Source organism: Bidens hawaiensis, unplaced genomic scaffold (assembly GCF_021521415.1).
Source record: "Bidens hawaiensis isolate Kalapana, Puna unplaced genomic scaffold, B.hawaiensis_p1.1 tig00031183_1, whole genome shotgun sequence".
NCBI lineage: Eukaryota > Viridiplantae > Streptophyta > Magnoliopsida > Asterales > Asteraceae > Bidens > Bidens hawaiensis.
Window position 1 is genome coordinate 56 of NW_027495249.1, and position 72,089 is coordinate 72,144.

Consider the following 72,089-nt stretch of genomic DNA (forward strand, 5'->3'; position numbering starts at 1 on the left):
ATAAAGACCGAGTGGGTGCACCATATAAGAGGCAACCCGGCACGTCTCCAAAGCTAGAAGAGAGCTTTTACGCAAACCCATTTCCTGGGTGTATATGTGGTGGTGATTCGAAAAATAAAACTATTCGGGTTTTACCTGATCGTGGGAACTCGTTACGGCCTTCGGAATAGATTCGTTATATATTTTCTTATTATTAATTCTTTAATCTCTTTTACGGGAGCTCTTTTGTATAGGAATATACGAGTAGTTTATCCAACAATGCAATGTAGAGTCAGTGTAGCTCCGTCCTATAGAGTTAAATAGTAGCATTCGGGTAGTTAAGGTTTCGTTATTTTTTGTTTATGTTGTTTCACAGTTGTTGTATAAGAAGAGTATGGTACTATGGTACATTCATTTATTCGTTTGTTTCATGACTATAATAATCATAAAACTTGTTTCGAAAGGTAAAGCCCAAAACTCCCCAAAACCAATTACGCTATACGCAAACAAAAACTTTTAGGCTGTACATAAAACTTTAGATTGTTCATAACGCGTTCTTTTTTTACTTTTAATATGTGATTAACAAATGCGAACGCTACCAAAAGTCCAAAATAGACGAGTCTGACCTAGTTTTTACTAAAATAGACATCATCTTTTTGCCTGTGAATCCTATAGAGTATATGCATCTTAGACATGAATATCAGTTTGCATGGACTTATCGGCCAGCCGCTAAGTCCCCGCTAAATCAGCACATACGTTTTACGTGGATTTATCAGCTAGTTACGTGGACTTGCAAACTAATTCAACTTACAACATGACACGTGTCGCACCGAAGTGTACACGTGGTGAATTAGATGAAATTCAGTGCCTTGGGCGCCGGCTAAGGCTCAACTTAGGAGGCGAGTCTGATTCCGGGTTATCTGGTCAACAGAAATCATCCATATCTATAGGATTTGTAGGTTGTAAATTCATTTCCATATTGGAAAAAGTTGTTGAACAAGGTCTATTTTGGTAAATTTCCCTTAACAAATTAGTGTGAATCTCTCTAAAGATCACCCCTATGATTACCACCACTATTACTGCCAAACTTTAAACTTTCAAGCACTCCAATCATCACAACAAAAAGTCTTAATATAATCTTATGGAAACCAAACAAGTACAAGATTGCATGCATCATGTACAAGTCCTCTCCACCTTAAAATAGTATAAAGCAAGTTTTTTTCCAGATCAGAATCTTAACACTTTCTCCTTTCTAACCAACAAGTAAGAAACCAGTTACATGCCAATGCACTAAGACACCCACCACACCTACCACTAACATCTTCAAGTGCAAAAATACAACACTTTGTTCAACAAAATCAAATACCATAACATACAATTACCATAAACAAACACTAAATTCAAACATTTTGATCATGAAATATAGTAACATAAAAACACGAAACCGACACACGATCACAACAGGCAAAATCATTTACAATTCACATCAAACAACATCTAAACAAACTAGCGAAACTTACCTATTGCTTCTCATTTGGTAACCCTTTATCATGAACCACCACAGGCTTCATCGCATATTCTTCAGGCAAAACCGGCTGCCGTTTGCTCAATATCGTCCACAAAAACATCCCGACAAAGCTTCCTAACGCCCCTAACCCGATCCCAAGTATAAGAGCAGAAAGAATCCTCATAACACAATCACTCTTCCCATCAACCTTCACCTTATCCCCCTCTTGTTTCAACAAACTCGGGTCCAACGGCTCGGAATGCATCCAATCAGGGGTGCGACGGGTCTTGAAGCTCCACGAGTACACATTACATACTTGCGAAGAGTTCCGGTTAACCGAACTTAATCCGACAAAAAAGCCCTCTTTTTGGGGCCAGATTTTGGGTAAATCAACGTGCTGGAACAGTATTGGATCGAGCGGTCGGTTTTCCCCAAATTTACTTAACCTAACCTCTAACCTTCTAGACATTGATTCATAATCAATCCACACTTGTAACCTGGTACCATTATTCAACCCTAATTTTAACAAATCAATCCCAATATGATTCCCATTAACATCATTACCATTATTATTATTATCCACCGATGTGTCAAATTCAACACTCACGAACTTCAATTTATCATCTGAAAACACAATAAAAGCTAAACCATTACCGGAATCTGACGAGATTGAAAACGAGAAGTAAGTGGAGAAGGAGACGAGTTTCCTAGGATTTCCTGAGTAAAACTTAACGGCGTTATTGTAAATGACTCGACCGGAGCTGGAAGGTAACGGCGCCGTGAGTTGTAACGAGGAGCCGCCGGTGGAAACCGTAGCATCGCCGGAGAGTGTGAGAACGGAGTCGAGTGATGGGCTGTGAGTGAAGTTTTTGAAGTAGAAGGATGAATTGGAGGCTGCGGTTAGGGTAATGAAGTGAATGGTGAAGAAGAATAAGAGGATTAAGAAGTAGTTTGAGGTGGACATTTGTTATGGTGTGATGTGAAATTGAGGAATTGAAGCTAGGGTTTGAAGATGAAGATGAAGATGAAGATGAAGATGAAGATGAACAACTTGTGGGGAGTGGTGTAAGAGTGATATATATAAATTTATATATTAAATGGTATGAGTGGGTTAGACTATAGAGCAAGTCTCTGATTCTCTTACTTTTGCTGACTTGGGGAGTAGTAGTAGAAGAATAAAAGAGTCGTGGGGTGGAATCTTTTTATTACATGCTCATTTACTTAGTTTTGTTGACATCTATTCACCCCCCAAATTATGTTTACTTTTGTTGAACACTTAAAACTTGTTACTGTGATTTTGGGAATGTTTGTGGTACGATTTGGTCGGTTTTGACGGGAAACTCTGATCTGAATCAATAAGTATCAGAATCATTGAGTTGGATGGGTAGATTAGACCGGGTTAAATGGCTTGTTGGTTTTTAGGATTTGAGAGATGATGATATGATTCGTTTTTTTACATGTAATTGTACCATAAGATCTTTGAAATGTAAGTAAAATGGTAACTTTAAGTAAGAGAATGAATGTTTTACTTTTTTAAGTGTTATGAGTTTAAAGTGGAAACAATTTTTGATAAATTTTTGGTTGAATTATTAATAATCTATATGTATTATATAATTATTAGATTCATATACATGAAAAATTATTTAGATTTTATTATTTTTACTAGATGTATATATATTTTAAAAATAGTTTTTAATATTTCTACCGGTTCCAGAAGTAAACATTAAATAAACCGTTAAACTCCTAAGGCGGCCGAAAGGGCAAATTTATCTTGGTTTTGATGGTCGGTCGGATTCAGTAATTACTTAACGCCTATCACTGCATTCAAATTGGTGTTTTATTATTATTTTCTAAAAAACATTGGGTTTATTAAGCTTTATTAGTTAATTATTATTTAGATCTATGTAAGATTGGTTGGTAATTATATATTGGCAAAGTGAAAACGGAGTTGATTGCAAGGGAAAAAGGGGTAATATTTGTGAAGATGAGTGGGCAATGTGAAAATGTACACAGCTGTTCCTAGGATACGTATCCTCCCTCCTCATGTACAATAAATTACTTCTCTTTACTTTTTCCCTTTATTTCACGTGACTTTCCCATTTTTAATTCTTTTTTATGGTTCAAAGGAACACAAAAGGATAAGCTAGTGGTCGGATACATAGAATCACTACACAACACAATGGAAGGGGGTGGACAGGCAACCAAGTTTCTATAAAACTGAATTAATTGACCTCTTTTATACCCTCCAAAAATTAAAAAAAAGTGAGCTCTTTCATTATGAGTGAAATATGAGTTCAACTTAATTAGGTTATGTATAGAGGTAAGGTACCAAAAAGACTTAAATACCTTTAAGTGACATCCGTAGGTTAACCAGAAGTCCCTCGTTAGGCACCCGCGGGGCATTCAAGTCATCCGCATAAACATGGGCGGAAGAAACATTCCCACAAAGCATGCGGAAGCATCCTGGCATCCTCAAACGTTGTCCGCGGAACAGAACATTCGTCCGCGTAAACAACTACAAGGTAATGCTCCGGGACAGCTGTTAGCGTATGATAACACTCTAGAAGATTTACCAAGATGCTCCCTTAAGTAATACGTGATGTATCAATCAATGATTAGAGGACACCTGTCCAGGTTGTTATAACCGTGCACATGGCCAAGGTTGTTCGTCGTCCTATCATAAGAGGACACGTGTCCAGGTTGTTATACATGCACATGCAACGTGTGAGTTAGACCAGTAATATGAGGACACGTGTCCAGGTGGTTAGAAGGGCATCTTCCAAAGGGACAGCTGGCCCAATCATCTTCCCATACCCTTCGGCTATAAATACCCTCTCAATCATCATAAGGTATTCATTCACAATCACTGTACTCTCTCAATTTACTTAAGTACTTTATCTTCTCATCAGAACTGTTCTTATTCTCACGCCGGAGGGTGGTTACGGGAGGACCCCACATCTCATCCTTCCCGTAACGAGCTCACGGTGTTCTGTTTTGCAGGGTTCACGTCACTGGACTTTAGGAGTTGTGTTCATATCGTATTGACAGTTAACCGTATCCTACCCTGTGGACTCATCGGATCTAGGACCCATTAGTGGGGAGTAGATCCGTGTTTCTTCATTGGCGCCATCCGTGCTTTTGTTAGAACGACAGAAATTTTTTCCCGTTCTCTTTACGATATGACTCAGTTACCTAAAGGGCCAACGGAGAATCAAACACAACCTCCACGTGATCTCAACCTGGAAACACGTGATGGAGTGACATCTGTGTTTGCTCGAACTATGCCTCCTGTCACACGAACCGATGCCATGAGCCCTGGAGGTTTTACCTTGGGCAGTTCAACGGCTCGGGGGTTGTTTGCTTAACAAGAAAGTGTCACTCCGGTGAACACTGATAATGTGGTTACTCCAATTACTGACTTAGGGCATGTCACAGCCCCGGGAGGTTCAAATCTAAGGAATTTAGAGCGTGTTCCAAGAGAAGTCCACCGAACTCAGTCGGAGTTAGGTTTGGAAGAAGATTCCAGTGACTCTAACCCAAGAAGAGCTAACCGTTATAGCCTCAGAACCGAAGAAACTCTCTCTCCGAATTACTGACTTAGGGCATGTCACAGCCCCGGGAGGTTCAAATCTAAGGAATTTAGAGCGTGTTCCAAGAGAAGTCCAATTACTGACTTAGGGCTAATGTGGTTACTCCAATTACTGACTTAGGGCATGTCACAGCCCCGGGAGGTTCAAATCTAAGGAATTTAGAGCGTGTTCCAAGAGAAGTCCACCGAACTCAGTCGGAGTTAGGTTTGGAAGAAGATTCCAGTGACTCTAACCCAAGAAGAGCTAACCGTTATAGCCTCAGAACCGAAGAAACTCTCTCTCCGAATTAGTGGCTTCGTGTTCAACAGAATAGTCTGAAAGCAGAGTATGAACGTCGGGTTCAAAATGAGTGTTTCCATGGCCGTACCCTGACGTATGATGAACCTCCCAGGAGATCTATTTCTCCTCCCATAAGGGGAAGCCACATCCAATACAGTTTGCCACCGGAGCGGAACATGAGCGAAACCCGAACATGAGCGGGTACCATCCTATGAGGACGAACTGGACGGGTACGACTCATCTTATCGACCGGATGGTAGTTTCTACAGCGGGGATAGTCGTCTTCCTTCGTACGGAGAGGCTAGCTATCCGCGCCTAGTTGTCCGCCAAGCGGAATATCATAGCAATGCTGAATACGACTTTTCCAAACCATACCATCAGGAGTCCTTCGCAGAAAAATCAAAATTCATTCCGAGCATCGCGACAGCTCCATTCTCGATTAATGAAAAAATTCCAACATCCGTTGGAACATATAATGGAATGACTGACCCTAGTGATCATCTGTTAAGGTTTGAAGCAGTAGGAGGAGTCAGCGGTTGGACTCTCCCATATTGGTGTCACATGTTCGCACTAACATTCACCGGGGCAGCGCGGGAGTGGTTTGAAAAATTGCCATGTGGAAAAATTACAAGTTGGAAAGACTTTGTAGCAAAATTCTCTCAGCATTTTAGTCAACAAAAGAAACATACTCGTGACCCTTCAGAAATACTAGATGTTACAAGGCGAAATAATGAGTCTATTGAGGACTTCATTACTCATTTTACTAACGAAAGCCTTAACATCGGAGGGGTGAGCGAAGATATGCTGTGAGGAGCATTTTGTAAGAACGTTCACAGTGATGCCTTAATCCGTACTCTAACGGGAAGAGATGGAATGCCCGAGTCATGAGATGAAATCATGAAGACATCAAAGTTGTTTGCAAGAACTGAGAAAACTCTAAGTTCCAGCAGTCAAAAACAATCACCGAAGATTGAGTTCCAAACTCCGAGGCCGAACAGGCAGGCTAAGGGACCAATATGGTCAAGACTTCAGCCAAGTGCGGAAGCACCTAAGCCGTTTGATGCACGGTCTTTGATTGGCAACAAGGGTAAACACAATTTTTCAACTCGTTCCACTAACAGTTGGACCCAACTATCAAAAACTCCCTCAGAAATTCTCACTACGGAAATTTGACTTTCCGGAAGCCTCAACCAATACCAAGGAAGTCATTCCTTGATACCAAAAAACATTGCTCATATCACAATGATGTTGAACACAGCACAAATGAGTGTGTGGCTCTCAGAAATGAAATTGAAGCAGCTGTTAAAAATGGTAAACTCGAACATTTGGTTAAGGGCATACGAGCAGGGACTGGCAAACCTCTCGCAAAGGATAGCCAGGGCCCAGCTAAAAGGCAAATCAAAGATCTGAATGTCCACATGATTCAAGGGGGGAATTCGGGTATGGGAAAGAGGAGGGATTATGAAGACGAAGAATGGAAAAACGAGCCCCCTCGAATCAAAGGGGGCCCATGTAACAAAAACCCGCTGATAATTACTGCCGAATTTGGTCATTACCGATCACAGTATGTGTTTTTTGACACAGACAGTACATCCAATATAATTACGAACAGTGTTTCGAACAACTGGATGAAGAGGACAAAGAAAGACTACAACCAATTCATGCTCCTGTTTCTGGTTTCGGGGGAGAGATAATACACCCGCGCGGTGTTATCACTTTCTCGGTCACACTAAGTGATGGAGTATGTTCAAGAACTGAAGAAGTAGAATTTTTGGTCCTACCAGCAACTTCTAAGCATGACATTATTTTGGGACGAGAGGCAATTGGAGATTTCAATGCCCACCCATCCACAGCACATGGTGCAGTAGGAGTTCCAACTCGCACTGGTGTGGCGATAATTCATGTAAACCGACATTGTTTTACAACCGAAAGTTCAAGACCAAGCAAGGTTCCAAGACAGGCTCATAGGACTGAACCTGAGAAATGGGTTTTGAATAAGAAGTTTCCAGACCAGACAATTACAATAGGACCCGCTATCTCGGAGATAGTGAGAACCTTTTTAAAGCAATTATTGACCAAGAACATTGACATTTTTGCTTGGCAACCCGCGGACATGACCGGTGTCCCGAGGAGCATTTCGGAACACAAGTTAAGGGTGAATCCGTTAATCACCCCAATTGTACAAAAGAAACGAAAGATGGGTCCAGAACAAACGAAGGCTATGAATGAGCAAGTACAAGACCTTCTTCATGCTGGGATCATAAGAGAAATCAAGTACCAAACATGGGTGGCTAACCCAGTGATTGTCCCAAAAAGCAACGGAACATGGAGGATGTGCATAGATTATAAAGACTTGAACAAGGCATGTCTAAAAGATTGTTACCCGCTTCCGGAGATCGACTTAAAAGTAGATGTTGTGGCCCCATTTAAATTCAAGTGCTTCCTCGATGCCTACAAAGGATATCACCAGATTCATATGGCAGCTGGCGACGAGGACATGACAGCGTTCCGAACTGACCAAGGAACATTCTGTTACAAAATGATGCCTTTCGGATTAAAAAACGCGGGGGCCACATATCAACGACTGATGGATCAAGCTTTCAAAAGTCAAATAAGTCGGAATCTCGAAGTCTATATGGACGATTTGGTAATCAAAAGCATTGAAGAAGATCAGATGTTAAGAGATATTGAAGAGACCTTTAAAACACTAAGAAGCATCAATATGAAGTTGAATCCGGCTAAGTGTTCATTTGGCATGGAAGAGGGTAAATTCCTCGGAGTCATAGTAACAGGCGCGGGCATTAAAGCTAACCCTGATAAGGTCCAGGCTATAGCCCGCATGCCTTCGCCCTCTTCCCTCAAAGAGGTTCAAACACTTAATGGAAGACTTGTAGCGTTAAACCGATTCTTAGCAAACCACGCAGCTAAGTCTCATCCATTTGTGTCAACACTTAGAAATTGCCTCAAAAAGGCACATTTCAAGTGGACCGCGGAGGCTGGAAAAGCATTCTTAGAAGTTAAGAAATGCTTAATGGAACTTCCTACTCTAACAGCACCATACGTGGGTGAACCTCTGACACTGTATTTATCTGCCTCAGACATTGCCATAGGGGCCGTTTTGCTGACCGATGGAAAAAATGTTCAAACTCCAATCTATTACGTCAGTAGAACGCTATCGGACCCGGAAACAAGATATTCGATGTTGGAAAAGTTGGTTTTGGCATTGGTTTATGCCGCCAGACGGCTCTACAGATATTTCCAGGGCCACCCTATCAATGTATTAACTGGATACAAACTCAAGAACGTGTTGAGTAAACCCGAGCTATCCGGATGACTGTCAAAGTGGGCTATAGAATTGGGCGAACACTCGATTGAGTATAAGCCTAGACCAGCGATCAAGGGGCAGGTACTCGCGGATTTCGTCACGGAAGTTCCGCAGTACAAAGAGCAAGAATGCCTAATTGAACAACAACCCCAAGCACCTCCGGAACAAGGGCAAGTTTGGTCATTGTTCACGGACGGAGCTTCCATCAGCGAAGGGTCAGGTGCAGGTTTAAGGCTAGTCAACCCTGAGGGGCACGAATTTACTTATGCCATCAAGTTGGACTTTAAAAGTACCAACAACGAGGCAGAGTACGAGGCCTTCCTGGAAGGATTGCGGATAGCGAGAAAGCTTGGGGTAAAACATTTAGAGGCTCGGGTGGATTCTATGCTAATTGCGGGACAAATAAACGGAACATACGAAGCCAAAAACGATGTCATGGCTTCTTATTTGTCACAAGCAAGGGTCTTGATTTGCCAATTTTCCTCCTTCAATATTGTTCACATTAAGAGGAGCGAGAACAAATCGGCAGACGCTCTTAGCAAGCTAGCTTCAACGAATTTTGAGCATTTTGCCAAAGATATACATGTAGAAGTTCTAGACCATCCATCCGTTCCACAAATTCAAGTCCTGATAATTCAAACTGGTGTTGAGTCTTGGATGTCACCCATTATAGCTTACTTATCTTCCGGAGCGCTTCCAGCAGTAAAGGCTAAGGCTCGGAAGATTAAGCACAAAGCTTTGAATTACCAGTTGACTGACGGTATCTTGTACCGAAGGTCATTTCTCGGTCCGTTATTTCGTTGTGTAGACGCAGAAGATGCAAATTACTTGATCAGAGAAATTCACGAAGGCATTTGCGGACTACACGCGGGACCAAGAATGACAGTTGCAAAGATTATTAATGCAGGGTATTATTGGCCCGGCATGCACTTAGACGCTGTGCAGGAAATCAGAAAATGTGATTCATGCCAGTGACATGCCCCCAACACCCTGCGTCCAAAAAACGAACTGATTCCGGTAACATCTGCATGGTCGTTCCATAAATGGGCTATTGATATCATGGGACCTTTGCCAGAAGCCCTGGACGAGTCAAGTTCTTGATAGTGGCCATTGATTATTTCACCAAGTGGGTGAAGGCCAAACCGGTTGCATCAATCACGGCTTCAAGCGTGAAAAAATTCCTTTGGGAATTCATCATTTGCTGGTTCGGTCTCCCACAAGAATTGGTAAGTGACAACGGGACCCAATTTGCTGACAGCGGACTACAGGAATGGTTGAAAGAAATTCAGGTAATTCAAACCTTTACATCCGTAGCTCATCCGCAGGCAAACGGTCAGGTTGAAAGGACCAACCGTACCATTAAAGAAGGGATCAAGGTAAGGCTAGGAACGAAACGAACGGGTTGGGTAGACGAATTACCCCACGTACTCTGGGCCTTCCGCACCCAAAAGAACTCCAGCAATTTGGAGACACCCTTTAGCCTAACCTATGGCACTGAAGCCATGATCCCCGTAGAAATCGGGATCCCATCCGCAAGGGTCCTATTGATTGATGATAATGATCACGAACTTAGGATGAATCTTAATTTACTGGAAGAAAGAAGAGAATTAGCATTGATCCGCGAGCACAATTACAAGCAACAGCTTCAGAAATACTATAACTCGCGGGTCCAGACATGCGAATTCGATGCGGGAGACTTTGTCTTCCGCAATAACGAGGCCTCCGGACAGGAGCCTCCGGAAAAACTAGCCCCAACTTGGGAAGGACCTTATAGAACCAAACAAGTACTATCCAAAGGTGCCTATAACTTGGAATAGTTGGATGGGGCGGAAATACCTCGAACATGGAACGCAGCACAATTAAAGAAATGCTATATGTAACAGTTTGATTTACTCTTTACTTTGGCCTGCGTGCCCACATAGACTAGCAAGTTTTTCAATTTCTTTTATTGTAAGAAGGCTTATGCCCAATGTACGAAAATGTCAAGTCAGTTCTATGTTATCTTGATGAGTTGTAATCTTTTATTGACATAAAACGAAGTTCCAGACAGACACTTATATTATAACACATAAGACAAAGTGCACCGGAAGGAAACAAGACTTCTTATTATAGATCAAAAGAGATTACAAAAATGAAGAAAAAGTTACAAATAAAAGTATATATACATCTACGGAGCAACATTTTCATTTCCCGCAGTGTTATTAGCTTCCTCTTCTTCTTCTTCACCATCAAGATCTAATATCTCTTTTAGTTGATCTATGGCGTCCTCCCTATCCGCAAGCTCGGATATGTGCTTCGTCAAAGAAAATTTCAAAGAATCAAAATCCTTTGAATTCTATTTGAGGACGACAGTAGTATCCTAACCAGCCAAAATATATTCCTCAGGGAGTTTGGAAGTTGAACCAAATTGGTAACCTTCCTCAAAACCCAGTTTGCGACCAGCTTACTTGGAAGCCTTAAAGAGAACAGCAACGCAGTTCCCAAGCTCATCGCTCGCCCGAAAATCGGCGATGACCTGTTGAACAAACATTATAAAAAATTCTGAACACTTAGATTACTTATAATAAAAACACGGCATTTACCTTGGGGGTAGCTTCCAATAATAACCATTTTTGGTCCGCCTTGGCCCGGACGAGATCCATCTTGTGCCCAGCACACTCCAAGGCCTGCTCTCGGTTTTTGGCATTAAGGTCAGCCAAACGCTTATCCTTAGCCGCCGATTCAGCTTGAAGAGCTTCCACCAATTTGGCTTGCTCCTCCATCAATTTGACTTGATCATCTAGTTGTTTTTGGAGAGCAGCCTTGGCATCTTCGGCAGCAGATCGAGCAACATGCTCCATCTCTAGAGCCTGGCGGACATCTTTGGCCTCGTTTATAGCTTTAAGGCCTTCCTCCTTGGCCGCGGTTGCGAAGGCCGCCAGCTCATCCCATTGCTCATTCATCGCCAACCAGTCCCTGGTTATTTCCTGGTTTGTGGAAATAGTATTCGCCAAGTAATAAGAATTGGAATTCAGCAACTCTTGGCGAATACTACGGCGACGTCTCTCCCTCTCACCAGGCGGAAGACTTTCCCGCAGATATTCAAAACATAGGTCCACGTCACGGAATGTCGAATCCCGACGTAAGGACCAGCACGGACGATGCGGGGTAGGATCTTCCTCCTGAGGAGCCGGAGAGGTCCGAGGAGCATGAGGGAACATACTCACGCCTCCTTGATCTCTAAAATGATGGACGTTATAAGAAGGTGACATACCGACATGATCAGTATGGTCAACCCCCTTGCCCTTCAAAGGAGAATCGTCCACCACCTCAAAGGGATCCTCAGCACTGTTAGGTGGTGGTGGCGGAAGAGAAGTTGAACCCTTCAAACCTGGCGCACCTTCAGAAAGGTTATCCAGGTTCATTGCAAACATTAACAAAGGGTTAGAAACATTCTAATTAAAAGCACGTAACAAGTACAAAGAGTCCGCTTACCTAACGAAGGATCGTTGGCGTCAAGTTCATCCAAACGAGCTTCTAAGGCAGCAGGTTTCGCCTTATTGGACTTCTTCTTAGGTGCGGCCTTGGTAGGATTAACCTTACGCTTACCAGCCACCTTCGAAACGTCCGCATCAGTAGTGGGATGTTCACCTTTAGCGGTGACATCGTCAGGCTGAGGACGGTCTTCCCCCGCAGCAGCGTCAACATTATCTTGACCCGCTGCTTGGCTAGTGGTAGCTTTCTGCCGGGTAAGACCTGCAGTTGAATCCACAGCTTTGTTAGCATTAGCCGGAAAACCTCCTTCACAGAGTGATGACTCGTCGCTGGAAGAAAAGAGTACAATCACCCCGCTGGAAGTAACAGCAGTCACAGGTCGGGGTTTTAGAATGCCCTCGCCTTTTTGGACGCAATCTTTAACGTATGCCTCACCTTTGGCATACATCGCCTCGGAAACCATGGGTTCCGGGCGGAAAGCGGTGGGAAAGACAAAATTTGGGCGGGTGCGCTCAAGAAAAGGAGCATCCCTTTCATTGATTAGGCGGCGCACCATCATCCCCCCCTCGTGATCCAACAAGGTGCTAAAGGCGGAACCCTCATCTGCACAAATAATGATAATAGTTAGATATCTGAGAAGTGTTAAAATAATAAAAGGAATATTCCCTAAACTTACTTTTATCAGTTTTCTCGTAGTAAGGTTCCAAGGTCGAAAATGGCCATAGTCGGCTCATCTTCGCACTCACCATCGCCCCCTCATGAATAGGGCGCATAGGAGTCGGTGTAGAGGTCAGCGTCTTAAACCATGCTTGATCCTCATGAGCAGCAGCTACAACCACCGGCATGGCCTCCTCCGCCTTGCGCTTGGTCATCGCGAAAGGAATAACATCCTCTCGGATCCAGAAAAATTTTGGTTTCCAACCATAGAGGCTAAGGATCCATTCCGTACCTACAACCCTCTTTTCTATGGATGCAAAACTGTACCACCCATCGTGGAAGGTCATTTTATAGAAAACGGCAAATATGCTAGTGGAGGGTTCAAGATTGCGAGTTTGGCAGCAGAATTCGAAATGTCGAATACTCAGCATCCCAAATGGATGGATCTGTGAGAGATGAACTCCATAAGTTGTCAAAATCGACTGGACGAACTTCTTTACTGGAATCCGGAAATTCCCGGTCGTAAAGTTGTCTATATATACAGCCATTTTCTTCGGAGGAGGACTAGTGGCAACGGAACCACTAGCCGGACGTTCTGGCTCCCACTCCGGTGCTAAACCATAAACGTTTACAACGTCGTCATAGTCCTTTCTTTTAAGGGCCACAACGACATCGGTAATGGTAGGAGTACCCTTTTTTATCTCCAGCCATCTAAGAAGATAAATAGAACTTGGTTAGGAAGAAGAAAGATGAAATCTCAAAATAGCTCTTATGCTTTGAAAATCTGAAAGAAGGAGAGTTAGAAAGCAATAAGAGTTGTATGAAGTCTCAGGCGGTATATTTATACCCATCGCAATTAATGCGACTGATGGTGTGCCAGAGGAGAGAGAAACCGCGGACCACCCGATGATTGACACGTCAAGCGGGAAACTCAAGAAACTGTAGACAGGCTGTCAAAGACGTCATACACGTCTTGTCAGTTAAAAATTTCTCTCCCCGCCACGTCACACAAGTTATCCGACTTTCAAAATTCAAAAATATCTCCTAAAGATATTTTCTTTAAAACAGTTGGACACTTACACAAGATGAAAAGTTCTTTCTCATTAAATATTCAAAAGGAAATATTACAAATATAGAAAGAAAAACTACAAGTTACAATATCTAGATCTATTCTAAGGATTCAAGGTACTTTTGTCTTCCGGATCTTTCAATGACGTGTCTTCCAAAGAGTCAACCTCAGACTCCTCTTCCAAGTAGATTTTTAACTGTTGTACACCGTCATTAGCAGAAGAAAAGTCTGGAAGCATGTCCTGAAGCGGGAAGCGCAAACCATCGTGCTCCTCAACCCCTATTCTCCGCTCTTGTTTGACATCAAGGCCATGAAGGGGATGATCTTTAAATGAGCGGTTACTTTGAGCATAGTTCATCCCTTCATGAAATCCTATCACACGTCTAAGGGAAGAAGAAGCAGTCATTACATTAGCAAAGCTGTCAGTAAGCTCCTTGCTTCCCTTGATATGGCGGACGACCTGTCAAGATAAAAATACAAAGTCTTCAATATCAAATATAAGAAGTAAGCAATGAACATTCAAAGAGAAAAAAACTTACGGCATCAACCCCTCGGTGAGGAACCACCGACGATCCTGTTCCACACGTTCGGCTCGCACGTGAAGCGTTCGAGATTCCGCAGTCATCCTCTCATGAGCTTGCAGGAGAGAATCATAGGCAGCCTGAACCATAAGGGCACTCTTGTCTTTAAGATCATTTTGCTCTCTCTGCAACTTCAGCTCAGCCTCAAGCTCCTGAATTCGAGCGCCTTGGAGAGACACTTGATTTTCCAGGGCTGAGTTTGCTTCTCGTGCCCGGGCCGAATCATCCCTTTCATGTTGAGCCTTGGCCCGAGCAGCCTCAAGAAGGAAATTTTGCTTCTCGCAAGCTTCCTTCCATCGGCGAACAGCTGCAGCGTTACGATCCTGCTCACTCTTGAGGGCATTTTCCGTGTCGACTTGCTTCCATTTAGCAGTATGATCCGTGACGCGGTGCTCCTCAGCTTCCTTTTTTGCAGCTTCAGCAGCTCGGCGAGCCTCCCCCACCTTCCAGCCTAAAGTACGCTATTCACATAAAACTTCTTGGCTACCAGCTAAGGCATTTGCCAAATGATAGGCTACATTTGTATGAAGGTCGTGGCGGGAAAGGTCACGCTGATATGACATTTCAGCAAGGGGCACACAATGTTTCAAGAAACTCATACAGACCCCGGGGTCAGTAAACCGGAATCCGTTGGTAATGTCCCAGGGAGGGACAAAAAAATCATGCCTGTCACCCAAGTTCGCGTCCCCATAATAGCGGGAACCTGAGGGTTCTAGGCGAACGGGGAAAGGCGATGATCGTTGAGAAGGAGGGTGAGGAGGAGTTTCATTACTCCTAAAACCTCCTGCATCCACAGGCGGGCCAGTCCCCTGTATATCTGTACCACCCCCAGCCTGAAAAGATAGTCAAAATGATTATCATTCCCAGACTGGTTGTTAGGATCTTCCGCCGAAGTGTCAACTGGAGGAGACAGCACCCTCTCTTCTGTAGTAGTACCAATTGGAGGAGAGGTCGGTTGATCTTCCATGTTAATAGTACTTGGCAGAGTAGAAGGTCGATCTTCTACCTCCTTTTCTGGAAGAGGAGAAGGTTACTTTTCCATTTGAGGAGTTGGAGTAGGCAACCTCTCGGACACATTTTCCAGTAAGATCGATGGATCTGCACAAAAGTTACGCTCTGTTAAACAGTCCAAAATGGCAAAATATTTTAAAAGCAAATACATACCTTCTACCGTGTCAATACGATCGGCAAGACTGTACTGTGGCTTCTTAGGGCGATGGGTTTTTCGTTTCTTAGAAGGACCTGCCTCAGCATCTGCAGTCTTGGTACCCGCTTGACCTGCTTGAAAAGCCTAGAAAGCCCTCTTCTTCTCTAATTTTGCCAATAAATGGGAGACAGAAGAAAATTCAGGTGTATCGTCATCGGATTCCCTCTCCTCTTGGGAGATGGAGAAATCAGAACCATCGCCGTCATCATCACTCGATAATAAAGTGGTGATCGTCCCGTCAGAAGTAATAGCAATAAGCGGATGAGGGTTTAGAACATACGCACCTGTCTCAAAGATGGCGTCCGAGACAATAGGCTCAGCCCGCACCTTCTTTGGAAAAAGGAAACGGGATTCAGTTTTCTCGAGAATAGGCATGTCCCCGGCATCTCGGATGCTGTGTCGGACACAACCTCTATCTTCAAAAAGGGCATTAAACATAGATCCTCGACTTAAAAAGGGTAAAAATTTTAATCATGAAATACTTCAAAAAAAAACAAGGGTAACTTATGTTCATACAAATCAACAAAAATGGGCTCCATAACTCGGAGGCCCATAAACGGCTCATGCCTGCCCATACCAGGGCTTCCTCAGGCAGGCCCGCATCGGAGTTGGTTCCACCGTTAGAGGGTGGAACCAATCACGGCCTTCGTGAGCAGCTGTAACAACGTCCGGGAGATGAGAATTAACCGGACGACGGACCATGGCAACGGGTACCACGTCCTCAGAGATCCAAAAGAATTTACAGCGCCAGTCGGAGGGCACCTTCTCGAACTCGTATCCAATACTTCGGTCGGAAAACCCTTGGCAGGAATACCAACCATCGCGGATGGCAAGACGGTAGAAAACCGGAAATCAATCAACATGTGGCACTAGGTCACGTGCTATACATACGAATTCATAATGTCGAATTCGCATTACAGCATGTGGATGCAGTTGAGATAAATGAATCCCGTAGGCGGTTAAATTCATAAAGAATTTCGTCAAGGGAAGACGAAAATTCCCACAGATAAAGTAGTCGGCATAAACAACCATTTTCCCAGGTGGAGACAGACTGGCTATCGAACCTGGTGAGGGAAACTCTTGTTCCCATTCCGGTGGAATACCACACGTCTCTAACAGTCGTTCGTATTCTGCATAATCCCACGAGATCTCTATCTCATCAACTTCGGTTTGAACATTCGAAATTGCAGGCAAGTTTGGTATATGTGTTATAGAGAAATTTCAAAGCTCTAAAAACAGAAGAAAAACAAAAACAAAGGCGATAAAGCTTCAGTATGAAGTTTTCTCTCCCTTTTATACCCATCGCAATTAATGCGATGGGATATGAACAGTGGAGAGAGAAATACATTACCTAATCGCAGATCGCCACGTCATGCGGGAAATTCGAAAAAGGGGAAAAGTTGTACAGTCGGGTACAGTAACAGCCGTCAAAAACGTCTTGTCACCTGCACACGCGCCTGTGAGTGATCAACTTGTCCTTTTTTCATGATTATCCATAACAACAAAAGATATTTCTCACCAACTTGCAAAGTCAAAAATCCCCAAATCCACGATTAAGTCCAGAATTTCACCCGCATAAAATACTTCACACGGAAGAAACACTGGATTGGGGGGACTTATAGAGGTAGGGTACCAAAAAGACCCAAATACCCTTAATTGACACCCGCGGGTTAACCAGAAGTCCCTCATTAGGCACCCGCGGGGCATTCAAGTCATCCGCATAATCATGGGCGGAAGAAACATTCCCACAAAGCATGCGGAAGCATCCTGGCATCCTCAAACGTTGTCCGCAGAACAGAACATTCGTCCGCGTAAACAACTACAAGGTAATGCTCTGGGACAGCTGTTATCGTATGATAACACTCTAGAAGATTTACCAAGATGCTCCCTTAAGTAATACGTGATGTATCAACCAATGATTAGAGGACACCTGTCCAGGTTGTTATAACCGTGCACATGGCCAAGGTTGTTCGTCGTCCTATCATAAGAGGACACGTGTCCAGGTTATACATGCACATGCAACGTGTGAGTTAGACCAGTAATATGAGGACACGTGTCCAGGTGGTTAGAAGGGCATCTTCTAAAGGAACAGCTGGCCCAATCATCTTCCCATACCCTTCGGCTATAAATACCCTCTCAATCATCATGAGACATTCATTCACAATCACTGTACTCTCTCAATTTACTTAAGTACTTTATCTTCTCATCAGAACTGTACTTATTCTCACGCTGGAGGGTGGTTACGAGAAGACCCCACATCTCATCCTTCCCGTAACGAGCTCACGGTGTTCTGTTTTGCAGGGTTCACGTCACTGGACTTTAGGAGTTGTGTTCATACGATATGGACAGTTAACCGTATCCTACCCTGTGGACTCATCGGATCTAGGACCCATTAGTGGGGAGTAGATCCGTGTTTCTTCATTATGTTTCATTGATTTTTTTTAAACGAGGTTATGTATCATTGATAGTTCTTTTCCCCATCAGGAAAGTTAGTTTCTATTATAAAAATAAATAAGTAAAAAATATAAAATAAAATCCCGTAAGGCTATGTGTTGTGAAGAACATTAAAACCTATGTTAAAATGTCATGTCAATTTCACTTAAGTAGTGTGGGCTTTAACCTTAAAGCCCCGTTGTTTAAAGCCCCTTATACCGCACCCCTTTAGATTTGGGCCCCATCATAAGTCAAAGCCCTTTCTTTGTTGTGCGTTAAAATCTTGAAGCCCCTCCGTTACTAGCATGGCATGGTGTTGTGGGCTTTAAAGCCCCGCCATGTCATTTTCTAAAGCCCTACAACATATCGCCGGGAGCGGGATTCGGAATTTAAATGTACACACTGTGGTATCGACGAGAACACTGTCTCGTCAATGAGTGTGTTATCTAATCAATTTCACACATAAAACATTTCCAACTCTTTTCATCATGAACATTATAAATTACTGGTCTTGAGATCTTTTTTTTTTGGGGGGGGGGGGGAGGGGGTGTTCTTGATCCCCTTTATCTTTAGGCTAAGGGTAGTGGGCTTGATCTAAGTCCAAATGATCCAATATATTTGCGCCACGTAAGCGCTTACGTGACACATGATCAAGCCCCAGAGGGTATAGTGGTCCAGGTGATCCGGGGTTTGATTGAATTATTTTTTGTTATACACACAAATATAAATTAAAATATTTCATTAAAACATAAATAAAAAGGCAAATAAAAAATACATAAAAATAACGTTTTTATTTTTTTGTCGTCAATTCCTTCCGAATACGATCTTTTTCTTCCTCAATTATCGCTTGGTCGGATGGTGGTAGATGGCTAAAGTTTTTGGCTAGAAAAGCAAAACTCTTGAAACGATTTTTTTTATGTCGAGCTTAGAGAGGTTTTAAAATTATTAGAGAGAAAGAGAATGAGAATGGTATGTTGTTTGTATAAAATGGGGTTGTTATTTATAGTGAGAATGGTAGGGTTTATAATTAAAAATAAATAAATATATACCCAACGGCTATTTTTTTTATTATCCCCACTAGCCAACGGCTAGTTTGCCCCGCGGTCTCGTCCACGTCCACCGTCCGCCCCCATCCACGGCAATGGTATAATAGCGTGCGTGTCGGCCACGCCGTCTACGTCGGGCTAGCCGGGGCCCACTACCCTCGGCCTTAGGGGTTTGTATGAACATAAAAGTGCACTAGAAAAATGTCATTCTTCTTCTATAGATATATGTGAAATATTTTTGTTTTTAATAGAATATTCCTTTTCTTCTATAGTAAGGTTTATCAACGAACACAATTTTTTAATCCAAGATCTAACAAGTATTTTCTTTTTTTTTTTAAGTTATTCACTGGTATCAAGAACATATAAACATTACCCTCTCATATTATTAATATTGTTTGTTTTGTTCCCACTAGATTGCTCATCCAGAAATTAACTAATTTGTTTTTGGTTGTTTTAAATTTTAGAGACTTCCTAAAAGCTCACAAATTCAGGTACTCCTATTTGAGTATACTTAATTATGAAGTTTTCAACTACTTGGCACACTTAATTATGAAGTTTTTCATCTACTTCATAACCAACCAAGGCCAAAATATGTTGAAATTATAAGAGACGGGGCATTCCTTATGAAATCATGAACCTCTCCTAGCCATGCCCAATTTGAAATTTGCCTAACACATGCCCAATTTGGAATTTGCCTAAAGTGTTGCCTTTTTTTCTTTACCAATTAAGAATCTTGATGGTAGATGTAGAAGGCAAAATAAGCGTGATGTCGGCACTTGATCTTGTTCTTCTCCGGTTATCAAATCTTTGGTGAAATTCTTACAAAATCAATATCATTAGTCTCATCACGAGGAACCCGAGAGTTTTGTTGTGACCAACCTCCGCCGTGAGAATCACTATTTTGGTGTAATGGTCTTAGGGGGTGTTTGGGATTCCTTATTTTACCTCCTTATAACTTTTCATTAAGTTAATAAGTTACAAAAGTATAACTTATGGAACTTCCTCTCACAATATAAGCAATCCCAAACACCTTATAACTTCTCAAAAAGTTTATAAGCTATAAGTTAGTGAAAATAAGCAATCCCAAACATCCCGTCAGTAAATGAAGGAGTTAATGAAGCGAAATTAGAAAATGGTTTCGAATTGAATGTGAAGTTAAGCCCATGAAGTTTTGGACTCTTATTACTAGTGAAGTTAAATATGTTAATTTTGCATATTATATGGTAAGAAAACACAATTGATTTATAACTTTCAGAAGTTTATATTTGTTCATTTACATTACAGTTGCATGGTTTATGCATCTGGACGAAGACTTTATTTAACGTATTAGATCATTAGTTATTCTTAAAAAATTACAGTTTATTGTCTGGTAGTTGTGTTTGACTAATTATACTTACATTTTCATAACCATGAACATGACAAAGATCCCCATGACCATGAACACCACCTCTTTAATTTCATATATTACATTTAAGCTTAAGCCAAATACTTTTCCAATTTTTCCACTTCCTCTACGCTTCCAATGTATAGAGGAACTCGCTGATGAATCTGAAAAACAAAAACCAACATTCCAAATCAGTTTCATTTCTACAAGATTGCTTGCTCCGATCTGTAAATAGAGTCGGCTCAATCTTTTCTACCTTAAGCAATTTATAAAATCGGGGTTCTTTTCGTAAAAAAAATATTTTTTTCACTTATTATTCTAACACATGAAAATATGAAGACACCCATATTTTGTATAGTTTTATAAAACAAGTAGTTACACGTATTAAATTTAAATTAAGTTTTAAAGAATAGAATTTTTTTATATTAATTTTTTGATATTTGATATCAAAACTTGAAATTGGGGCCACTTAAACATGTGGCCCCAGGTTTCAGCCTTTCTTTTAACAGTTGAGCCGCCACTAGTTGGTAATTTTTACGAACCTCGGTTGGCTGGATGTCAAGTACTCGTTGATGCCCATCGGACCCCTTACCACCGGCTTGTTCAACCAAGTAACTCATCGGGGCGCACTCATACAAGAGTCGAAGCTTTCCATTCTTACTCTTTTTATCACGCGGGTATCCATAAATCCCTCCATACAAAAGCGTCCTATGAAAATCACCAACCAAACTTCCAATGTATCTAGCTGAATATGGCTTGCCCGAAGGACCTGGGTCCTTTAAGTCATCCATGTACTTCTTGAGCTTATCGTCCCATAGTTGATAGTTTCCTTCATTAAACGAGTAAATCTTTCCAGATCTTGGAATCTGAATCTTTTCTTGAGTGAGTACAAACTCGCCGTACATTGGATCTAAAGTGAATGCATAAACACCGGTTCCTATCGAGAGCACGAAGATTACGGAGCTTGAGTACATACAGTAACCGGCTGCTAGGAGATTGTTTCCGGGCTGGCATACATTGACAATGCACTTTTGTTCCACACTGTCAAGCTGCAGTTTGACTTTATGGTCAGACAATTTAAATACAGTTTGACTTTTGTTTATATGACCCAACCATACAAAACCAAAAATTTGGATATTGAGTTAAAAGACCTTCGAACATCGAAAAAAACAAAACCAATAAAAAAAAATCTTGAATCCGCCACTGCCCCACCCTAAATTTTCATCGTATACCCTTTTTATGAAAAATATAAAATCAATTAGAATTTTTTGTATTTGTGTGGAAAGAGGTAAATATTACTAAGATGAAAAGTAAAATAGAGATTGAAGGCTAATTAATCAATTAATTACCGTAGAGTCATCGCCAATATCAGCCATACACTCATCATTGGGACTGTATATTCCGAAAATAGAACCAGTTGAAACAGCAGCATCAATGTTGGATGATCCATCAAGAGGATCAAACACCACAATGTAGTTGCCTGAGTAACTCTCTTCCACCGCCACAGGCACGTCTTCCTCCTCGGACGCAATGATTCCGGTCCTTCCACTTGATCTCAAACAATTCGAAAACACCTAATCAATTCACACATGCTCAACTAGTTAAACTCCCCATAGTCATAAATCCTGTTTTACATCGATATAGAAGGCAAGCGGGCAACAAACTGTGCCGCTGATACTTTTTAAAAATAATATTCATATATCTTGGGCTCATAATATTATTATACATTTCATGACACTTAATAGTTTATATATATTCTTAACATAACAAACCTCATTGGATACAACATCAAGCTTCTTCTGATCCTCACCCTGAACATTAACCGCTCCCTGGACTCCGGTAAGGTTCGATATGCTAGCTCGTTGGACCAACGACGCAATCTGCTTACACGCCATCGAAATGCTGGACAACACGATCGTAAGCTCAGCATCAATGACACCAGATTGCTCTTGCTTCAACAACCAGTTTGTTAATGTCACTATTTGATAAGAACTTGTTTTTTTTACGGATTCCGCCTCTGATGCCACCGCCATGCACCGGATTCCTCCGGTGCTGCTAGTGGTGGCAGCGGAGGCGGACCCCACGGGCCGTCGCTTGGAGCATGAAAAGAGGGTGGTTTTGAGAGGTGTGAGACGTGAAATAGAGTGGGAACTTGAGAAGTGAAGGAGGTTTGATGATGTAGTGGCTGCCATGGGTTTGAAGATGGTTGAAATGAGAATATTTGTGTTAGTGTTTTGATCATGTATGTTTATGTTTATTGAAAGATGAGATTGGGTTATGGAAAATGTAAGGCTGATAAGAGGGTGTATTCTCATGGGTCCCATGCATTCACCACTCATTTGTGATCCTTGAAGGAGTTAATACAAGAGATATTCTTTGGAATCAACAATTTGGTTTTCAAATAATAAGATCTTGATGTTTTAAACTATATATTAGTGCAGTGGGCGTCATGGAGGGTGCAAAATGCCCCCAAAGTGTCGGGAACACCGCCCCCAGGGTGCTATGAGCGCTTTGGGCTTCAAATCATCTCCCAACGCTTTGTACGAAACGCCCCAAACTTTTGATGGTGGGGTCAGTTGCAGGTGGACCAATTTCCTCCCTCCACCACGCACGGTCTTATATGGACAATAATCCATGTAACGTAACTAGTGATATAAGTAACTTCGTTTATCGCTAATGAGCAACTTAACGACTTTTATCACAATCAAAATGTTGCAAGTTGTTTTACAATGACAAAAGGAAAGATTGGGGTGATAATTGTTAAAAACAATGAGTAAAAGTGGTAAAGATGGTAACTTGTTAGACACATCAATAGGAAAGGGTAACTATTTAGAATAAATGACATTTTTGTTAACATTATAAGCCAATCACGAACAGTTGGTCTCGGTTCCGCCATTTAGTACTAAGCCAACCCCAAATCGCTGGCACCGTCGGTGCCGCCACTTAGTACATTAGAAATATTAGTGTACGAAACAAGTTTGTTTTAGACATGTTTAGGCGCTTCGACAAGAGTGAGAACCATATACACTTTAAAATCCATTAAATAAGCAATATTATAATAACTTAAAAGTTTGGAAAATAAGAAAAACTAATAACAAAAACAACCAAGTTCATAATACAACTAGGTGGAAGCTAAAATCAAAATCAAATTGAATACAGCAACAAAACCTTCTTTCTTACTTAAGAGATACAAATCAGGGTTCAGCAGTCTTTGTATTTGAATCAACCTAACACGTCATAACCATTACTCGGTTGATCAAAAACATTATCTACGAACCATCCGCCACTTCAATGTGTACATTGTCATCTTCATTCACCTTCCCATTCGCTTGACTTCTCAACCTCTGTAATTACATCACCAACATTAAGATAAATTATTCCTGCAACTTTATTTATAAAATGTAAAGCAAAAAAAGGTTGCTAATAAGTAAAAACAAACTATACCCGATCTACAGGATCTCCGCCAGAGTTCCCGTTCACAAGTTTAGTGTTTTCTTCTTTCATTCGACCATCCTTGCTCACAGGTAACAGAACTGTACCTGGACTACGATCAGGCATCTCTGCAATGTACCGATTATATGTTTAGCGCGTCATGTTTATGAGACAAAAGTAGTAGATTTAATATATTTTTATGATTATGTATGATATTAACCTGGCAACTTGTGGTCGACAAAGAACACAACCAAATTAACAGTGTACCTGCAATAAAAATAACTTTGTTAAACTTACATGACAGGCATTGCATTTGTGTAAAAAATATATGGAAAACGTCAGCTTACCAGGCCACAACAACATCGACTGTGTAATGCTTACGAGATGCAATAATTAATAAACTCTGAACCACAACAACTAACCAAGCACACTGTTTTATAAATCTGCAACAAGGAATCAAAAGCTGTTTAGAAACTCCGAACAATATGTCACTAAATATAGTTAAGTTTGCAACATTACCTCCGAGTACCGTATTTTTGATACGTCCGAACAAATACAAGAGAAAAGATCATGTGAGATGAGAATATTAAATCCCCACAACCAAAAAGAACGCCCCGAGGAACTGCAATTTCACATAAAACCATATTACAAAACCAACCGAAAGAAATTATGTTTCAAAAAGAAAATAAAACTTACTGATTAATAGAACTTCAAAAAGATTATCTGGACGAGGAAGTGTTGCACGACGCGAACCCTGCAAAACATGAAAAAAGGTTTCAAACAATGAGGCTTCACTCGAATGTATTAACATTTTGATGTTTACAGATCAAACAAACAAATAATAACTTAACAGAAAACGATTAAGATACCTCGCGACAATGGTAGTTTGGACCAGGCAGTATAGTTGAATAAAATGTTATGATACGAAGAATTTGACAAGCCTGCATAACAAAGAAAAAAGTTACAATTTTCAAGGATTCTCTATAAAAAAAATAAAATTTGTTGTACTTCTGACGAAACAGAGTATTGGTTCATATTGAAAAAGAACATCCAAAATGCGTGCTTACAAATTGCATTTACATATACGTATACAAGATACATGCATATAAAATATGTGCGATTGTGTGCCAAAATAAATACCAGTAATAAGAGTGTGACAGGAGCTATACTCTCGACAAAACGGTCCTTGAACTAGTACGCTTAAACTTACTTTACCCGAAAGCACATAAACATAATCATTTATGTCAGTACAAATTGCCACTTACAACTAAAAACGCAAGAACCCTGCACCATATTAAAACCGTGTAGATCTTTTTGCTCTTGAATATGAAAGGATGGAAGGTCCACTGTACCATAAGAAAAGTCAAAACAGTACAATATTTAGCTAATTTACATAACAATCATAACTAATAAAAAAAATTGCAGCACATTAAATATAATAAATCACAATTACCAGGAAGAAGGATAGAAAGACAAACGTGAATACGGTCTCACTGACATACGCTCTTTCCTGCCCGAGCTCCTACAAAACCACAGAATTATTACATATATAATCAACAAACAACCTTTTTTCATACACACAACCAAAAGACTAAGCCTTAAGCTATACATACAGGAAGCAGAAGGAACCCGGTATCCCGAAGAATCGGTCCTGGGTGATGAACATAATGAACTCCTCTAGCTGCCAGACCATGAATATACTGGAAAAAAAATACAGCAAAAGCTAAAGTTAACATAAAGAACATCACAGATCAACTTTTGAAATCGAATTGACTGGAAAGATTGAAACTTTTTGAAATGAAACAACTTTTAAAAGTTGGGTCAAAGGATCTGGTTTATAATAAATAACTGTTGATCACTATCAACTTCATTTATAAATAAATAAACCTGGCATATTAATCCGCCTAATATATACTTCCAATTCTCCAAAAGCAGGTTGATTTCTGTTGTGGTTTCCGCACAAATTCTTTTCCAAATCTATTCAAATTCAAAGCACCATTAATTAATTAATAAATCAATTCAAATTGAATCTGAGAAATTAATAATAAAGGTTACCTTGGAAGCCTCACGACCAATGTAAAACGACATCGTTTGATGGTATAAACAAACGGCAATGCCATATCACATCATAAACCTAGTAGTCAACGTCCACATCGCTCTTATTGAAATGAATGTATTGGATCGTGTGACAGCGGTTTTAATTATTATGGAATCGTGCGATTTGGGAATTGATTTGCCAATCGATGTGATTTGGATGGATTTGAAGGTGAAATATTGATGAACAAGAGAGATTGAAGATTAATAATAATAATAATAATAATAATAATAATAATAATAATGATTTGGAAGAAACGCAAGTTGAAGACGTGGAGATAGAGATTACAAAGGGGGCTTTTTAGTACTCGAATCAGCCGCCCCTGCTTTACCATTGTTCCGATTATGTCCCTCTATACTTTATACGTAACAAAGGTAACCCTTTTAGAATGTAGTTGTCATAAATATTAACCTTTAAAACATGGTATAATAATCGTCTTTTGGTTTCTCATTTCTTTTGGGTTATAGACTTTAAAAACTTTAAAATTATTTATTTTTAATTTCTTAGTTTTATCACGAAGCTAATTTTCAGCCGTTGAGCTTTGTGCCGCTTTCTTCTTTCTTTTTCTCTGTTTCCTTTTTATTACTTTCTTTCTTCTCTGTTTCTTTCTTAGTTTCTTTCCGTGAGTTTACGGTTTCACTTCTTCTACGACTATTTCTCTTGTTTGAATGAGAAGCAGTTCGACTAGGATCGTTTTTCATGAGTTCATACAATGGGTATACAGCCTCTTTTATTAGGTTAGAATACCGAGCACATAATCTTTTGGTATTGCTTGAATATTCTCTTCTTTAGTCTTTCCTTTGTTATTTACTTGAACTTCAGGATTAGTGTTAGTTTTTTCTTGTCCAGACATGCTGTTACATGAATAAGACAAGATTTAAGAAAAGACACACCTTCTTATATTACATTATTTTGTTACAGGAAAGAAAACATTTAACAACAATTCATAAAAACTATATTATCCTTAATCTCTAAACCACTTTTTAACAAGGTTTTTCATTTTATCACATTTCTTGACGATTTTCTTTCCTACTTTCTTTTTATCCATTTTCTAATTCCGCAGCTTGTCCATCACCGCATTAGGTGGGTTAGGATATCTCGTTGGTGCAGATACAGCTGGGAAGAGATATGTCACACCCCAACCAAAGGCGGTAGAACATGCCGGGGTGCAACCGATTGCCCAAAAACACAAGACACTATTTAAAGTGACAATATTTAATCAACTCATTTTAATTCAATAAAATCATAAAGAGTCACATAACTTGTTCATACAATAAATCGAATTCAAAAATAGCAAATAATATATTGTTCGTTTTACTAATATCCTAATAGTCTTGATAACGTTTTCTCCAAGTCCTCGAGTCAACTATAGTCAAACCTGTAACAGTAAAATAAAGTTTATCAACACAAAGGTTGGTGAGCAATTTCATAGTTTTTGTACAAACTTGTAAATAATAAGAAATGCCACAATCTTGTATACAAAACAATAAATAAAAGCAACAATATGGATAATATGAGATCACTAACACATTAGCGACACCTGCCATAAGAGAATACAAGACGGTTCAGGATTTTTATATGAGGTCATTAATAAGAATACATTAACGGCACTGTCTATAAGGGAATACCAGATAGATACGGATTTCATGAGGTCGTTAATAAGAATATATTAACGGCACCGTGCTATAAGAGAATACCAGATAGATCACGGATTTATGAATCAACCTTCCAAAAGCGGTAAACACATAAGCATATAAGCATGTAAGCATAGAACACAAAATTGAGCATTTATTTAAGTAAAGTATACAACAAAGTTGGTGGTTTAAGACTCAAGTATAAATCGTTTAGTTTGAATAAGTATGCAATATCACCCACAAAACGAAATATGGAAAACGGGGTATGAAAAGTACTCACGTTCAAGTAATAAACTTGATCGGTAAATGATGAGTAACCGGAAGGATGAGGTTGAACAAGCAAGGTCTAGGTGAAAGGAAATCTTGTATATGAAAGGTTGTCTAAGAAATCTTTATATAAAATAAATTAAAAATAAATGCAAACAATTTAAAGTTTAAGGTTTAAAAATGTAAATATTAATAAATTGTAATACTAGTCTTTAAAAATATAAGTTTGCTCGAAACCGGGTTAAAGTATCTAGCCTTAATATTTACTCAACCTATGTTAAGTAATAAGGTGGGTAAAAATGCTAGAATGCAAGTCCCTTTATAATGTAGATACTAAAACGGGTTTTAACGAGTGTTTCGGGTTGTTGATTCGGGTCTTGATAATTGGTCAAACCCAAAGTCAACTTTCTAAAATAATGAATGTTATGAGATAACTCAATAAAAGTTATAGGTTGTCTAGTATGTGTATTTAATGTATATTGTAAAATAGCCTATAAATAGGGAGCTCATGCTCATAATTTAGTAGAGAACTTGTACATAGATCTAAATTATCCTCTCCATAAGTTATTAATCTCTCTAATGTATTCACACTAAATTATCAATAAAGTATATATTTAAAGTATCGATTTCGTATTGATGTATCGTATTAGCGGCTAGATCTTGGTCTCTATGACGTTCTCTCAATTGCTATCAGAGTAGGAGCTGCTCTCGATGCATCAATAATAAGGTATGAATATAATTTTTTCGTGTTCTTCGTGTTCTTCGGGTTTTGATCAGATCTGGAGTAATTTAGTGTGTTATTGGTGGATTTGTTGGTGAATTCGTGTTTATTGATGGAAGAGGGAATTCCTGTGTAATTTGGTGTTGAGTTATGGTGTATTGAGTGATTCACCATGGAAGAGTATGTTACCTTTTGATTCGGGTTACGATGATTTAGTGAGTGTTAAGTTAATTGGATGATGGATTTATGTTTATTATTGAAATCCGCATGTTTCTGTGGATTTTGGTGGTAAATTATGGTGTATTGAAGGCTTTGCCATGAAAGAGCATGGTTTCGGGTTGATTTATTTGGTGATGAATAAGTGATTGTTAAGTTAAACTGATTATGGATTCGGAATCGTGATGAAAATCCGGTTGTTCGAGTAGAATTTCATGATTTATGATGGTGTTTTGATGATTTCACCATGGATGCATCTTGAAAATGCAGATTCCGGCCAGATCTACTTTTTCCGGCCACTGTAACTCATTTTTCCGGCGAAATTCGTTTTTCCGGCGAGCAGTTCAGATCCAACCTGATTCGTTAGTTACTATAGCTACTTCGTTAAGGATGTTTAACGAATCTACTGTAGCAATTCGTTATGGAAAATTTAACGATTTAAGTTAATTCGTTAAGGTAATTCTTTAAGGTTATGATAACGAATTAAGGTAATTCGTTAAGGAGATTCGTTAAGTTAAAGTTGACGAATTAAAGTATTTCGTTAAATTAATTCATTAAGGTATTGGTAACGAATTAAGGTAATTCGTTATGGGTATGACGAAGTGGAAATCATAACGAATGGGAGGCCATTCGTGTAAATGTTATAACGAATTAGAATGGTAACGAATTGAGAAGATTCGTTAAGTATGTAACGAATCAGTGAATGGTTGACGAATGGTGGATATCTATAACGAATTGGAGTTTAACTTATAACAAATTGGAGAGCACGAACTAAGTTAACGAATGAGGTGGATATTTATAACGAATTAGAGAGGTGATTCGTTAAAAAAAGAGTAAAATGGCGGGAAAACTTTTCTTGCGCGAAATTTTTCCTGGATACTTCTCGTGATTGAGATTTCATTCTCGAAAATTTTGGCGACAATATTTTTTTTCGAAAATTTTCGGTGAATTTTTGGCGGGAAAATCGAGAAAAATTTTCTTCATTGAAATTTTTCTGGGATGTTCCTAAAGTATTGGGGCTCTTCGTGTAAACTTTGGTAATATATTTTTCGGCCGGCTTTTACGCATTTCAATTGGCCGAGGGGGAGCCCGCGAGTAATTTAAGGAGGAGTTTGTTTTGTGAACTTTGGAGATTGTTCAAGACCTTGCTGAATTTATCAAGAAAAGGGGGAGATAAAACTTTTAATTGAGTTTATTAAGCATGTATCTTCCTACGTGTGCAAGGTTTCTCGAAAAATTACTGCATTTCGGGTGGTAATTCATGCTTGTAAAGCTACGTTTGACTGAGTTCAAGACTGCAATTGTTCTTCGATTGGTGATTGATTTGTTCAAAGATTGAATCCTGACTATGTGGGATACGAGTGTCTGTTCATTTACTTCTTTCTGAGGGACTTGATCCTGACTATGTTGGCTACGAGTATACGGCGGATTACTTCTGTTGAGGGGGACAATTCTCGAATAGGTTGATCTTATTGAAGAATATACGAGTCTTGTCATTGGATTGAAGAATTTGATCATTTGGTGTGTAGTAATGGAGGTTGGAACTCTGAATCTTATGCCCAAACATTAGTGCATCTTTGCGAATGGGATATGGAAGAGCTTCAAACGGTATATTTGGGATACATGTTATCAAGAGAGGGAAAATCGAAGTGAAAGATGTTGAATGATCGAGTTGTTCACGAAGATGTGTGACGAGGTTAAACGTAATGATATGTTTTCTTTACCGGTGCTGACAGATAGCTGATGACTTGCTTATCATACGCCAGTGGATGATCGGGATGATCTCCAAGAGTTGCTCACTTTGAGGGGGAGATCTAATATGAGAAGCTACAAGTTATTGGTTTGCTGAAAAAGATTTAAAGATTGTTTGTCTGCACAAGCCCGAAAATCATTAGTCAAGGGGGAGTCTGTTAGTGCACAGTTTGTGACTGGTGATTTGCAGTTAAAGTATTCAAGGATAAAGTATTCGATAGCTACGGAAAATGGGGAGTCTGTTAGTGCACGGTTTAGGTGTCCGTAGCGATCGAATAAGTTATAGGTTGTTTAGTATGTGTATTTAATGTATATTGTAAAATAGCCTCTAAATAGGGAGCTCATGCTCATAATTTAGTAGAGAACTTGTAGATAGATCTAAATTATCCTCTCCATAAGTTATTATTCTCTCTAATGTATTCACACTAAATTATCATATAGTATATATTTAAAGTATCGATTTCGTATTGATGTATCGTATTAGCGGCTAGATCTTTGTCTCTATGACGTTCTTTCAAAAGTTAATAAGACTTAACCAAGTATGTAGTTCTATTGTTTTAGAACTAATAACGTCCGTTAAGCGAGTGCTCGGTTTTGTCAGTCCAGACTTTGTTATAAGATCAAGTTGGATGCAACATTTCCAAGTACTTAGAAAATAATTAAAATCAGTTTATAAAGTATTTTTGAAGATTTATACAAGTCTTGATAGCTAAAAACACACTTGTGTGTCTTAAGCGGGTGAATATCGGTTTAGTTCGGTTTCCATCTCACAATAAGTTCCTATATGGTTTCTGCATACCCAAATATCAAAGAGCTTGTATAATAATTTATAAATGATGAAACTTAAGTTCTTACAACCCAAAACTTAACAATAAAGTCTTTAAACGAAAGTTCGGTTTGGTTCGGTTTCCATCTCACAATAAGTTCATAGATGGTTTCCACATACCCAAATATCCAAGAACTTTAAAAAAAATGATTTTATAAAATGAGATCTAACATGTTTAAACAAGTATTTAACAAAAACTAGTAAGAAAAGTTCGGTTTACTGTTTAGAGCTATTTACGATTAAACCAAAGCATAGACTCTCAAACCCATAACCATTGAACTTCATAAATATGATAAACAAACAAAAATGAGCAGAAGTTAAGTACGGTTAGTATGTAAGGCATTTACATATATACCCTTCTTAAACTCGTTAATTACATATTTTCCCAACATTAAAAAGTCAATTACATATTTCCCCTTCTTAAAGCATATATATTACATATTTCCACATTTCATTAAAATTAACTTAATAAATGACTATTTTACCCTTATTTATCAATTTACATATTTCCTCCCCAAATCATATATTAAAATTATTAACTTATTAAGCCACTTAGGCATAACATTACCAGCAACACAAACTAAATAAAAAGATTAGTAAGGTCTAGTGGTCAAACATTAAGATAAAAGGTCTAAGCCAAATTAAGAACTTTCACTACGTGAATATCGACCTTCGGCCACACATGTGTTCTGGGCGATTTGCCACACTTCGGCTTAAATGTGTGGCTAAAAGGTCTTTGACCATGTTTGAAAACCTTCCAGAATGTTTTGGCCACACTTATTATTCTTCACGTGACCATTTTATACCTACTCAGGTACTTTTCGCCACACTTTTAAAAAAACTATGACAAAAACTAGCCACAGTATAAAAACGAGTGGCGAAATGTAACCTACAGTCATAGTTTGTTTCATCTTTGATACATGTGACCAAAAAGACATGCATTAGCCACAAACCGTGACATTTAACTAGCCACATGTTTAAATTGTGTGGCCAAATTTGACAAACGGCTACTGTATTGATAAAAGATGTGTCTAAAAGGTAAAAGATATAGCCACTTATATTACGTTGTGTGACCTAATGTCACATTTTCTAGCCACATTTTAAATAAAGTGGCGAAATATGACGAACAACCATTGTATTTATTAGTTATGTTGGCTAAAACGCTTAAAATATATGGCCACTTACACGAGGTTGTGTGACCAAAGAGTAGTTTACTTTTATTTTTCATAAGTTTTTTATTGTCACGGAAACACATATTATGTGTGGCTATAAGTAATAAATGGTCACACTAAAATATAATTAAGTGTGTCCAAATATAATTCATGGCCACTTATACGAGGTTGTGTGACCAAAGAGTATCTTAGTTTTGCTTTTTATAAGTTTTTTATTGTCACGGATACACTTATTATGTGTGGCTATAAGTTATAAATTGTCACACTTAAAGGATGTTTTAGTGTGTCCAAATGTAATTCATGGCCACTTATACGAGGTTGTGTGACCAAAGAGTATCTTAGTTTTGCTTTTTATAAGTTTTTTATTGTCACAGATACACTTATTATGTGTGGCTATAAATTATAAATTGTCACACTTAAATATTTTTTAGTGTGTCCAAATGTAATTAATGGCCATTTATATGAGGTTGTGTGACCAAAGAATATCTTAGTTTTATTTTTTTTAAGTATTTTATTGTCACGGATACACTTACTATGTGTGGCTATAAGTTATAAATGGTCACAGTATAATATTTTTAAGCGTGTCCAATCGTCATAAATGGCCACACGTTGATTTGACGAGTGGCGACGTCATCATTGCCTTTACAGTTTCTTGTGCCGCCAAATTCAAATTGTCAAGGAGATGTACCGGCGGTTTCCGATGGTGTTTAAATACCAGTCACAATCACAATCACAATCCATAATCAGAATCCACTATCACAATCACAATCCACCTTTCTTCCGATTATAATTTCCGATAATGGCTGCAGCTAATTGGCTCGAACGTGCACCGGGTGCTCAAGCCCCCATCTACGATGACCCCACTTTCTTCACGATACGATTCCACTTTTTTTTCGGCGCCTTCCGGAGAAATCAAAGGGTGAGGTATATTGACTATGTCAACCCTCAAACCTTCTCGTACCAACAACTTAACCGAATGGTTAGATGGCTTGGGTACACGACTGTTGATTATTTCAGCACTGAAATGGTAGTGCCGGGGATCGAGGTGGCGTACATCGAGTTGGAAGACTTGGAGCACTTCAGGGCAGTATCCGTTTATGGGGCGTTCCATTCTCAGGTGAACCTTCGCCTCCGTAGGCTTAGGGACTCCACCTACACCTCCGATGGCATGTACGAGAGGATCATGCCCTCTCATAATCCAGAGGATTCGGATTCGGATTCAGATACGAAATCTACTGGGAGGTCTACGATAGATGTCGATTCTGAGACGGAGTCGGATGCTTGGAGCTAGTTATAGTTTTATGTAATTTTTGGTTTTCTATATTAATGTAATTAAATGTTATTATTGTAATTTTTATATTTTGGTATTAATATGTTTATGTTATGTGAATTGATTAATCATATTAATTTTTTTTAGTATGTACATTTTAATTTTAGCATGAGAACATAGGAAATAATACTAATTTATAAAAAACCTAGAACGTAAGAAACAATACCAGCAAATACCGACAATACTTATAACAGCAAAAGAAAAAAATCAAATAATAACAACAAAATATAAATCAACAAATATTTATAGCGTCTCATAATTGAAAATTAGCAAATACAAACAAAGAATAACAGTAAACAACTATAAAACTAAACCTAATGATAACAGCAAGTTGGTTCTCACTGTTTTCATGTTAACAAAAAAATGTATTTGATCTTGTTTTCTTAATACATAATCACTTATATTATGTGAATGTTATTATTGTTAATGTTATTATTAACTGTAAAGTATGGAGTGTTTCCAATGCGTGATATATATAACTGGTGGCTGAAATTTAATGACTGTTTTTTTAATACCTAATCACTTATATTATGTGAATGTTATTATTGTAAATGTTATTATTAACTGTAGAGCGTTGAGCGTTTCCAAAGCGTGATATTATTAACTAGGAGTTATTATTGTAAATGTTATTAATTATTAACTGTAAATGTTAATATTATATTTTGGTTTATGCGTATGTATAGCGTATTGGATGTAGTTTTTTTTAATTAACTTTAAAATAGATGTTAGTGTGATTGAATAACAAAATAGACCTAAAATTTAATTTTTGGTAGTTGAGACAGTAATTTATTGTAGTTCAGTTGATTTGTAGCGTATCTAGTAAGATATACTAGATTTTTTATTTTAATTAACTTGAATGTAGGCTATTATTACATAAAAATATTTCAAAGATTTTTGACAGGTATTAAAAGCGTACAAAGCGTGTGATTTACTAGTTTTTGTTATTTTAATTAATTTGAATGTAGGCCATCATTACATAAATATATTTCCAAGATTTTGGACAGGTAGTAGGTATAAATGTAATTAATTTCCAAAAATAGTTAGCTTCTGTGCGTTTTCAAAGCGTGTGGAAACCATTTTGACAGATAGTATGCAGTTATAGTGTGTTATACACTCAACAACCAACTATATAACAACAGAGACTTTAATGACTGCAATAAAACTGGTGAATGAAATTTATTACACTTCTATATATGTTATGTGAATTCCAAACTTGGCCAAGCAGAAAAAATCTAAGGTTTCCACAGATCTTAAACTTCCCAAAGATCTTAGATTTTGATAAAATCCTTTCCAAAACTCAATGCCATCACCAAATCTTAAATCTAAGGTTACTGGTGATGGCATTGAGTTTGGAAGCGGTTTTTCAAAACTGAATTTTATTTGTTCAAAGGCTTCTTCAAAGTCTGGAGTGTACAATTTTGGTATGCAGGTTAGTGAAAAGAAGGGCATAATGGTCTTTTTTTTTATAAAATGAGTTGATAATGTTTTGCAGGAAACCAGTTGTTGAAAAGTATGTTGAAACATAACCAAATAGAGGTTGTGCAAGAAACAAAACCATCAGACAAGAAATGATGTCTGTCACCGAACACCCTAGACAACATGATGCATTTTTGGGCTTTCTTTGTATTAATGTAACTTTGATATCGCACGAGTCAGTTATGAGTGTAATGACTTTATTGATCTTACTATGGTACACTACAAGTCAATTGTGACTTTTATCGATATAACATGATGTATGTTTGAACTTGACACCAATTGACCAAAATAGCCAGAAGATGAAATGAATTCAACAAATTGGCCTGTACGTATAAGTAGAAATAGTATTAAAAACAACCAATATTTCTTTAGTTTGAATTAATAAGTACAAAGTAAAGAATGGTGATATAATGTATCACAACTATATTTAAACATTATTTACATCTAACTAGCCGAACGAACACAACTCCTGGGTCGACAACCCCGACATCGGTGTCAATCTCCATTACGAATAGTTGTAGGCCTTTTCCCAGGCCTCCAGTGATCATCCGGGGACTCATTACGAAGCAGTTGATTTGGTTGTACAAGTGGCAATATATTACCCTCATGAGGGAAAGTTACCGTACTAAATTCCTCATGGACCTCGTCATACGAATGCCTATATTTCTTGGGTGGAGTCATGAGGACAACATGTTTTTTTCTATCCAGCTGATCTTGAACATAAAACACCTGGCGTGCTTGCGAGGCCAATATGAACGGATTATCCTTGTGGCCAAATTTGTTTAGGTCGACCGACGTGTAACCAAGAATATCATGTTTGACATGCTTACGGTAAACCCATTGGCATATGAAGACCAGAATTCTTTTAGTATGATAATCTAGGACCCATATCTCTTGCAAAACCCCAAAATAAAAGTTTTGTCCATACGTCACCACGTCTTTTTTGATGTGCATGTCATCCGCCTCTACACCAACCCCACTGTTCTGGTAAACTCTACCATCGTGAGATTTTGTACGAAATTCAAAACCGTTGATTTCGTACGAGTTGTATTTGTAAACGTTGCGGTGTGCTCCGTGTGCAATCCACTTTACGGTTTCCGATACAGAACCTGGGGAGCCCGCTAGCTCTCTTTCAACCTGAATTTCATTACAAGGATTAGAATCTTCACCTACATTGCAGAAACTATAAAAGAATTTTAAAAATTATAGAAGACTTAATAAATTGATCTACCTTGTCGCGTAACCAGTCACTAAACTTTAAAGTATGCTCCTTCTCCAGCAATGCTTGTCGTTTACCAGGCATTTGGTTTTTCAAAGAGGTCTTGTGTTGTCTGCAAGTAGGAGTATAATATATTATGAATTAATATATATATATATATGGGTGCAGTTACTGTACGCTAATGCCTTAACGTATGGTATATTCTGATTTAATATATGGGTGCATTTGCTGAGCATTTAAGTTTTCTATATACAGTAACTGCACCCTATATATATATAATTTAGAGTATACATGTTAGTAATACTTACTCAATATACGGCGCTATTTCAGGCGTATTCTGCAGCACATAGAAATGTGCTCTCTTGAAAAGATCAGGAGAAACTTCAATTGATTTAACGCCTGTGACAGGAATTGTCTCCCCATTATCATCATGCTTATCATGCGAAATACCAACAGTACTCTTGATGTTTTTTTGGTATTCGCTCAGAAACTCGATTGTTTCTTCCACAATGTTCTCCTCAGCAATGCACCCTTCTGGATAAGTTTTGTTTCGCACATGCCCTTTGATAACCTTCATACACCTTTCAAAGAGATACATCCAACGAAAGCATGGTGGCCCACATAATTTTATCTCTCTAACAAGGTGCACGGTTAAGTGAACCATGACATCAAAAAATGATGGCGGAAAGTACTTCTCCAGCAGGCACAGTGCAACTATTTGCTCTTCCTGCATCTTATCAAGCTCTTCTAAAATGATTTCTTTGCTACAAATTGACTTGAAAAAAAAACAAAGCCTGATTATAGCATTTCTCATTGGTTCTGGCATGATGGACCGTATTGCAAGGGGCAGAAACTGTTGCATAAGCATGTGATAATCATGTGATTTAAGGCCTTGTAGCTTCCTTTCTTTAAGATTCACCAAACTAGAGAAGTTAGAACAATACCCTAGTGGAGCCTTCAGTTTATACAGTGTTTCAAGAAACATGTATTTTTCTTGCGTTGATAATGTGAAGCATGCTGCAGGCAATTCTGTATTGTTGCCTTTTGCTTTCGGTTGCAACTCCTTTTTAATCCCTAAAAACTCCAAATCCTTTCTAGCTGCCAATCCGTCTTTTGTCCTACCGGGAATGTTCAGCAACGTCCCGACAATACTTTCTGCCACATTCTTTTCAACATGCATCAAATTAATACAATGATGGACAGGTAAATACTTCCAATAGCTGAGCCGTTGGTACCATATGTTGAACTTCTTCCAATATTGGTGCGGCGTTGTGTTATCCCTTTTCCTCTTACTCCCACTTAGGGATTCAGATCCCTTTCCCCATTCATTGTTAATGTTTTTGACCTCGTCGTATATCTCTTCCCCTGTCATAGGCTCTTTAGCGGTTTTCATCTCCTCTTTTCTGTTGAACGTCTTTGTTTGTTTTCTGAAAGGGTGGTCATGTGATAAATACCTTCTGTGGGCAGCATAACTCTGCTTCTTTGTGTGATAAAGTCGAACACACTGAGTGTCGCCCCGACACACCACACAACCTTTGAATCCACTGTAAGGGCAACCACATGGTGTACCAAGATCAGGGTAATCATTAATCGTCCATAACACAACTGCACGTAGTGTAAACATTTCTTATGTATATGCATCATATGTTGGCTCCCCGATCTCAAATAAAGATGCTAGATTGTCAATTAAAGGATGTAAAAACACATAAATATTGTTTCCTGGCACTCCGGATATTAATAAGGAAAGCATGATGAATTTTCTTTTCATACACATCCAAGGTGGAAGGTTGTAAATGACTGCTAAAACAGGCCAGACACTGTGGTTTATGTTGCCTCTATGTACGTCGACCCCATCAGTGCAAATTCCTAGACGAAGATTTCTTGGATCGCTTACGATGGTATCGGAGTACCTGTCATCTATGGCTTTCCATGCTGGTGAATCTGATGGGTGGCGTAAAACACCGGGTTTACTGGTACTCGTGGCGTGCCATGTTAAATTCTCTGCTGTGGTCTTTGATTGAAAGAGGCGCTTGAATTGTGGAATAATGGGAAAGTACCACAGTACCTTAGCGGGCGTGTTTATGTAAGTTTTGTTAGTCTTCTCATCCACCTTCCACATTGATACACACATGTATCTTTTCGTATCCTGAGCCCATTGCCTTCATCATCCTTTTGCCCTCATACATATTATTTACCATTTCGTTATCTGCAGGTAGCATCTTTTTCAACAATTTCTAAAGTTCATCAACGAACTTATGAGATACCCCGTGCTTGCTCTTCAAGTTGAATAGTTGTACTAATGCAGACAACTTGGTGAAGTCAAGACATCCTTTATATAGGGGCTTCTCAGCGTCAGCAAGTAGTTGTAGAAACTGTTGATACTTCTTGTCGCCTTTGAAATTGTCTTTTGTAGCATTTACCATTTCTATAGTTTCACAGGCATCTGTTGGAATGTTGGTGTCAACAAACCCATTATTATTATTATTATTATCATAATTAGTTGGAATGCAGGTGCAGGCAAACCCAGTATTATCAACATAATTAGTTGGAATGTTGGTGTCGGCTTCTCCATGTTTTATCCAAGTAATATAATTCTTATCAATTCCAAACCTGTACAAGTGATGTTCTACCTCGTCTACACTAAGAGATACGTGGTTCAAACACTTAACACATGGATATGAAACAGAAATTGGTGGTGATGTCTCCTTGTAATTACGAACTGCAAAATGTAGAAATGCCTTAACACCAAAACTTATCCATCTTCCAAGAATTTTTTTATTAACTGTGCAACGATATATATATATATATATATACTAATTAACGCTAATAAATGTAACTGACTAAAAGCAAAAATATTTGGTACTCACCTGAGATTAATGAAGTGTTTGGTAGGATTGAGATTGATGAGAGTTCAATAAATACACTAGCAGATCATTTATTAGGGTTTGGTGAGATTGTGAGATTTTATTTGGTCAATACTAATTGATTTGTGAGTCTTCCAGAAGATAACTCGATTAATTGGCGGGTAAAAATGAAAATTTTAAACTTCTAAATTTCGTTATATAAATATTAGAAGAGGTTCTATTACGTTCTCAGGGTGTAGCTCAAACGGTTGAGGCGCTTGTGATTAAACATAGATTGCAAATATCGTGGGTTCGAAACTCAGGAGGGACATATTTTTATTGATTTTTGATAATAACCTCTTTTTAATGAAATATTATAATAACCTCTTTTTAATAAAGTAAATACACTATGATTTTGGAAACACTCAAACTAAACTACAGAAACACTCAAACTAAACTACTCATTAAGCCTTTAATTGCGTTCAGAAACATAAAAATACATCATAATAGCTGGTCTAAAATCATAACAATGTTTCTTAGCTTTTAATTACAAAACTAATTAAAAGCCCTAAAAACAACAAGAAGCAAATAAAATACAATATCTTTACTTTTTTTTTCTGATTCAATCCTTGAAGCTACTACACTCCTTGCAAGTTGATCCTCTAATGACTTATTTGCCCTTATCAAGATAGGAATTATGTCTGTACATCTTGTGCACACATCAGATCTTGTGGACGAAGCACAATCAGACCATATAAAGAAATCACATTTTTTGCCCTATAAGTTGAAAAAAATATAGGGTTTATGGTCAACAATTGTAGATGAATTCCAACTTTATTTGCAATTTCACTAACCTGAGATGTGCAATTGTAGAACCTCCGACCTGGATTTTTGGTGGTGCTTGATGTTCTTCAAATGGCTTCAACTCCACAAAAGCAATAAACCTAAGATCGACTGCTTCTGTTACAGGATGTGGTGGTCCTCGATGAGATTTCTTCCATGGTGAAAAAGGAATTTTTATTGAAAACAAAACTAGATATATAGGAGGGTTTAGAAAGGAGTTGTTGTACACATGCTTTTTATTACCGTTTTAGGATATTTTTTTGTGTCTTTGTACAGTAGCGGGTTGCAAGCATAACAGACTCTTTTGAACAATTATATTACATATTTTAACTTAATTGATTACACGCATTTTTAACAAAGAAAGATGAGAACCATTAATCCATATTTATCATTCATCAAAAGATGCATCACAAAAAGTACCCTTAATTACAATACATAAAACATGTTAAGAATGAATTTTAAGATAATATATATTTACCATTCATCAAAAGATGTCATACAAAAAGTACCATTAATTACAATACATCACAAAAAAACCAAGACCACCAAAGCTAACATCACCATCATTCCGCCTTGTCCACAGACTCCGCCCCCATCTCCTTAAAACTCATGTTGGTTGACACCGTAGTTATGGTGTCAACCATGGTCTCACACACTGAGTCGTAGATTCAGACTGCTGTTGCTGATAATCATCAACCATTGCTCTAAACTCAATGTCGTCTTCCCACAACATGAGTTTACAGGAGAGGAAGGTGTTTGTTTTTTCGGCTGCCAGTGTAGCCCTAATCGCTTCGACTTTGGCCAAAAAAGAGTCGTCTCTCTCTTTCTGAAAATCCATAGTTTTTTTCACAATGGACTTCACGGTTTCGTCAGAAGAATTTATTTTTATTATCTTTCTGAAATTGTTAGTGTGATTGAATAAACAAACTTAATGTAGTTAAGTTTGATTTATAGTAAGATATAGATTAACTTTAATGTAGGCTATCATTACCATAATATTTTTCCCGGCATTTTTGACAGGTGACGTATAATTTTGATCAATTAATTCTGACAGGTGATATAAATGCAAGTAATCTCTAGATTAATACAGTTACTATTCGTCCGGTGCGTTTCCCAAGCTTGGGACACCCTTTTGTTTTTTTTTATTACAGAGTTACTATTCGTCCGTGTGCGTTTGGCATGCGTGGGACACCCTTTTGTTTTGTCTGTGAGCCTTTTGGTTATATATACCTACACCACATTTGTGAAACTCCTATACCTACATAATTTTAAATTATTATTTTTAGTTAATAATGGATTGCTCGTCGTCGTCGTCATCATCATCATCATCATCATCATCATCATCCAGATCCTACAAGGCTGCCCTCAGAAGGAGAATTGAGGCTCAAATCGAGGTAGATAAAGCTTGTTGGGAAACTCTTACTGAAGAATTTGTAAAGACTAGCAACAGCTTGGTGCCAGGGATCTCATTACAAAAGTTCTTACTCAGATGCCCGCTAGTTGTATCCGAGATCTTGCTGTTTTGTTTATGGTTGATGTAGGATAGAGAAAGCTTGACTAGTTAAAACTTTTGGGCAAGGCAATTCTTGAACTGAATTGCTCAATGGAATTGAAGTTGAAGTTTCTTATGTCACTCAGAGATTAGTATGTGATGGTGTTTCATGGTGTGTTTTTATGTGTGTCACTCATAGATTAGTAGTAATAAAATTTGTATGTTTGTGATGGTGTGTTTGTATGTGTGTTTTGGTAATAATAAAATTTTTTGGTTATGTGTTAAAACATTGATTCAACATGTAACTATTATCTTAAAGTGGTAATGTACATAGCATAACATAACAAGAATCTTAAAGTACATAGCAGTCACTTTTGAAACCATTCAAATTTGTTGTTGCCGTTTCTTAAGTTCATCAATCAACTCTTCTCCGGTTAAACGAGTGTCGTCATTTTTATGGAATAGCAGTGCTTTCTTGATAAGAGTATTTCTGTGTTGGTTTGTATCCGAGAGGAAGATTTTGCACAAATACTTTAACCTCAACCCTTTTAGCTGTCTTTGTTGTTCAGGGCCTTCCGTTTGTAGATTACACCGCCATGGTCTCTTCCCATCATATTTCTCCATGTGTCTCATAGCAAAAATACCACAATCTATTCCATTACTTTTTGTTCTCCATCTCATCTTCAATCTATTGATTGTTGCTACTTGGATTTGCTGAGTAATGGGGTATTTGATTGTTTTAAGATACATGCAAAAGACGTTTCTCTACACAAAATAGAAAACAATTTAAGTATTTTGACAATTTTTATAACAGGTATGTATGTTTTTTGGATTAAAGGTATATATGTTTACCAGTATATCAGGAGTCTTTCCGTATCTTTCTTCAAATTTCTGTCTAATTGCTTTTGATTTGTCTTCTAAGCTTTTAAACTTTGCATCAGCTGGTATTTCTTGGTTTGCACTGTTGTCAAGTAAGTCTATCACTCATGTTTGAAGATTGAAGGCAACCACAACGAAATGCTCGTGTTGTAGAATTGGCACGAGCACTATAGCAACCTCCTTGAGTGATAGAATTCCAGTCCTTGCCATTTCTCTTTCGAAGTTGTCTGAAAACACATCCAGTCTTTCTTTGTCTGTGAAACCCATTGACTCAGAATAATGGTCATTTGTCTGTATAATAATTAAAATGCAGATGATTAAAGCGTTTATTCAGCGTTTTCTAATAGTACAAACAAAATAGATTAATTTGTACCAGCAAATTGCTTGAAGCAAAGAATCTGAACAGTGATGTTGCAGATTTTTTCTTTTCTTCATAGTTCATTACTTCACTGAATGCATCCATTGCGTTGGCTCGGATATAAATGCCAGGAGAGAAGCTTTCAAAGACCACCTTGAAGTTTTCTGTGTGAGTGGTCTTGTAGACCTCATCCCAAATGTCTCCAAGACAAAAAAAATATATACTCTGAAAGTATTTCTTCATCTTCTGTGACACTAGCGAATGCGTTAACCTCTCTCAGAAGATATGGAGAGTTCAGGCTATCACTTGTTGACAATCCGGTGTCATCTGTTAAACATAAAACAACTCACTTTAAATTTGACTGAAAATAATTGTAACTATAAGTAAATACCTTATTTGCCCTTTTGGTTTTTATTTATAATTACATACCCTCTTTTTCCCACGCAACCATTTTATTAACAACTTCATCCATAACTGCGCACGAGACATTGTTTTCTTGACTTGCATCACCTGCATCATTTTTTTACGACAACCAAAGATGTAATATGTTCAACTATGATTATAATTAAGCTGGTATATTATTAAGCTGGTACATATATGATATACCTTTCTGAGCAGCCACTGGACCACCAACACCAACATCTGAATCAATTGTATCACACAGATGTAATAAGTTTAAAAGAACAACATAAGTGTTTTAAGAGCGTTTTAATTATACTAATAATTAATTTAACCCAAATACCTTTTAGAGCAGCAACTGGACCACCAACATCTGAATCTTGTGTTTTAGGGACCACATTATTAGTGGATCTGTTTTCCCATTCACAACATCTAGCAAAGATATTCTCATTTGATGGATGTCTATCCTTTCCTTGACGAACCAACTCGTTGATCTCTGAGCAAATTTTATCAAATTTCTTCAACTTGTTATCCATTGCCTTATTCCAAGACTGTAAAAAGAAAATATAGTTTGGGTTAATTCAAAAACATTTTCAATTTATCCCAGCCAGTTGTAATAGAGTTAAATAATAGTCAACAAGCACGATAGGCATTTGCAAACTTAAAGGTGAATAATCGCTTACATAATCATCAAAATCTTGTTCGGCTGTTTGATTGGCATTATCTGTGTCAGATGCACTTTGACCATCTGTTTTTTAATTACATATAATGTTGTATTACATAAAATGCATGTAGAGATAAGAGATATGAGAGTTTTTTACAAGAAAATAACAAGTTTAATATCATGTACTTTTTTCTCCTCAGCTGCAGTGTTTTCTTCAACTCCAGGCTTACCGGCAGCACTAACCGTCATAGCCGCAGCAGTAGCAGCATCAGCCGCAGCAGCAGTCTCATCAAGTCTCTTCCCGGCAGCACTAACTGTCACAGCAGCAGTATCAGCAACAGCAGCATCAGCAGTCTCATTAAGTCCCTTCCCGACAGCACTAACGGTCACAGCAGCAGGAGCAGCAGCAGCCGCATCAATCCTTTTACCGTCAACACTAAACGTTACAGCAGCAGCAACAACAACCTCAGTAGCATCTTCTTCTAAGGGAGGACCATAATTCTCCAAGTATTTTTCCATCTTATTAAGAGTAGTTATTGTTATGTAGTTGACTGCAGGCGTTGTGACGGGAGTCCCAAATGGACCATATTTTTTCTGGTATTCATGTGTATAAAGCATCACAAGGAAGGTCATCGGACCGTTGTGTTGTTTGTTGATAACTCTCCATTCTTCCTTTGTCGTTTTCAAGTTTTCAATAACATAGCTGCACCAGTCCATATTTGGAATATCGGAGGTTTTATCAATTTCGGCGATGAATCATTGATTGACTGTTGTTGATTTTGTCACAAATTCTATACAGATGTTGACCAACACAAGGAAATTAATCTAACAGTTCACCAACTCCTTGATCCGCGGCCAGTTTGTCTTTCACATGCTTTATACTTATTATTGCACTTGTCGGGAATTGAGATTTGAACAAATCTGTAGTAACATCTTCCCCCAATCTTGGTCTATTCTTGCCTAAAACAGGAATCTTACCCATTGGTATCCCCAACACTTCATGTACTTTTGTGGTGTTATCTTAATAACACCGCTCCCAATGTTCAATTCATTTAAACGGTTATTATAGTTCATGAGCAACCAATATCCCAAAGTTTTTGCAGTTTGGGTTACTTGAAGTCTTAACATTGACCCGAAATCCATTTCTTCTACACAAGTTTTTTGGGCAATGGTCATTGCCTTCACTGCATCAACAATATTAATAGGTGCACACCTATTCATCATTTTTTTGTCTACAAATTCAACAAAAGGTTGTCCCCTCTCGGCTGGATTCTTTTCTTTAACGGCTGTCTTTTTCGGACGCTGAAAGTCCGGGCCAGAGGTGCTGTGTTCCACCTGTTTCCGCTTTGACAACAACCTGTCGATTTTTGTGTCAAGGTCTGAATCAGAATCTGCTTCCACAACATGTTTTGTTTTCCCCACCGGAGCAACTTTTGTAGTCTTCCTTTTATCAGTATTGTTTTTTTCTTTAACGGCTCTCTTTTTTGGACGCTGAAAGCCCGGGCCAGAGGTGCTGTGTTCCACCTGTTTCCGCTTTGACAACAACTTGTCGATTTTTGTGTCAAGGTCTGAATCAGAGTCTGCTTCCATATCATGTTTTGTTTTCCCCACCGGAACAACTTTTTTAGTCTTCCTTTTATCAGTCTTGGTTTTTTCAACAACTGAATCAGATACATACAATAAAACACGGGGGTAGTGGAGCATCACAAGGAAGGTCATCGGACCGTTGTATTGTTTGTTGATAACTCTCCATTCTTCCTTTGTCGTTTTCAAGTTTTCAATAACATAGCTGCACCAGTCCATATTTGGAATATCGGAGGTTTTATCAATTTCGGCGATGAATCATTGATTGACTGTTGTTGATTTTGTCACAAATTCTATACAGGTGTTGACCAACACAAGGAAATTAATCTAACAGTTCACCAACTCCTTGATCCGCGGCCAGTTTGTCTTTCACATGCTTTATACTTATTCTTGCACTTGTCGGGAATTGAGATTTGAACAAATCTGTAGTAACATCTTCCCCCAATCTTGGTCTATTCTTGCCTAAAACAGGAATCTTACCCATTGGTATCCCCAACACTTCATGTACTTTTTGTGGTGTTATCTTAATAACACCGCTCCCAATGTTCAATTCATTTAAACGGTTATTATAGTTCATGAGCAACCAATATCCCAAAGTTTTTGCAGTTTGGGTTACTTGAAGTCTTAACATTGACCCGAAATCCATTTCTTCTACACATGTTTTTTGGGCAATGGTCATTGCCTTCACTGCATCAACAATATTAATAGGTGCACACCTATTCATCATTTTTTTGTCTACAAATTCAACAAAAGGTTGTCCCCTCTCGGCTGGATTCTTTTCTTTAACGGCTGTCTTTTTCGGACGCTGAAAGTCCGGGCCAGAGGTGCTGTGTTCCACCTGTTTCCGCTTTGACAACAACCTGTCGGTTTTTGTGTCAAGGTCTGAATCAGAATCTGCTTCCACAACATGTTTTGTTTTCCCCACCGGAGCAACTTTTGTAGTCTTCCTTTTATCAGTATTGTTTTTTTCTTTAACGGCTCTCTTTTTTGGACGCTGAAAGCCCGGGCCAGAGGTGCTGTGTTCCACCTGTTTCCGCTTTGACAACAACCTGTCGATTTTTGTGTCAAGGTCTGAATCAGAGTCTGCTTCCATATCATGTTTTGTTTTCCCCACCGGAACAACTTTTTTAGTCTTCCTTTTATCAGTCTTGGTTTTTTCAACAACTGAATCAGATACATACAATAAAACACGGGGGTAGTGGAGCATCACAAGGAAGGTCATCGGACCGTTGTATTGTTTGTTGATAACTCTCCATTCTTCCTTTGTCGTTTTCAAGTTTTCAATAACATAGCTGCACCAGTCCATATTTGGAATATCGGAGGTTTTATCAATTTCGGCGATGAATCATTGATTGACTGTTGTTGATTTTGTCACAAATTCTATACAGGTGTTGACCAACACAAGGAAATTAATCTAACAGTTCACCAACTCCTTGATCCGCGGCCAGTTTGTCTTTCACATGCTTTATACTTATTCTTGCACTTGTCGGGAATTGAGATTTGAACAAATCTGTAGTAACATCTTCCCTCAATCTTGGTCTATTCTTGCCTAAAACAGGAATCTTACCCGTTGGTATCCCCAACACTTCATGTACTTTTTGTGGTGTTATCTTAATAAAACCGCTCCCAATGTTCAATTCATTTAAACAGTTATTATAGTTCATGAGCAACCAATATCCCAAAGTTTTTGCAGTTTGGGTTACTTGAAGTCTTAACATTGACCCGAAATCCATTTCTTCTACACATGTTTTTTGGGCAATGGTCATTGCCTTCACTGCATCAACAATATTAATAGGTGCACACCTATTCATCATTTTTTTGTCTACAAATTCAACAAAAGGTTGTCCCCTCTCGGCTGGATTCTTTTCTTTAACGGCTGTCTTTTTCGGACGCTGAAAGTCCGGGCCAGAGGTGCTGTGTTCCACCTGTTTCCGCTTTGACAACAACCTGTCGATTTTTGTGTCAAGGTCTGAATCAGAATCTGCTTCCACAACATGTTTTGTTTTCCCCACCGGAGCAACTTTTGTAGTCTTCCTTTTATCAGTATTGTTTTTTTCTTTAACGGCTCTCTTTTTTGGACGTTGAAAGCCCGGGCCAGAGGTGCTGTGTTCCACCTGTTTCCGCTTTGACAACAACCTGTCGATTTTTGTGTCAAGGTCTGAATCAGAGTCTGCTTCCATATCATGTTTTGTTTTCCCCACCGGAACAACTTTTTTAGTCTTCCTTTTATCAGTCTTGGTTTTTTCAACAACTGAATCAGATACATACAATAAAACACGGGGGTAGTGGAGCATCACAAGGAAGGTCATCGGACCGTTGTATTGTTTGTTGATAACTCTCCATTCTTCCTTTGTCGTTTTCAAGTTTTCAATAACATAGCTGCACCAGTCCATATTTGGAATATCGGAGGTTTTGTCAATTTCGGCGATGAATCATTGATTGACTGTTGTTGATTTTGTCACAAATTCTATACAGGTGTTGACCAACACAAGGAAATTAATCTAACAGTTCACCAACTCCTTGATCCGCGGCCAGTTTGTCTTTCACATGCTTTATACTTATTCTTGCACTTGTCGGGAATTGAGATTTGAACAAATCTGTAGTAACATCTTCCCTCATTCTTGGTCTATTCTTGCCTAAAACAGGAATCTTACCCGTTGGTATCCCCAACACTTCATGTACTTTTTGTGTTGTTATCTTAATAACACCGCTCCCAATGTTCAATTCATTTAAACGGTTATTATAGTTCATGAGCAACCAATATCCCAAAGTTTTTGCAGTTTGGGTTACTTGAAGTCTTAACATTGACCCGAAATCCATTTCTTCTACACATGTTTTTTGGGCAATGGTCATTGCCTTCACTGCATCAACAATATTAATAGGTGCACACCTATTCATCATTTTTTTGTCTACAAATTCAACAAAAGGTTGTCCCCTCTCGGCTGGATTCTTTTCTTTAACGGCTGTCTTTTTCGGACGCTGAAAGTCCGGGCCAGAGGTGCTGTGTTCCACCTGTTTCCGCTTTGACAACAACCTGTCGATTTTTGTGTCAAGGTCTGAATCAGAATCTGCTTCCACAACATGTTTTGTTTTCCCCACCGGAGCAACTTTTGTAGTCTTCCTTTTATCAGTATTGTTTTTTTCTTTAACGGCTCTCTTTTTTGGACGCTGAAAGCCCGGGCCAGAGGTGCTGTGTTCCACCTGTTTCCGCTTTGACAACAACCTGTCGATTTTTGTGTCAAGGTCTGAATCAGAGTCTGCTTCCATATCATGTTTTGTTTTCCCCACCGGAACAACTTTTTTAGTCTTCCTTTTATCAGTCTTGGTTTTTTCAACAACTGAATCAGATACATACAATAAAACACGGGGGTAGTGGATAACAACACGAATCACAAGGAAACAGAAAACTCTTATAAAACATCACAGTGATAAATTCTCATACCAAAGCCATAACACGCTAATCATACGCATATAACATGCTTTAATATTATACATAGATTTAAAAATACAAGGATATGTATTACAACAACAACACGCTTATCAAACGTATTAATACATAAGAAGATTCAAACAAATGCTTACATTTTAAGATTAAGTAAACCTAAAACGCTAAAAAAATCATAAAGTAACACCTTTTCCATCTTCATTTTGATACCTATCGTGCTTTTGCTTCGTCCTTGGTTCCGTTCCAGAAGTAGATGAGTTAGGGTTCTTCATTTTGGTTCCGTTCCAGAAGTAGATGAGTTAGGGTTCTGAGACCTATCGTGCTTGTACTTGTGCTTGTGCTTGTGCTTCACTGTAGAAACGAATCGTCGACGGTTTTTAGGAATTTTGACTTACGAGGCTAGTTATTTGACTTATTTAAAAGAAGGCGCGTGCTTTTAAATTTTAATCGTACGGTAGTTATTTGACCCTTTTAAAAGAAGGCGCGTGCAAGGTGGTCATGATGGTGGTGGACGGTGGCGGAGGTGCGGTGGTTCGTGGTGGCGGATGTGTGGTGGTGGTGGTGGTGGTGGGTAGTGGGTAGTGGGTGGTGGTGGCGGAGGTCGGTGGTGGTGGTGGTGGTGGTGTTGGGTGGTGGTGGTGGTGGTGGGTATTGGGTGGTGGTGGTGGATGGGTATAAATAAGTGTATATATATTTATATATAATATTAGTGGGTGGTGGTGGTGTGGTGGGTGGTTGTGGTGGGTGGTGGTGGAGTGTGGTTAGTGGTTGGTGCTGGGGGTCGCTGTGGCGAATGTGGGCGGTGGTGTGTAGTATGATTGCGGATATGTAATACATGAGACAATGACGGTGCTATCCCGTATGATGACCATGATGATTGACCCAATTATGACGAGACGATGCTAATATAACTACATGGGTTGGTGGTGGTTATCATATTGATGCTGCTAACCTATATATACGGTTTGCTTACGCCAACCCATACGATGGCGACTGTAGCTCGTACGACGAGCATGACGTCTATGATGATGATCACACATATATATGATGAGGACCAATTATATGTACCTATATGACAATACGCCACACAGGCGCGCGCGCACACACACACACACACATATATGTTGATGATAATGGTGACACCAGTGTTTAATGACATGTAACCCGTATGAATTTTAAGACGACCATGATAACGTATACGATGGTCATACTGATGGTAGCATGTACGACTGATGATGTCGTTTGATGACGACGACAATTCATAAGATGGTGCCGACAATGATCGCTAATATTGGGCGTTTTGTTTATGATAACCCATACGATGCTGACTACATCTCGTACATGGCAATCGGATGATGATGATGCTGATGATGCTGATGGAGATGTGTGACGACGATGACGACTCTGATAGTGAGATATATGTTTGAGCCCTTATGATCAACGCCGACTACGATAGCCTATACAATGACCACGTTGATTACCCGCACGTTTGATGATGATCCCGTTTCATGGTGATGGTGATCGATGATTATGATGATGACAACCACAATAATACATGATAACGATGATAACTTTATGATGTTGATCATCATCATAACACATATGGTGATGATGATAACCTAGAAGATGATAATGATACAAAACTACATATTTGAAATGATAACACTAGAATGTTTTGAGCCTCTCTATTACGAAGTTGTAAATCTTATCCAGAAAATTTTACTAACGGTTAAGATAATACTTCAATAATGGATAAAATTTTAAATTTATTTAAAAAATACAATTTATTAAACGAACTCCTCTTTTAACGAAATTTAATACCGGAATGTTAGTAAAAAAAACTAAAAGTAAATGTTTTTATACTATTTTTAAAAAGTTATAAAACAAAAAACCAAAATATATAAAGAATAAATGTGTAGAAATAAATAAAACCAAAATTCAAAACCCTTTTAAGTTCAAAACCCTAAATCGACTTCTACTTCGCTTTACTGTAATTCGTAGACATCGCTTATCGAGGTAAGAACATAAAAATGCTACGTCTCAATAATGGAGTTAAGTTCCTGGTAGATATCGACAGCGATTCCATGAGTAGGATGGTATGTTAATATTTTTATCTGGTTAATTTTTTTATGAAACATTTTACAGTTTTGCAACATATACATTTTAAGAACATTTTTTGTGTTACTTATAGCTCATTCCTAAAGCTGTTCAACCAATGTTTGCTGACATGAAATCGAATACCGGCTGTTGTTTGATTTACGATCAAAGTGGTAGAACGTTTTCTGTTGTTATAATCAAAGTATTTGATGACTTTTATTTTGGAACCGGTTGGACTGAATTAATCAGAGAATGTTGTATAGAAGCTGGAACATATGTTGTTTTTGAGATTAAACCAAGATGTATGTTGAATATGTTTACTTTCAAAAGAAACGTAAATGATCAATCCGGTACTATGATATGTATTCCAGTCAGAAACCGACACGTCCATTACTTGGTAAGTTTTAATTTCTGTTTTTAATGATTGTTTACAAATTCAAATGTCCTTTAATTAACATGTTTAATAGGATTTCCCTGAGTGGTACGTGATTCAAGAATTTGGTGACAATTACATGAATTCGCTTTTCGAGCTTATTGCTCTAGATAGATATATGTTTAAAGTTTCATGTCTTAGGGATGGAATGGGTTGTAGGCTAGAGGATGGATGGAATGGGGTTTTTAAACAAACCAACTTGAAAGGTGGCTCATTTGTTGTGTTTGAAATCATATCAGATAAGACATTTCATATTAATGTCTTTCATGAAGATGGCATAGAATTTATCCTTCCTGGTCCAAATCAGCTGTTTCTCAACTATCAATCAAACAATTAGGGTAGTTCCTCACAAAACCCAATTCATCTTGATGAGCAAGATGATGACTCTAAAATCGTCTTCCACATGAACGTCACCAAGAAATTGGTAAATTGAATTTTTAAATTTCTTTTTTATTTACAAGTATATATGAAATTTGCTTTTCACAGCGTCTTCCGGGTCACATTGCTACCAAGATTGATGTCTATGATAGAATGCCAATCACTTTGGTCAATCCCGAAGGTCGTAAAAAAAATGAGACTTCATGGTGAACTGTCGGACCTGAAATTCAGATATTGGTTACCAAAATGGAAAAATTTCAAGGTGGAAAATGAAATACATATTAGTGATAAGTTCATATTTGAATATGACTTCAATGAAGCTACTTTGTTAGTTTCAAAAGTTGGTTAGTGATTTGGTGATGTTTGGAACATTTGGGAAATATTTGGTGACGTGTTTGGTGATGTTTGGAACATTTGTGATTTGGTTGGTTATTTGTATATGTATGGTTGTTGTATTGATACACTTTTTAGTTTATTGTGTTGAATGTTGGTTGGTTAATTAGCTTTTAAATTCTTTAATTTTATACGTTCTTGTATCATCTATTTTGTTATTCACTCTTATTTTTGTTTCATGGAATGTATTGTAATGGTGCCTTTTGTATGAAAACTTTTAATGAATGGTAATTATGGTTAAATCTAAAAATAAAACAAAAAACACTTTGTTAAAAAACACTATTACACTTGTCATGCGCTAATGTACATAAATATATATAAATATCCTAATACGCAATACACGCTTATCCAACCATCTTCTGGCAAAGTGCCTATTTTCAGCCACAGGTTCTCTGCCGTAAAAACTATGCCAATAATTAATCTATTGGTTCTTAATTAAAAGGGAGGCAAAACTCAAAAAGTTCCAAAATATTGGCTCCAAATATTCAAAAACTCCAAATTACATTTAACACTCTAAAATCAAATTACACTCCAAATTATTAAAAATTTTTCACTCCCCAAATCAGACGACAGTGATTTATACTCCAAATTACACTCCAAATTATTAAAAAACAATCGAAGATGAAGCTTATAGATGAAAGAATCGAAGAAGAATGCTACTCCGATGAGGAAGCCAACTACAACGGCGACGCTTAATCAGACGACACTGAAGGCTACTCCAGCGAGGAAGCCAACGACGACGACGGTCAACCAGAGGATGTTATAGGGACGATGGTTATCGAACCCCTCAACAGTTTGGAGGCTATCCAACCCCTCAACAGTTTTGCTACTACGAAAAAACCTACAAGGGGGTGGACGAGGTTACCTAAGCTGCGTACCCAATATGCAAACTCTGGTGGTGTCAAACTGGCAGTGGAGTTTGATAATCTGGGTAGGTTCACTGGCCAAAACAGATCAAAGTTTGCAAGTTTTTTAGGGGATGTTGTAAGGGAAATAGTTGGCTTGAGACATTTAAGTTGGAGGGAGGTCACAAAGGAGCTTAGAGATAAACTGTGGGAAAAAATAACGGTTATTCTTTATTTCTATTTGTGCATTTTATATTTTGAGATGTAATTTACCTTTACTGTATTATATTATGCAGAAATATTTTGAGATTGAGGCTTGTCGCAGGCCTTCTGTGATGAATCGGCTCGGACACCTTCTTCGGGATTTCAGAAGAAAAATGTATGCCAAATACATTATGCCGAACATCGGTAAACCTCTGAAGCTGAAGGCGATACCCAAGGGACACAGGACGATGATCAGGCAAGAAGACTGGGATCGCTTCATTGAGTACACAGAATCAGAGAAGTTTCAGGTATAAATCCTCTACTCTGCAAACGTAGATTGATCGACTATACATGGTTTATGTTTTTTGTTTAAATATAATGAAATGATTATAATGTGTGGTTGAAGAAAAAATCGGCTTCATCAAAGGGAGCTCGAGCAAAGAATGTTTTTATCATCACATGGGACGAGGGGGTTATACCTACCTTCGAGAGAAACTGGCAATGACCGTCAGCTGCTTTCTCTATAGTTCAATGATTTGTCTAACACATGACCGTCAGCTGCTTTCTCTTGAACATTTTACAAGGTCAAAAAGAAAGAAATTGAATCGGATGAGATCCCCGGCCGTGCATTAATGTGGATGAAAGGAAGGGAGGACAAAGATGGTGCATACAAGAATGTTGTTGTCGAAGACGTGGCAACCAAATTAGTATGTTTTAGTATTAAACTTTTTAAATCATGTTAAAGTCAATTCATTGCCTTATATTGGTGTCAAAAAAACTTGAGTCTGTATAACTTGTCTCAACACTTGATGTGGATACATAAGCGTGTTACAAGTGTATTAGAATATTTGTTTTCTTGCAGGTTCAGCATGAGGAGCAGATCGCCTCCGGAGCCCTGGCACTTGAACCGTGCACAGATGTCGTCACCTTAGTGCTTGTCAAAGAGAAAGGTGGGTTTTTAAAAGGGATTGGGTACGGATTGACAACAGGTAAATATTGGGGTGTGAGTCGGGTAAAAGGCTCATTTAAGCAACGGATTGCCCAACTTGAGTATGAGGCGGTGCAGAGAGATGTAGTGGTGAACAGGTTGACATCTCTACTTGAATCCACGACTGTTATGCTAGCAAGTCGTGAGAAGGAACGGTTAGCATTTGAGGCCAGGTTCAGACATCTCGAGGTATTGTTGCCGGAAATGTCGGCAAGTCAAGTAAGTGACGTATGCTGCATATTAATTAATGCATTAGACATACATAATTGGCACTGTTTTTGTCACAATCCGTAGGTAAATCCTGTTCCCAACCAGGTTGGTTCTAACCAAAGTACTAGTGTTGTGGCGCAAAAAAAAATGCCAGGACCAGTAAGTATCTGACAGTTTCTTTGTTTTTTACAACTTTCCATGTGACTTTTCATTTTCCATAAACTAATAAATTGATTTGTAGGCCAGTTCTGTAGGAAACATCTTAACCTCAGGTGAGACTATGTAACAAGAATCCGCTTCTCAATTAACCATTTGACAGTTTGATTGATTTGTTTTAATAATTAACTTTCCATGAGAGTGTGCTGATTTTGCATAAGTTAATTGTAGCCCAAGTCTGCGGATAAAATAGTTGTCGAAACGGTAGTCGCTCCCCATATCGCGACATCAGTAAGTATTTGACAATTTCAGTACTTTTTAAAATTCGTTTCCAATGTGAGTGTGCTCATTTTCTATTTACCGAATTGCAGGCCAAGTCTGTGGAAAAAAGTGTTGACCAAACGGTAGTCGATCCCCATAGCGCGACATCAGTAAGTATTTGGCAGTTTCAGTTTTTATATTTTATAACCTAATAAGTCCTAACAATTCTAATTTATGTTATATTACCAATGAAGCCTGTAGAGAACAATGTTGACCAAGCATCAACACAACTACACCACACTCCGAATAGTAACGGCTCGAAAAAACCATCAGTAAGTATTTGGCAATTTCAGTTTTTCCTTTAATTGTTGATTGATTCATTGAATGGATTTTAGGTAAAACGGAGAAGCCGTAAAAGAAAAGTTGATGTATCTACGGACGAAGCTCCCCCACCTGCTGAAATAAAGGTATGTACTGCGCGAAACATTGTTAATTTCCCACCAACATGGGTATGTACTTATATATTGACTTCAACTAAGCCATCTTAATTTCACATGCTGGTTTATAGGTGTATGAGTGTCGTTTGTGTGTGAATGAAAAGCGTAACAAGGTGGCAAATGGTAAAGTTTATTGGTCACCGGTTCCACAACAGTTGCATGGAAAAGCAATCCCGGAGGGTTGCTATAAAGTTAGTATTGATGAAGTCATAAAGGAACAAGCAATTATTCCTTGTGAGGCAGGTGAAATTGTGACTGTTGGCTATGCAATTCGTACTTTTGTTGCTTGGCTAGAACACCTAATCTTATGTGACCAGGAGGTTTGTTCCCTTTTAACTTAACCGAACAAATATCTATGTTCTTTTTCATTTAGTTTAAAAAATGAACACTTTTGTTCATTTATGTTCGTTTGTTTATAATCTAAACTAACGTAATTGAACAAAGATAAACGAACATAAACGAACTTCCCGCCGAAAGGTTCACGAACAGTTAAACGAACATTCGGTATGTATGTATGCATACTATTTTGTTCCATTCAATTACAAAATACGACATTAATTATACATATTTGTTTTTCATATTCTGTTGTTCCAGCTACCACCACTCACGTCCTCAAAAGAACCAGACAGAGCTGGCAAGAAGGCAAAGGCAAAGTACACAACGATAGACCGGGTGACCAAACAGAAGACAAGGAGCAGTGCCAAGAAAACCGACGCCTTAGCTAGTATATAGGTAGTCGTTATTTTTGTATTTTGTAAGATATTTTGCATATACATTTGCTTAAGTGAATATTATTGTTAATATAATTTGTTTCTAATTTTGTTTTGTCATGCTTGCTTATAGCTGTTTTATGTTACTGCACAAAAAATAAAAATAATTATATATTGCCTAATTACACACAATTTGGCAACACATAACACATTAAATAGGTGTGGCCAAAAGTAAGACAATAGCCACACCTGAAATTACAAAAAGTAGAGTCTATAAATGACCATTATCCACAACATAAACATTTTTGTGTGACAAACGGTAAAGACAATGGCTACACCACAAACAACAAAAGAGTGTTTGAGTGGCAACTTCACATCTCTAGCCACATAGACAACAAACTCCAGTGTCTATATGATATTATTAGCCACACAGCACCTCACTATGTGTGACGAAAAGTTTGACAATAGCCACACTTTAAATTCGAAATGCATTATGTGTGACAAACGGTAAAGACAATGGCCACACCACAAAAGAGTGTTTGAGTGGCCACTTCACATTTTTAGCCACATTGACAACAACCTCCAGTGTCTATATGATATTATCAGCCACACGGTACCTCACTATGTGTGACGAAAAGTTTGATAATAGCCATACTTTAAATTAGGAAAAGCATTATGTGTGACAAACTGTAACACAATGGCCACACCACAAAAGAGTGTTTGAGTGGCAACTTCACATTTTTAGCCATATTTGACAACAACCTTCAGTGTCTGTATGATATTATTAGCCACACAGTACCTCACTATGTGTGACGAAAAGTTTGACAATAGCCACACTTTAAATTAGGAAAAGCATTATGTGTGACGTAATGACAAACGGTAAGATAGTGGCCACACCACAAAAGAGTGTTTGAGTGCTAACTTCACATTTTTAGCCACATTGACAACAACCTTCAGTGTCTATATGATATTATTAGCCACACACTACCTCACTATGTGTGACGAAAAGTTTGACAATAGCCACACTTTAAATTAGGAAAAGCATTATGTGTGACAAACGGTAAGACAATGGCCACACCACAAACTACAAAAGAGTTTTTGACTAGCAAGTTCACATTTTTAGCCACATTTACAATAACCTCCAGTGTTTATAAGTTATGATTAGCCACACAGTACTTCATCATGTGTGACGAAAAGTTTTACAATAACCACACTTTATATTAGGAAAAACAATTTGTGTGACAAACGGTAAGACAATGGCCACACTACAATCTACAAAGGAGTTTTTGAGTGGCAAGTAAACATATTTAGCCACTTTTAATTTAATATCCAGTGTCTATATAATATAATTAGCCACACTATTACTAAATTTAAGTGGCCATTGCTTTGCTATATCCAGACGGTATATGTCACAATGCACGCTTAACACAACTATATTGGCCACATTATTATAAAATTCATGTGGCTGAAACATTAATTCATGTGGCTCTATATGTGCAATGGTCACTCATAGGAAATAGTCATGTGGCCATTTTCTGCCGTTTAGCCACACTTATTGGAGAGGCTTCTTGATGGCCAACAACTAATGCATGTACCCTTTAGCCACACTTATTACCACATAAGGCCACTAAAAACTGTGTGTGGCCATATCATACCCACGGTGTCGTGACCTTTGGCCACATATGACCTGAACCAAATGTGTGTGGCTAAAGGCCTACAGCCACACTTTTTTCGTGTGGATGAAGGTCAATATTCACATAGTGTTTTCCCCAACAAATTAAGAATTATAGGTTTTGTAAATTGTAGTAATCAAATAAAAAGTGATTATCGATTGCAATGGTGGTTGAGTAATGGTAGAGCAGCAGAGGTTACACATGGTACCTCACCGGTGCAACACCATCTCCGCAGGACAGTAGGGTACTTTACGACGACATAACGAGGTCATGGAAGCCAACGCCGGAATGGAACGAATAGACACCGGAGGTCACGGATAGACGACGACTTGGAACAAATTGACACCGGAGGTCATAGATGCATGAATATAACCAAATGGATGTCGGAGGTAAGAGGTGTAAATGGTAGCAAGAGTCTGTCTATGTTCTGTGAATAATATGTTTTTAGGTATTGCAAATTGATAAAAAGGGTAAGGGTAAATTGGTAATTGAATGGTAAAAGGGGAAATATGTAATTAAGGTTTTCACATTGGGGAAATATGTCATTAAGAGGTTTAAGAAGGGGATATATGTAAAAATCCCTATATATATCAAGAACACGAAGTCCTCCATGAAGCCTTGCCTTACGAGGTCCGAAACTTAACCAACCGGGGCCGGATAAATAACTACCAAAGGTAACAATGGGTGTATATTATATATATGTTGCAACAAAAAGCTTGAATCATATGGAGTTAGTAGAAAACAAAGGAAACTCTTGTTTGACTCTTGAAAGTCAAATGTGACACTCGTCAATTTCAGGTTAACTCCGTTAATTTAAACTTAAGATCACACGAACCGTAACACATATCCCATTACATTTAAATTAGGGTTTAAATGACGCATGACAATTATTATACAAGTTGTCTTTCGAACTTTCACCGAAACACACACGAGTCGACTCAAACCGTTGGTGAGCAAACGATAAGTATCATAAAGAAGTTGATAATTATGTGTTACGTTTATGTGCTACTTGGTGTTTAGTTGCATAACATTAACTCATGAAGAAAGTAAACTAATTGTGCTAGAATTTAACTAAATGAAAATCTTGGGTGCAAGTTGTAACATATAATATATTTAACTAATACTTAAACAACTTATTTATCAGAAAACCCTAACACTCCCTCTCTCCCTCCTCTCACTCGACGGCAGCCTCTCTTCCCCTCCCCTTGACCTATTTTTGCACACACACATACATACAAGGTGATTACAAGTTGTTTTGAAAATCCAAGAAGCTAACTAGGTAATATAAACACCATATCTAATCCATTCTATCAATTAATTGCATGATTAAACCTGTAATCATAAACCCTAAGTGCTAAATATGTTGTTTGTTGATGAATTAGGGTTACATGCATGATTGTTAGTCATAGGTTAATTGTATGTTGAGTTTTGATGAAAACTGATGTTGGAAAGATTCTTTAATTCGTGTTTAAACGGCTGTAACTCGATGTTAATATTGTATTTGGACGCGATTGTTAATTCTATGATGTAGTAAGTCGAGTCTAGTTTCTAAAAAGTCTGAGCTTGTAATTTTTGGACGTATAAAAGTTTGTTTTTATTATTTTACAAATCTGTTGTGCAAGTCTGATTCGGGAAGCCTGGTGGTAGGCTGTTTTGCGATTAAGATATATCATAAACGACAAGACTAATGGGGTTGATTCCACTTCTGGAAGTTAATATTCTGAGTTAGAAATCTAACCCAATTGGTCTTGCATTAATTAGATTTTCCATGTAACGGGAATAACAAATAAACTTCTGTTACGTATGATAATGACTGCTGTGTGTATACTGTGATGTTTTGATCATTTTGAGAAAACCGTATATGATAAAAATATAATAAAAATAGTTTTAGAAACCTAACTCAAGTGTTCTTATGTGATGATTTTTGGTGATTTATTAGAGGTGTATTGATTTATTAAATAGAGTAATCTTGTCGAGTAAAAATCTATCTGGATAAATTAGCTGCTGAATTACTTAAGTTAACATGAAAAGTGTGTAGTTGATCGATGTTTGTTATGTGTATGACTTAATTTCCCTTGTGGGAGTTATTTTACTAGTAATGTACAATAGTAACACTTGACACAATATTTGTTCACGCATGTAGCTTATCACCAACGTGTTTGTCGAGTCTTACTTATTTCACAAACAAAACACGAAACGTATCTCATGCATAAGTTTTATGTGCCGAGTCTAGGGACTCACTCGTAGTTCAAATACTTAGAAAATATTGTTTTGTTTTTATAGAACTAGTGAGGATTTTCTGTGACACACACCATTTCTCGGATTCTTTTTTGTTATCTTCGCAAACAGTGAGTTTCACGGCCCCTTTTACTCTTTTTAAACGCTTTTATTAGGGGGAGATAACATACTCCACGCTTTAGATTTTGTTATTCTTTATATATCACTTGTAAGACTAAGGGGCAACAAACCAACTAAAGTACTTCATAACATCGAACCGGTTAATATTTGGATAATAGCGAGTCACCTTTGAGTAGTACTATTGGGTTTGACAAACCCCACCCAACTCTAAACTTGGCTGTAGGTCGAGTGGGTGTAATCTTGGCTAACATATTACCATGGTCGTGGTTGACATGGTGGCAAGGCAATCGTTAAATAGTCAGCTTCGGTGTCGAACATTTAGTAATACATGCTTGATAGGTTAGCTACCTATTGATATATAATTGACTTAACACTATCTGGTAACGCAAACGAAAACGCAAATTCTTTATTTATTTAAACCTGTGAACTCACCAACCTTGTGTTGACACTTTTAGTATGTTATTCTTAGGTAGCCGAAGCGGGCGCGCGATATAGGACATGCATTCGCTAAACACCATTGCTTTAAAAACTTCTTTTAATTTTTATCTTGATAACTTGGATTTTTAAGTCGTCCGGTGTGGCGCAACTTTTTGGTTCACAATTTACGCTTCCGCATTTTATTTAAGACTTGATGTCTTATTGGTTTTTGAAAACTTTAAATATGGTGTTTGATTATAACTAATAATTCTGATCCTGTTAGTTCACACCCTCTGACGGTAAAACTCCGTTAGTGGAATTTGAGGGTGTGACTTCAAACAAGTAAGAACTTGAAGATTGGAGCTTAGAACTTAGGTTGAGAGTGTTTGATGAGTATGAGCAGGTTCAAATGAGTGGTGAGGCTTGGTTTTAGGAAGGATAAGGTGTTAGGGTTATCCAAAAGGTTGCTTTAGAGATTTCCAAGCATTTTAATTGGTTAAGAGGGTTAAACATGTGATATATCAAGCCAAAAATGAGTTTTATGCATCAGTGGCCCCTAGGCATCGCACGACCAACCTCCCCTGCCCTGGCCACGTGGCTCGGCGTGTCCGGGGTGGGGTGGGTTGGTCCAGTACGTCTTGCGTGGTTCGTTTCGCGTCCCGGAAGTTTGTTTTTGATGTAATTTGATCGTTTTAAAGGCGGTTTCGAATCCGTAAAAGTGGTTTCTCAAATTGAACAAGTGGGAACGATTTAGTAACATAAAATCCAATATTTTATATATTTGAAATGTTTGGAATATAAATTGGGTCAATTTACATGATAAACGAATACACAAACAAATTTAAATAAAACCTGAAATTGACGAATGTCACAAGATAAATGTTTTCTCTTGGATAAAGACGTAGGTTTGCAACATATGCATGCATTTCCTCATCGGGAATATTGGTAGTACAGAATTCTTCGATAAGGTTAGCCTCCTCTCAAATCTCATTAGCTTACTGGGAGATTGAGGGTCTTGTTCCTACGTGTGGAGGAAAATAAGGACTTTCATTTTGCTCATCTTCTTCTTCGGGATCCTCTCCCGATTCATAAGAATTATTGACTGGTGATTGAAATAATATCTTTTCATAAGGCATAGTAACCATTATCTTAGGTTTTGGGCTTGGTCCAGCGGTACATTGTGGGACTTGATAATTGGGTGGTGGCGATTCAAAATGTCACTTACTCTGGTCAGAATGACAATGCTTCCAACTTGATGAGTTAGAACTGATCTCCTGCTTAATCTTACTTTGAACTTCTTGTTCCTCGGAAGGATGATAAGTTGGAATTTCATAAGGAATATTGTGACACGTGGCCTGTCAAATCGTGCCACGTGTTGACACATGGTTGGACACGTGTACCCGGTTACTTAACGGGGTCATAGCGATACGTGATGGTCTTATAGGTTTAGGCCATCGCGTATAGCGAAGCCGCCCAGTCTTTAACTTTTGTGCAAGTCCATAGCACTACGCGATGGGCTTATGCTTATGCTTATCCCATCGCGTATCGCGATGGCTGAAATTTTCAGAATTTTTAAGTTTAATCCCTAAACTTTATGAGTTTTGTATAAAAGGCTAAATTCTAATAGGATAAATTAGATGGTGTTACAATTTAACTCTACTTTAAACTTATATGATATAAATATATTAAAAGTAGTGTCCTCAATGAAGGTAATAAGTTAAAAAAACAAGTTCATTTTCTTTGGTTCAATTCATGGTAAATAATTGTACTTACTAAATTTTCTTAATATACACTTGAATTATCATCACATTACAATGTGATTAGTGTCATCCTTGTCGTTAATTGTTTATAACACAACCTTTTCACAAAATCTCTCTTATTGTCAAAAATTAACATGTATGAATGTGAATAGCGTATAGAAACAAAATTAAACCAAACCACATATTTAATCGTCACAATGAGCCTTTATAAAAGCCGTTAGATATTATTATCATGCTTAATATCTTTATTTAGCATATTGGGATTCATAAAACTGTTAAATTTCTAGAAAATGAAACTAGACGTGAGATTCACTCACCAAGTTTGTTTTTAAACTTGTCCAAACACTTAAGCTAATTTAAGAATATCCTGTATTTATGAACTCCACTTCAATTTACAAAATCTCCTTAGTTATCATCATTAATCGCACCCCTAAAACCAGACAAAATCAATGTGTTTATCTATATATCCTATTCACCAAGTTTATTTTTAACCAATTTAAATACTTAGAGGTTGTTTGTATGGGTTTTAATCGAGCCATTAAGAGGTCAAGTCTGATTTGATCAGATATAAGCGTGTTTGGTTCATTAAAATAAAACCTCTTAATGGTTCAGTACACCTCTATTGTTACCTAGTGCCATCAAATGAGGGAGTTCCATGTTCACTAGTGTCACCCATGCTATTGTTGTGTTCCTCATTCCGTCATTTGTGTTCCATCATGTGTGATATACACATAATCAAACCAGTTTACTAGCTTGTTTCATATTATTAATCAGTGGGCACGAGTATCTAACCATTATCAAACCATATACACACAATGCCAATAAATCGCAATACATTACAACATGCACACAATATTCAAAAAGGTAAAAAGATTGGGGATGGGTTTCTACTCACTGGAATTAGAATTCTGATAGTGTCAATGGTGATGGTAGTTACGATAAAAATTGAGAGAGTGAATGGTGAGATGTCCAAAAATGGCAGTGGTGTGAGTGGCGATGGCAATGTTTACGATTAAGAGACACTGTGGAGGGTTTGCGGTGGTATTGTAGGGACGGACGAGAGTGGCGATCGAGAGAGGCAGTGGAGGTGGAGGTGCTACTTTGAATCGTTTTCGTTGGTGGAGGGTGGCGTTAAGAGAGGGGTGATTGAAAGAGAGCGGGCGGGAGTGAATTTAAGGGAATTTCAAAATGATTGCGTGTCTAGTTATTTTTTACCTAAAATTACTGATTGATACCAACAACAAAACCTGTCAATGAAAAGTTACTTTACTCATCCAATGTTCCGTCGGTACATGACATGAGATTAGCTACAACTTCATATTGTTGTTGGTAAACCCCAACGGATTATCTACTATGCTACACAAACTCATACCGGGTTACAACATTTCAATTAGTAATTCACTAATTTGGGAGGACATTTGGGTATTTTTTTTTATTATTTTTATTATTATTTTTTTGAGAAGGGGGCATTTCATTTCTTTATTTCTATGGTAAAGACACAATTTAAGATATTTTTGATTTTTTCCTCAATTTTAACATCCTAGAACTTTCAAAACATAAACCAAAGTGGACAAGATCAATGTTGTGTGAATTCTGACAGAAGAACCTTGAACTTTTTAGTTGGACACTTATCCTAATTCTTAAATATTTTTCCTTTTGAACACTTTGACCCACGTCTTTTCTTTTTGTGGGTCGGGTCACGTTTCCTACCTCCTAGTCAAAATCTTTTTAACTTTACATTTTGTAATGGGGTCCTTAACATTTGAAAAAAGTTACAAAACGACATGGAACTTGTAAATTCTAATAAACGAAGTCACCTGGCTTTTGCCGTTTATATAAATCTAGTGCAAAAATACTAACATATCTAAGGATGAGCTTGGTATATTATCAGTATCCGTACCGAAAATCAATAAAAACATGTAACAATACCCATATCATATTTTTCGATATGGTACGGGTACGAGTATTTCGGTATAGTACTCGTTTATGTACCAATTTAGTTTTTTATCTCCAAATCTTCGGTGATCTTGAAACTAGTACTGGTATGAGTAACAAACAACCTAAATTAATCAAAGTACGTGACATGTACCAAATTAGTACAAGTACAAAATTGGTCGCCGATTTAATTATTAGATAGCATTGAATAACCCTAATCCAGTCGCCGAATTTAGTGATATGCTTTTTTGTTTGAGTTTTCAATGTTATATTATTTAATATTGATGAAGCGTTTGATACTTGTTCAATAATTACATAGTTGGAGAATTTATTTTATAAATTAAATATGAAGAATCCCAATTAAACCTTTACGTATCCCGAACATGTACAAAGTATCAAACGTACTTGTACCATACCTGTACTTGTACTCTGTATCGAAATTCAAAAAAATGAGTATAGATACACGTACTGAATAGACTAAATTAGTACTGTTATGAGTAAGGGTATTTGGGACAAAATGCTCGTCTCTAAATACAAATCCTTTAGTTCAATTCTAATTAAATTATTTTAGATGCCTAGACGGAAATGTGTTTTGGTAATGTGTTTTGGTGTGCACTCACTTTTTAGATGTGATCGGTTAGGTCACACCCGTCAAACCCATAATGATTTGGTCAAACTAGGCTAGGTATAATGGAGGGGTTACAAAATGAGACGTTTTGTGTCATGTGGCGCCCAGTCAATAAAGAGTGAGTTTTTGTATGTGTGTGTGTACCACACACATTTGAATACAATAATAATAAACGAAAAGGATGAAGAGCGACAAATATTCATCACCCCCCCCCCACAAATCGCCCTTTGTTGCCCAGGAGGCGGTGTTCACCAAAAAAATCGTCCTCTTTTAACTCTTTTGTCGCCCCACTACGAATAGCCTTATAAAGAGGGACATAAGTACATACTCTCCCACTACGGCACTATTTCTACGTGCACCTGTAACCGCAACTCTCCCCGCTACACGTACTTGCAACGCCAACTCTTTATTTTCCATCAACATACATATATTTATCAATTTGAAAAAAAGTTGTTGTAACAACTCGGACTTTTCAATAATATCAAATAGCATATTACCCGACCTGTTTTCGTTTTTAATAGATTAATCAATAAAATATATTATATATTTATATAATATATATATATATATATATATATATTATCTTAACTTTGGATTAAATACAATTCACACCCCAAACTCTAGTTTTAACCTTCTTAGATTCCACCTTTGATCTTCAAGGGCTTTTTTGCAAACCTGGTTATTAATTATGAAATATTGTATTCAACCAACCCCAAAACCAAACCCGTGACCCGTATCCATTCAACCCGGATAACCGTTTTGATTTCTTGCACCTAAATCTTCGTTGCAATCATGGAAATGATCAATCAAATCATAATATTTACTAAATCGCTCTTCACCGACGTTCTCAATTATGTAAACTGGATCAATTTGATACGTATTGTTATCTTTAACGAGCCGTCAGAACCCATTTAGCGTAATACCATCTAGACATGATAATAATCAAATTAAACTTGTCTGGACGACCCAATTCACATCGCGATTCAAACCCCCTTAATCAATTATGTTACCTTAAGCCGTGGATAGGTGTTTCCTATCTAGTTCAGGGCCGTCGGTTTGCTGTGTATGTTCACCATCAATTCGTCGCCAATATAGGTAATCAATACATCCATTGTAATCGTTTTGATGTGTTTAATGATTACCCTAACATTAATTTAACAAACAATAAGCAGATTAAAAAGTTTACGATTCTAGGGTTTAGTTTTGATTTCGGGATAAAACTGGTTTTGTATATATTAGTTCGTTTTCAGTTTCTTGTCAACTGGTGATCTTGTTCACCTGGTAGTCTGGTGCCGTGGTCATGGCTGAGCTGGCCAGGAGCGCAAGATCAAGCCCCGGCCAGCCCAGCATATTTTATTTTTGGTATTTTTCTTATTTTTAAATCTTTAAAGGTTATATAATAATTATAATGTATGGAATAAACGGTATTTTATCAAACCGAAACTTTAAAGTCTTACGTTATAGATATTCATATATATATATATAATATTTAAAATGCATTATTAATATATATATTGTTTTAAATAAACCTTATTTTGATTTAAAACCCGACATCTTTATTGATGTTACTCGTGGTTGAACATAGTTATAAACTTGCTTATATAATAAATGTTATATTACTAGACCGACATCTGTAAGTTCATGTTCCTCGTTAACCAATTTCTGCTACAAGTGTTCGTATATATATATATATATATATATATATATATATATATACATATATATATATTAACGTTTGTAATTACTGATGTACACATTTATAATTGCTTATTATTTATTTAAGTACTAGTTACCTAATTATATTATATTCAATTCGTATTAATTTAAACTAATTAGATTATAGGATAAGCAAGTGTTTCTATTAATTAAATAATGACTAATAATATTATTTTCATAATAACAAATAGCCCGTAGAAATCGACCGTTCAAATCCATAATCCCAATCATAACTCAAATCACATCGAAATCTTAAATCATTAAATCATGTTATATCATTTATAATTAATTTATATTATTATATGTAGTTAGGAGTCATTGTCGGTGAATCCGAAGGGGTTTAACTGCTCTCATCCTCACATCATCGCTTCTATTTCGTTCATCCGATCAGGTGAGTAATCACTCCCCTATTTTACTTGTTTTCAAAAGTTTTGGGGACACTTGCGTACCATTTATCATATTATTTATCTTATTATTTCTCAAACGCAAACTGTGATCTTTGTGTTGTGTATCAATTGAATGATTGCATGTTACTTGCTATTTGCTTACTTGCTTACTTGAATCGCATTCGGAGAGGTCCAACATAATCTCATTATAGTATGATCATACGACCGTCGTAGTGGCCGGAGCCCGATCGCATTGGCAATGGTTTCACCGACACCTCATTTTTGGTAACCAATGCCCATTCGCATGGCAACGGTTTAGCCCTTTCTTTATGGTTGATTGTTTATGTATGTGCTACAGTTTAATTGTTTATACTCACAGATAACAGTTTTGCCTATTTTTATTCACTTATATCATTATATAGTATTACCACTTTTGTTTGTGTCAAAACTGGTGATCTACTCACTCAACATGTGTTGTTGACAAACATATATTTTGTACGAATTTGCAGGTTATAGATTTGGATTGCTTATCGAACTGATGCTCACATAGAGATGACTTTAGGACAAAACATATACAAGAATAGTTGGTTTTGTATTTGTAATTTTCTTTAGTTTTGTTGTATATGAATGTTGTTTGATGATAAATAAATTAATTAGATATTGTCGCTTTATAATGTTGCATGATAGTAACCTTGTGAGCTGTGACAATCAGATCACGCCCCAACATTTCCGCCTTAGGTTGGAGTGTGACATATTGGTATCAGAGCCGAAGGTATAAGATAGGTCGTTAGAAAAGTCCTAGAAATATGCTTATGACCCCATACGTGTCTATTTGTTTACTTTATGTGTTATATTTAATTGTTTACAGCTTACGTAATTACCTGCTAGACTAAGTACTTATTTAACTGCTTAGTTTAATGCTTATTTTACTTTCATGCACACACAACTCCGAGATATGTCTCACCCTCAATATATATATATATATATATATATATATATATATATATATATATATATATATATATATATATATATATATATATATATATATATAGCTCCGAGTAGAGGTGTTCAAAAAAACCGGTTACGGAACCGGTTTGGCCGGTTCAACCGGAAACCGGTTTTTTAAAAACCGGTTTTTTTAAAAACCGGTTTGACCGGTTTACGTAACCGGTTTACGTATCGGTTATACGTTTTGGAGCCAAAACCGGTTTTATAACCGGTTATAAAAAAAAACCGGTTTTTTTAAATAACCGGTTATTAAAAAACCGGTTAACCGGTTTTTAAAATAACCGGTTTATTACCGTTATAAAAAAAACCGGTTAACCGGTTTTTTAATAACCGGTTAACCGGTTAAACCGGTTTTCGAACGTTACCAAACGGCTTTATAGCCGTTTTTTTTTTTTTTTTGACCGTTTTTTAGCCGTTTTTTTTTTGTTTTTTTACCATTTTACCCCCACAAACATCTATATATAGTTTAGGTTGGGTATTGGTTAGATCACACTTGATTATACAACTCCAAACGCTCTAAACGTTTATTTCATACGCGATTATACAACTCCAAACGCTCTTCTTTCGTAGTCGTTTATTTCATACTCGAGTATACCACTCTTAATTCGTAGTCGATTATCATGGCCTCCCAAAGTGCTGCTTCATCGGTCAACATGGGTGCCTCGAACACGGGAGAAACCGTCGTTCGGGTCATCCCCACGAAACGAAACCAAGATATTTGGCAACATTTCGACCTATGCGAAATGTCTAACGGAACCCAAAAAGCTAGATGCAAACATTGTTTGAAGTTTTATAACAAAGAAGCAAACTCCAGTTTAAGAGCTCATGTAGAAAAGCCCTCTTGCAAGGTCTTGAAGGACGAATCCGGAAGTAGTTCGCAGCCGGAGATGACGAATCAAGGAACGGTGTTTACGTACGACCTTGAAGCGGTACGTCAACAGTTTGGCAACTTTGTGATTCAACAATCACTTCCTTTCAACCACTTCGACAACCCTCAATTCACGGAGATGATGCAAAAGTATGTTCAACCACGCTACCAACACGTAAGTCGTTCGACCCTTAGAAGAGATTGTCTTAAAGCATGGAAAAACGCTAAGTCCGAACTAATTTCATACTTTTCAAACTTACAAACTGGTGTGAACTTAACAACGGATGTGTGGTCGGTACCTAATGGTTCGCCCGACTCATACATTTGTGTGACGGCTCATTGGGTTGACCCCCGGTCGTGGCAAATGATGAAACGAACCGTTGCGTTTCAATTGTTTGATTACCCGCACACGGGTAGAAATATTTTTAAACTCTTGGATAAAGTCATTCGACAATACAAGATTGAAGATAAAATCTTTTCAATATCGTTTGATAACGCGTCCAACAATACGGCCGCGGTTGGCCATTTAAAATTAAAGTATAAACCTATCTGTGATGGAGCGTTTTTTCATAGCCGATGCATTGCACATATTATCAACTTGGCCGTGCAAGATGGGTTAAACGTGATCGAAACGCAAAGAAACAATTTTAAAAGAATGTTACGAGATGTTTTTAGCAACAATTCAACATTTTCAAGATACAAAAAATTTTGTGAAGAAGCTAACTGTCAATGGTTGGGGCCTAATTGGGATTGTCCAACAAGATGGAACTCGACTTGTGAAATGTTTGAGAAAGCCATCCAACAAAAACAATCGTTAATTGCGTTTCATCAAATTTTGTCAAATAGGGGTAAATGTGCACCGTACGATCCTAGAAACTGGTTATTGATTGAGATCGTTACGGAGGTTCTTCAAATTTTTAAATCTTGCACAACTAGTTTATCCGGGGTTTACTATCCAACAAGCCCCATTGCTTTACCAAAAATTGCTGTCATGTGCACAAAGTTGACTGAAATTCATTGTAGGGGTGCACCTTATTTTGATATGGGTGCAAAAATGAAAGAAAAATTTAGAAAATATTTTCAACAACTACCCGCTGTTTTGACCTGTGCGGCTGCGTTAAACCCTTGCATCAATGTTGGTGGTGTTGAAGCTTTAATAGAAAAAATTTGTGATGAGCTAGAGTTAAACGACGATCAAAACCCCCATTATAACCAAACTTTAAAGAATGCTTTCAACACCACCTTGGCAAACATGTATGATGTTTACCTTACAAAACACGGGTCGTCTTCCCAAATTCATGACTCGTTAAGAGCTGTTGCCCAATCCCAATCCCAAACCGACCTTGAAATGGGGATGTACTACATGATTTGGGAAGACGCCGGTAAACGTCAAAGGGTAAACACCCCAAGCAGTGAACTTGGAAGGTATGGTGGTACCAACTTTGTGAAACACATGACTCCGGATGAATTTAGAAGTCTTGATTTGCTGGCTTGGTGGAGAGGTAAGGAGGATGAGTTTCCGATCCTCGCCGCCATGGCCAAAGATTTACTAACGGTCCAAGCTTCCACGGTAGCTTCGGAGTCTGCTTTTTCTGTTTCTGGCAGGGTTATATCGATTAGGAGGACTCGACTCACTCCACCAGCTGTAGAGATGTCGATTTGCTACAAGGATTACTTGGACTCTTTAGATAGGGCACAACATCAACGCTCACTCGAGGGGGAAATGGAGTATGAGGCGGCCTTGTATGAAGACGAGGTCAATCAAGGACACACTCAACCAATGACCGATGAAGAAGCCGCGTACGACGATTACCTAAGGAATAGCTCGGGATCGGGTAGCGAAGAAAATGAGTAACAAACATCAACTTGTTAATGTAATCGTGTCTAAGCATTCTTTAATGTTTGTATTTTTGAGTTACGAATATGCGATAACGATTTAATGTTTGTATTTTTAATGTAAAAGCTATAAATGAAAGTTATGTGTTTTTAATCTTCCAAGCAAAGAATGCTAACAACGAAACCCTAAACCCTAAACCCTAAAGCAAAAAAAAAAAAAAAAAAAAAAAAAAAAAAAAAAAAAAAAAAAACCGGTTAACCGGTTAGACCGGTTATTAAAAACCGGTTATAAAAAAACCGGTTTAATAACCGGTTCTAACCGGTTTCTAAACCGGTCCAAACCGGTTTGGCCGGTTAGAGTTTTCATTGATAAAAACCGGTTAATAACCGGTCCGGTTATTAACCGAACCGGTTTTTTTCTGGATAAAAAAAACCGGTCCGGTTAATAACCGAACCGGTTTTTTCAAAAAAACCGATTTGTGCACCTCTAGCTCCGAGGCAATGCCTCATTCCTATGATATATATTTACATTTAATTTTTTGTTGATTGTTTTCGTTGAAGGGAATTTCTTTTAGGATTTCCTAAGTTTTGCTTTTACATTTTATGTGTTTAACGTAATCAGTTAACGGTTACATTTCTCCATTGCGTTTTATTATTTTATTACTTTTTTTAATGTCTAGTCGGGTGTAAAACCCATGGGACGCCATGGACACGCCAACTGTACAATTTTATTGTTTTTACATGTCTAGTCGGGTGTAAAACCCATGGGACGCCATGGACACGCCAACTATTCATTTTCACAATTATTGTATTTACGATATTTGGTTGGACCATTATCACGCGTGATGATACACAAGATACTTCAACTACTCATACTTACATTTGTCATTCGTTATTTAGTTTGGTCGGTTAAAACGGCACGTAACACTCATGGACCAACAAAATATCATGAATAAGCTCATGGGAAACCCAATATATCGAGAAACTTACGTTATTTATTATTACTTTTTTATGTATTTTATTCTATTTGAAACAAGTTACGATTTGACTCAATTATCTAATTATTCAATTACATTGAACCAAGACTTACTGATTCAATTCATTCACATACTCACAAATATATTTATTTCCATAACGGAGCACAAATCATT

At 37.8% G+C, this 72,089-nt stretch overlaps 3 protein-coding genes across 3 annotated transcripts; all 3 read right to left on the reverse strand.

Moving 5' to 3' along the window:
• Positions 1 to 1,499: 1,499 nt before the first annotated feature.
• Positions 1,500 to 2,450, reverse strand: LOC143581793 (putative L-type lectin-domain containing receptor kinase S.7). The gene has a single exon (XM_077064490.1). The coding sequence runs from the start codon at positions 2,448 to 2,450 to the stop codon at positions 1,500 to 1,502; it is 951 nt and encodes a 316-aa protein (XP_076920605.1).
• An 18,003-nt stretch (positions 2,451 to 20,453) lies between these two features.
• Positions 20,454 to 22,922, reverse strand: LOC143581791 (fructose-1,6-bisphosphatase, chloroplastic-like). Its single transcript, XM_077064488.1, has 4 exons — positions 22,304 to 22,922; positions 21,881 to 22,105; positions 21,074 to 21,580; positions 20,454 to 20,695 (listed from the first exon to the last, which is right to left on the reverse strand). Exons 1-4 carry the CDS (start codon positions 22,868 to 22,870, stop codon positions 20,624 to 20,626), a joined length of 1,371 nt encoding a protein of 456 aa, XP_076920603.1. The 5' UTR covers positions 22,871 to 22,922; the 3' UTR covers positions 20,454 to 20,623.
• A 690-nt stretch (positions 22,923 to 23,612) lies between these two features.
• Positions 23,613 to 26,135, reverse strand: LOC143581794 (phosphatidylinositol:ceramide inositolphosphotransferase 1-like). Its single transcript, XM_077064491.1, has 12 exons — positions 26,019 to 26,135; positions 25,851 to 25,940; positions 25,577 to 25,663; positions 25,417 to 25,485; positions 25,229 to 25,309; positions 24,833 to 24,904; positions 24,660 to 24,717; positions 24,483 to 24,585; positions 24,311 to 24,406; positions 24,184 to 24,230; positions 23,976 to 24,091; positions 23,613 to 23,875 (listed from the first exon to the last, which is right to left on the reverse strand). Exons 1-12 carry the CDS (start codon positions 26,049 to 26,051, stop codon positions 23,801 to 23,803), a joined length of 927 nt encoding a protein of 308 aa, XP_076920606.1. The 5' UTR covers positions 26,052 to 26,135; the 3' UTR covers positions 23,613 to 23,800.
• Positions 26,136 to 72,089: the final 45,954 nt, after the last annotated feature.

Excerpts from the sequence above, each read along its gene's own strand:
- LOC143581794 (XM_077064491.1), bottom strand. The coding sequence starts at position 26,051 with ATGTCGTTTTACATTGGTCGTGAGGCTTCCAAG. Across the intron at positions 24,586-24,659 it reads TTTTGAAGTTCTATTAATCA|TTCCTCGGGGCGTTCTTTTT; the intron begins GTAAGTTTTATT and ends GTGAAATTGCAG. Across the intron at positions 24,231-24,310 it reads GTCGATGTTGTTGTGGCCTG|GTACACTGTTAATTTGGTTG; the intron begins GTAAGCTGACGT and ends TTTTTATTGCAG.
- LOC143581791 (XM_077064488.1), bottom strand. The coding sequence starts at position 22,870 with ATGAGTGGTGAATGCATGGGACCCATGAGAATACACCCTCTTATCAGC. Across the intron at positions 21,581-21,880 it reads ATATTGGCGATGACTCTACG|CTTGACAGTGTGGAACAAAA; the intron begins GTAATTAATTGA and ends GTCAAACTGCAG. Across the intron at positions 20,696-21,073 it reads TTGACATCCAGCCAACCGAG|ATTCATCAGCGAGTTCCTCT; the intron begins GTTCGTAAAAAT and ends TTTGTTTTTCAG.
- LOC143581793 (XM_077064490.1), bottom strand. The coding sequence starts at position 2,450 with ATGTCCACCTCAAACTACTTCTTAATCCTCTTATTCTTCTTCACCATT.